General features: G+C 35.0%; 1 protein-coding gene across 2 annotated transcripts; it reads left to right on the plus strand.

Annotated features, from left to right (window-relative positions):
* The first annotated feature begins 20,656 nt into the window (after window positions 1–20,656).
* LOC128554304 (uncharacterized) lies at window positions 20,657–41,953 on the plus strand. Of its 2 annotated transcripts, XM_053535566.1 has the most exons (3): window positions 20,657–20,951; window positions 21,806–21,886; window positions 37,189–41,953. In XM_053535566.1, the coding sequence occupies exon 3, from the start codon at window positions 37,238–37,240 to the stop codon at window positions 38,918–38,920; it is 1,683 nt and encodes a 560-aa protein (XP_053391541.1). In that variant the 5' UTR covers window positions 20,657–20,951; window positions 21,806–21,886; window positions 37,189–37,237; the 3' UTR covers window positions 38,921–41,953. The 2 variants fall into 2 exon arrangements, with proteins under 2 accessions (XP_053391541.1, XP_053391540.1); XM_053535565.1 differs by lacking the exon at window positions 21,806–21,886.
* The last annotated feature ends 30,136 nt before the right edge of the window (window positions 41,954–72,089 follow it).

Genomic DNA, 72,089 nt, shown 5'->3' on the forward strand with positions numbered 1-72,089 from the left:
TATTTAAGGAATGCGGACACAGGGTATCACTGGGCTCTAGTTAGACAGGGGTCTTGACCTTTAAATTATGTTAGTGATTAGTCTAGTGATTCTTTGAAGATTTGCAAGAATTCCCAGTGCGGTTTATACTCGTATAAATGCACAAAAAATAAAACTTCGCTTCTTATATTTACATTTTTTGGTAGCTTTCCACAAAAATAAGTGATTTGTTTTCCAGGAGAATCAGGAAAGTAAAATGAATATAAGGATATCGATCATTTTGACATCTAAACAGAATAGCCAAAAACCCTGCACAACGTTCACTTTCAATTCGCCTTCCGATAAAAATACTGTGCCTACTTTTTATAAAAATATTGTTAAATCAAGAGACAAATCATACAGTCGTGTCGATAAACCTCTGAGTTTTATTGCCAGAATAATTAGCTAAATCTTTAATAAAAGGTTCTTTTTTACATTTTTGAAAGAATTTTTGGAACGACGTTATTGTCTTCATTTCTTTGCGAATGGCATCAGATTACGAGAGCAATCTCGCAGAAAGGACCGTCCTTGCATTTATTACACTGATATTGTTTATACGAAATATTTTAAATATCTTAAGAAGGAAATAATAGTAGGTAGAGGGTTGAGCTTATTTTCAGTTTTAGAGCTGACACTGTATTCAATTTTATTGAGTATATTTGTATCAAAAGTCAGTTGTTGATTAATTATATAATGAATTTTTTATTTCATGATTGATTTTATGAAAATTTTGAAACCTTAAATATTTCATAAAAGAGAGCACTTTATTGAATTTCAAGTCCATTCGGATCTAAAATCTCCTTCTGGAATATGTATTGTTTATCGTTTTATTATCATTTCCCATAGAATTTTGTTTCATTTTTTCGTTGTCATTTGGTTGAGTTTATATGTAATGATGTAATGTAATCTTATTATTTAATGAAGAATATCCGTATTCTAGTATATTATGAAATGTAAAAGCTGTAAAAAGGAACTTCCACGAGATTTTACTTTCAAACATGCCAAAATATTAAGCTCAAGCTGTATTGTTCAAATTTGTTTGCTGATCTTACATGTTTTTAGTTGCTCATCTTTTTGTTAATTCTTACAAATTGTTTGTTGCATAGCCACGGCAACTGTGATAATATATTTTCATAATTACGGATTTTTTTTAAAATGCACTTTAGAGATTTGCATGGTATTGTTCAACCGAACGCAATTTATTGTGCAATACTTTTGGGTGTATAGTATAAATAAATCGAAATTGTACATATACAAAACGGATACCCTAACATTTTGCATATCAAAATTTTACCACTCCTTTTATATAATGAAAACAACAAAGCGTAATGGGAAGTAGGCAGATTCATTCAACTGTTGATGTTATCGTTCTGCTTACTATAAAGACATTCAAACTACCAACCAATTAATCTTGACAGAGGTATCTATATCGTCAAATTTTAAATTTCCTCATATAATTTTCATTTTTAAGAGAACGGATTGTCTCGTAAACAATGCAAGATAAAATCTTTATTATGGATGGTGTGTGGGAAGGAGTCGTGGGACAGAGTTATGCGTTATCTCAATGTGGCTTTTCTAGTTTGATTTATTTGACATTATTTAATATAGCAATGAGTAAATAAATACGGGATGAAAATTATATGTTGGCAGTAAATGAAAAAGTATTTGCGGCTGAAGAAAAGAAGTCTCAAATGAAACGGCGAATAATATTAAAACAAGAAATCTGATTGCAAACATTTCTCAGTTCGAAAGAGCAGATGAATTCAAAATATTTATTGAAGAATTGATATCCTGGGTAAAATGCTCCTGTGTCCAAATGTCAGAGAAAACACATGTCAAGTTTGATATACCAGCTGCTCAAAATGCTGTGCTTTTTTCAGCTATATATGGTTTAAATTCATCTAGTTGTTCAGAAATAGGTGTCATCCGAAATATAATCAATATTATACATGTTACATCCACTCCATGTCCCTAAGAGTGACAAAGCCTTCAGCTTTGCATAAGTATATTACTTACAAATAAAACACTAAACCAGCAAAAGCAGACACTCCATTAGATGGTCTGAGAAAAGAAATTATTTAAATGCAAAGTTTAATTTACGCCTCAGAGATCATATCACTTGTATAATGTCTTTTATTCAAAAATTTGAATTAGTACTGACGTGTAAAGCTAAATTTGTTCGAACGATATTGAAGTCATTTTAAAGGAACAATGACCTTATAAGTCTTGTTATTGAAGTTTGCCATGTGCGTAGTTCAGTGGACAGTTTATTTGAAAATGTTACCCGACGTACTCATGATGGTGTAAGCTCAACCAGCATTGAAAATATATTCAAGTAATTGTATATAGGACATGTAACAAATCTCTTTTTTTCAATTGAGCGATTTGGAAAAGTTAGTGAGACAATTCGTTTTATTTGTTGTTTGTATCGATTAATGATATCAAGCAATTAGTAAGTCAATTGCTAGCGTTATCAAACACATACTTATATTTATGGTTTATGGTGATTGGTAAGTGTGTTTTATTTTGCGAATCATCATTAAGATTTTAATGAAGAGTATAAAAGAGAAAATTTTAAATTATGATCTAAACATATGCATTCGCAATAATTGCCTTATAAACGATTTTGTACCACGTTTACCAAGCAAAGCCATGTTTAATTGGGTACTTTCTGGTCTAAATCAAATAACTGACAATTTAATACTGTCATTCATATTCCACAGTATGAATTAAACAAAAATGTACACCTTCGATTTCTGTGTTTAAAATAAAAAGTATATCTTATAGATAAGTTAATATATTTGAAAGAAGCCTTACTTTAGCTATATATTTCCTCCCATAAACTCTTCGTAAGTTTTACATGACTGTAAAAAATAAAGATGCAATTGCAAATAGAGTGTAATATGAAACATACAACGTTTGGATATTTAAAATTTATTCTTCATTCAGTTTTACACTATCTAATGAAAGGCCTCCACGCCCGAGTGGTTTAGGTCGCTGACTTCAAATCATCTGCTCTTCAATAATATAACCAGGTGCCCGCCTTTAATGGAGTAAAACCAGTGGGTTGCACCTGGGGTTTTTCTCCATCATGAAGAGCTGGAACGTCGCCATATGACCTTTAACTGTGTCGGTGTAACGTTAGCACAACAGAAATATATCATTGAACGCGAATGCACAATTTATCTTCATCCACTCCCCTATTTACTGCATTTTAAGTCACGCGCTATTACACCTTAAACCACAAATTAACCGATTTTGATTTGATAGCACTGCTTATACAAAAGCAAGTCGTCATATTTCTACATATAAACTCAAAACTAAATTAGGTATTACAAAATAACACTTTATCTTGTTTACGATCCAGGATGTAATATTTACTAAATTCATGGGATTGACGTGATACGTTATTCATCAAATATACTGGAAGAAAAGAAAACGAGTACAAATATTTATTCTACAGAAATTATATATTTTGTCCCATCGTCTACATTTGTACAATTTGCATTTATACTAATAGATGTCACGGTCATTCGTTGTCAAATAGTTAAGGTAATTGACCTTGAATCACTTGTCACTCACCGATACAGTCTTGAGCCTCGCCCGGGACTTTGAATTTCTTCATGCAAGGAAGCAATCCCGCTGGCTTACGAAGGTCAGTGGTTCTACCCAGTTGCCCGCCCGTGATGAAATAATACACGGAGGGGAGCCTAGGGTCTTCCTCCACCTTTGAAAGCTGGAAAGTCGCCATATGTCGCGTACTTGTGCCCTTGTGACAAAAACTAATACAAGACGACGTGCCAAGCGATGATCCTGTAAGTATACACCGGCCAGTCATTAACTTAAAGATCTAAGTGAGTTGAAATATACAATTTATCATATCGAATCAAATAAATTTTTACCATATCATAGTCCGTGTCCACTTACTGGTTACTTCCATCAAGCAGTCTTCAAAAAATAGAACAGTAAGAAATATATTTTCATTTCAACTGAAGTTGACATATAACATTCATTTGTTCAGATTTGTGAAATCAGTTTGCTTTCATTCTGGAAGTATAGAGATACACTAATTCATAATTTCAGTACGTTTGTAAAAGCATAAACATACATTTAAGCATCAGTAGACTTGTTTCTTAACGATTTTAATAGGCTTAAATGTCACATTCTCTCTTTATTAAGTCTGAATATATACTTATGAAAGCTTTTTTCTTGCTTCAAACATATTTACAGTCTACATACTTTTGTTCTATTCATTCTGCTGTATTGGGAGTATATAAAACTTAAAAGCGACCAAAAGTGGTTAAAGAAGATTTTCTTCTTGCACATTGTGGCACTGTTAAATGTCACACTAACTCTAAATGTCGCAACCACCGTAAAATGTCTCATTGTTGGTGTTAAATGTCGCATCCACCGCTAAATATCGAAAATGTCTGCCGCTATATGTTACACCTTAAACGCTAAATGTCGCAAGAATTTGTCCATCGTTATATGCCGCAACACCAACGATAAACGTCGCACAGCAAAAGAAGAAAAAATAATAATTATAACTTAGATTTCAATACATTTGAACCGTGATAAGATTAGTGATTTCGTGTGTGCATGCGTGAGCATGCACAGTGTTGATGTTGCGAAGGGCTTAGATATTACATGCTTTTCTGAACAGCATGTTTGCTTTTTAATGATGGCGCGTCATGATACATTATTGATTTGATATTTAATGGTTTGAGCCTCGATGCGATACTCTCAGTGCTAAAAGTATTTTAGCTAATCTCTATGGAATCCTACAGAGTCTTGTTTAGCTCATGTGACATTAAAGCGGCGCTTTGTGTCGCCCGTCAATCGTGTTTCGAACGTCGTGTCGTACGTGTCGTTTTTTATTGTCGCACGTTCTATCGCATGCCAAACGTATAAAATCAACAAATATAATTTTCAGCATCACTTAAATTTTCAAATGTAGATGATCATGGGTCACAAACAATCGCTGCATCCCTTTCTTGATGTAAAAGGTTCATAATGGTTAGTGATCGAACATCCGAGTTCACAACTCGGGCAGATATTGATATAACGGAAACTTTATAGTGTGAACGGTTTCATGAAGAATCGTTTGCTCAATTGTTTGACAAAACGTAATAAAGAGAAGATAAGTCATAGGATTGGCCACTATGTTTTTAACGTATCAAAATGCCACTAAGAACAAACAAAGAACAATTAGATTTTTTAAATTATTCTAGTTTAAAACAGTAATTTTGCAGGATGTGTCCTTCACCCAAATTGTGTCTGTCGTCTCCACCACGGACAGGCTTATCATTTTCAGATTTATAAATGTGGATACTATGGATTTTTTCTTGTCTAGATGGAATATTTCAGAATAGATTATAATTGAAAATGGTTTACTTTATAATAATACATCATGTGAACATTTAACTAGGACTGATCACACTTTCGATTTGCACGGAGGTATGGCTGCTAATGGACGGGACTTTTTCCATATCCTCCTTAAGATTAGAAATTCTGGTGACGGGTCTAGGATCATCATTTCTCTCCTATTAAAAGATACAAATATCTCGAGTACTCGACATATTATCTCGAGTGTACGACATCTTATCTTAGGTGATATCTTGTCTCGGGAGCACAAAATCTTATATCAACTGTTTTTTTTTTCGAGTCGTAACGACAGAATAATATTTAATTCGTAAATTAATTGCGACAACATACATTCACTGTGTACATTCTGATGCCTTTCTAGGAAATCTTTAGATAATCATAAAGCGGATATGTGTTTGTTAAGAAATACTTTCTCACCAAGTGCGTGTACATCAAACATTTTGCATATTATTTCACGTTTTCATCAATTGTCAGAACAGTTTTAACGCATTCTGTAGATATTTTTCTTTGTTAGAAGTGAACAATATCAAGTTCATATTTTTACTCATATTAAAACTATTTCCTGTTAAATTTTACCAGATTTATTAATGAATCTTTAAATAAATAGCTGGCCCATAGTTTATCATGTTTATAGTACATGACCGGTCTATATTCAATAAAGTCACAAACTTGCTAATAAATAAAAAAATAACCTTCCGTAAAACTGTAATACCATGTAAATGGAAAAAAATACTGACTGGTTTGCTGGTCAACAATAAAAATGATGTTGGCAGTCCGTTCTATGGTAAGTGTTCACTATTCTATTAAATGTGAATATGTACAACATACCTGATTTTGATCTGTGTGAAGTTAGCAGAATAGCAGAATAGCAGAATAACTCCAGCAGAATGGCAGAATAGCAGAACAGCAGAATAACTCCAGCAGAATGGCACAAAAGCAGAAATGCAGAATAACTTCAGCAGAATGGCAGAATAGCCGAATACCTCCAGCAGAATGGCAGAATAGCAGAATAACAGAATAACTTCAGCAAATTGGCAGAAAAGCAGAACAGTAGAATAACTTCAGCAGAATGGGAGAATAGCAGAATAGCAGAATAGCAGAATACCTCAGCAGAATGGGAGACAGGCAGAATATCTCCGGCAGAATAGCAGAATATCGCCAGCAGAATGGCAGAATAGCAGATAACTCCAGCAGAATGGCAGAATAGCAGAATATCTTCAGCAGAATAACACAATTGCAGAATAACGCCAGCAAAATGGCAGAATAGAAGAATAGCAGAAAACCTCCAGCAGAATAGCCACATAACTCCTCCAGCAAAATGGCAGAATAGTAGAATAACTGCAGCAGAATGGCAGAAAAGCAGGATAACTTCAGCAGAATGGCAGAAGAGCAGAATAACAGAATACCTCGTACAGAATGGCAGAATAACAGAATAGCAGTATACTTCCAGCAGAATGGCAGAATAGCAGAATAGCAGAATAACTCCAGCAGAATGGCAGAATAGCAGAATAACTTCAGCAGAATGGAAGAAAAGCAGAACAGTAGAATAACTCTGGCGGAATAGCAGAATAGCAGAATAACTCAGCAGAATGGCAGAATAGCAGAATAACTCAGCAGAATGGCAGAATAGCAAAATAGCAGAATAACACCAACAGAATGGCAGAATAGCAGAATAACTTCAGCAGAATGGCAGAATGGCAGAATAACTTTGGCAGAATAGCAGAATAACTCAGCAGAATAGCACAATAGCACAATAGCAGAATAACACCCGCAGATTGGCAGAAGATCTCTAGCAGATAACAGAATAACTCAAGAAGAATGGCAGAATAACTCAAGCTGAATAGCAGAATAACCCCTGCAGAAGAGCAGAATAACTCAAGCAGAATGGCACAAAATAACTACAGCCAGATCCCATAATGGGTTCCAGAGTACGGCCCCTGAAAGGGTCAAAATTTGCTATTTTGATTGACCTTGTCTGCACAATAGCACCTTCATTTAAGACTTCATTTTAACTAAACTTGCACACAACTTGTATCACCATAAGATCTCGATTCCTTTTTATACGCCCGAAGGAACGTATTATGTTATCGCCTCGGTGTCTGTCTGTCTGTCTGTTGGTTAGCAATTTCCCTTCCGCTCTGTAACTCTTGAATCCCTTTAAGGATTTCAATCCCTAAAAGGATTCAAAGAAACCTGACAAAAATATTCACCTCATCAAAACGACGTGCAGAGAGCATGTTTCGGATGACTCACTTTAAGGTCAAGGTCACTCTTAGGGGTCAAAGGTTATATGACTTTGTTTAGTGTGTATATTGCTCTGCATTAGCGTTGCATTGCCGTGCGCTTGTTGTTTTTTGGGGGGGTTTTTTGGCAGATCCTTCTTTTGTTCACTTACTATATCATTTTTAATTATTTCCCTTTTATGAATATAAAATATTCTATAAATAGCTTATTAAGTTACTTTTTATTATTGGCCGTAGGAAAAAACGGAGACCACTCTTCTGTGGTATAACATGGATGGTACCTCCAATTCTTTGGTGTTTTTTTTACATATCTGTACTTTGTAAGAATTTTCTTTCTCTTTTTGGTTAAAGCAATGGTACTCAGGTGAGCGATATAGGGCCATCATGACCCTCTTGTTTCCATTTACCCTGCAGAGATTTTCGGAGCAGGGATTTTTTTCTTAAAATAGTGTGGTCACATTGAGACCAAAATTAAGCAAAAATAAAAGCAAACAAAACCATTTTATATATTTATACAGATTTGTTGTCTGTAGAAATTGACTGAAAATGCACTACAATCATGTATTTTGCTTCACATGCGACTTGTTTATGTTTATGCGTGTGTTCTACAATGCTCCAGGGATACATGTCTGAATGATCACAATATATCATGGTTCCATTGTGTACAATAAATTGTGTAAGTGTTGTATATAGGAGGTGATTCCAATTTTCTACATAATAATGAGTCTTTTTAAGTGTTTAGTGTTGCATTCTTAAAGGAATACATAAAAGAACTAAATAGGTAATCCAGCAGCACATTAGGGCTTGTCATATAATGGCTAAAAGAAAAATTAATCCAAGTTAAAGTGTCATTTTTTAATCTGTGTGAAGTTAGCAGAAAAGCAGAATAGCAAAATAACTTCAGCAGAATAGCAGAATAACTTCAGCAGAATGGCAGAATAGCAGAACAGCAGAATACCTCCAGCAGAATGGCAGAATAGCAGAATAATACCAGCAGAATGGCAGAATAGCAGAATAACTGCAGAATATTTGGCAGAATAGCTGAATAACTCCAGCAGAATGGCAGAATAGCAAAATAGCAGAATAACCTCAGCAGAATGGCAGAATAGCAGAATACCTCCAGCAGAATAGCAGAATGGCAGAATACCTCCAGCAGAATGACAGAATAGCAGAATAACTTCAGCAGAATGGCAGAATAGCAGAACAGCAGAATACCTCTAGCAGAATGACAGAATAACAGAATAACCTCAGCAGAATGGCAGAATAGCAGAATAGCAGAATACCTCCAGCAGAATGGCAAAATATCAGAACAGCAGAATACCTCCAGCAGAATGGCAGAATAACTCCAGCAGAATGGCAGAACAATTATCATATAAAAAAAGAGAAAAACATGCTGAATAAAATCATTGAATTTCAAGACCAATCCCGTATGCACGTCGGCAGCAAGATCGCCAAACGACGTGAATTGAATTCATACTTTACGATCATTCCTGTTTGATGGCGTACGTTGGCCATTAGCGTTCATCAAATAAATATGACGTTTGAATTTTTTATCACGATTAATTGAAACATTGAATTTAATTAAAAGCCTCTTGTTTCAAATCAAAAGCCAGCACATCTATGTTGAACCTTTAAAAGTACTTTCAGAAAATTTACTCACCTCTTTATATAGTTTTATTAAAATGTGCATATTGTGTTCCTGATAAATTGGCGGGTAACAACGTGTCAAAAATAGAATGTTACATAGATATATGTATGTGACAAAATCTTTCAAAATGTGCCCAGGTGGAGGACAGCGTCTTTCACTAAGAGCTGCAAACTTTTCATTGTCTTGTATTTTCAGGGTAATAAGACGTACGGAAAATGAATAAGAAGGAAAACCAACAACACTGAAAACAACATGTGCATTTATTTACTTATTTCTCATCAGACAAAATACAAAAAATATAAAACAAAAAGACATGATAAAATATGTAAGTATGCTGCCACTCATTTATTAGGTACTAGTATATGAGATTAGAGTAAGAAATATCTTCACATTACATCTGAGATTGACACTCTATTGTCAATATAACCAATCATCTGCAGACCTTTAATGCCAATCAGCACAACACTAGAAATAACAATGTTGCTAATCTCCATGGAGCAGGGAAACCACAGGCACATTCCCGAAAAGCAAACGATGATGTTTCTGTATTGCCTAATTAATGTACATTTCAGGTCAGCGTATTATTAATATAATTAAATATAGAAACAATATATATCGTAAAATTATAAAATGACTTCACACGCTCGGTTGGATTTTCTTAAATTTTAATCGAAAAGTCACAAATTAGTTTCGCCGTGAATGGCTTATCAGTGTGTCTAATTATATAACAAATATAATATATCACATATATTATGATGAATAGTTTGGTAGGTCATTCATAAAAACAGTTTGAAAATGATACCAAATGATTCTATTAATACCATTCTGCTGGAGTTATTCTGCTGGTCCGCTATTCTGTCATTCTGCTGGAGTTATTCTGCCATTCTGCTGGAGTTATTCTGCTATTCTACCATTCTGCTGGAGTTATTCTAATATTCTGCCATTCTGCTGGAGTTATTCTGCCATTCTGCTGAAGTTATTCTGCTATTCTGTCATTCTGCTGGTGTTATTCTGCTATTATGCTATTCTGCCATTCTGCTGAGTAATTCTGATATTCTGCTGTTTTGCAAGAGTTATTCTGCTATTCTGCTATTCTGCCTTTCTGCTGGAGTTATTCTGCTATTCAGCTATTCTGCCATTCTGCTGGAGTTATTCTGCTATTTTGCCATTCTGCTGGAGTAATTCTGCTATTCTGCCATATTCTGCTGGAGTTATTCCGCTTTTCTGCTATTCTGCCATTCTGCTGGAGGTATTCTGCTGTTCTGATATTTTGCCATTCTGCTGGAGTTATTCCGCTATTCTGCTATTCTGCCATTCTGCTGGAGGTATTCTGCTGTTCTGATATTTTGCCATTCTGCTGGAGTTATTTTGCTATTCTGCCACTCTGCTGAGGTTATCCTGCTATTATGTCATTCTGCTGGAGGTATTCTGCTACTCTGCCATTCTGCTGGAGGTATTCCGCTATTCTGCCATTCTGCTGGAGTTATTCTGCTATTCTGCTATTCTGCCATTCTGCTGGATGTATTCTGCTATTCTGCCATTCAGCTGAGGTTATTCTGCTATTCTGCCATTCTGCTGGAGTTATTCTGCTCTTTTGCTTTTCTGCCATTCTGCTGGAGTCATTCTGGTTTTTGTGTTATTCTGCAATTCTGCTGAAGGTATTTGCCGTTCTGCTGGAGTTATTCTGCTATTCTGCCGTTCTGCTGGAGTTATTCTGCTATTCTGCCATTCTGCTGGAGTTATTCTGCTATTCTTCCGTTCTACTGGAGTTATTCTGCTATTCTACTATTCTGCTGGAATTATTCTGCTATTCTGCTATTTTGCCATTCTGCTGGAGTAATTCTGCTATTCTGCAATATTCTGCTGGAGTTATTCCGCTATTCTGCTATTCTGCCATTCTGCTGGAGGTATTCTGCTGTTCTGATATTTGCCATTCTGCTGGAGGTATTTTGCTATTCTGCTATGCTGCCATTCTGCTGAGGTTATTCTGCCATTCTGCTGAGGTTATCCTGCTATTGTGTCATTCTGCTGGAGGTATTCTGCTATTTTGCCATTCTGCTGGAGTTATTCTGCTATTCTTCCATTCTGCTGGAATTATTCTGCTATTCTGCCATTCTGCTGGAGGTATTCTGCTATTCTGCCATTCTGCTGAAGTTATTCTGCTATTCTTCCATTCTGCTGGAGTTATTCTGCTATTTTGCCATTCTGCTGGAATTATTCTGCTATTCTGCCATTCTGCTGGAGTTATTCTGCTATTCTGCTATTCTGCTGAAGTTATTCTGCTACTCTGCTATTCTGCCATTCTGCTGGAATTATTCTGCTATTCTGCTGTTCTGCCATTCTGCTGGAGTTATTCTGCTATTCTGCTAACTTCACGCAGATCATTTTTTATTTTTTTGTAAGTCAGTTCCTGTTTTTACATCAATGTGGACCAATACTTGAAAGTTTGTACTATTTTCGAGGAGACTTTTTGCATATAAATTAATAGTAAAGAACCCTTATTACACTGATTCTACGCAAGAGTCTTAATATTGCCTAATTTTGTGTCTCTCAACATCTTGACTAAACTTAAACTCTAATCTCATATACTAGTAACTCATAAATGAGTGGCAGCATACTTACAAATCTTATCATGTGTTTTTGTTATATATTTTTTGTATTATGTCTGTATGTATGCTAATGAGAAATAAGTAAAAACAAATGCACTTGATGTTTTCAATGTTGTTGGTTTTCCTTCTTATTCATTTTCCGTACGTCTTATTACCCTGAAAATACAAGTGAAAAATATGCAGCTCTTAGTTCACTTGGGCAAATTTTGAAAGATTGTGTCACAAACATATATCTACTTTTGAATTTAATTATTTTGTAGAGACTAAAAATTCGGTCAGCTTGTGACATTTTAACACGTTGTTTCTCGCCATTTTATCAGGAACACAATATTCACAATTTGATAAAACTATATGGAGAGGTGTGTAGATTTTCTGGAAAGTACTTTTCAAGGTTCAACATAGATGTACGGCTTTGGATTTGAAGCAAGAGGCTTTTAATTAAATTCAATATTTCAATTAATCGTGATAAAAAATTCAAACGTCAGAATTATTTGATGAACGCATTTCACGTCGTTTGGTGATCTTGCTGCCGACGTACATACGGAATTGGTCTTGAAATTCAATGATTTTATTTAGCATTTTTCTCTTTTTAATATGATAATGCTTCTGCCATTTTGCTGGACTTATTCTTCCATTCTCTAGGAGTTATTTTGCTCTTTTATTCTGCTCGAGTTATTCTGCAAATCTGCTTTAGTTATGTTCTGACATTGTGCTGGAGTAATTCTGCTATTCTACAGTTTTTTTTTTTTTGGCTATTCAGATTGAGTTATTCTGCGATTCTGCTTGAGTTATTCTGTTATCTGCTAGATTTATTCTGCCATTCTGCTGTTAATTGTTCTGCTATTCTGCTGGAGATATTCTGCCATTCTGTTGGACTTATTCTGCTATTCAGTTGAACTTATTCTGCTAGAGTTATTTTGCCATTCTGCTAAAATTATCCTGCTATTCTGCCATTCTGTTTGAGTTATTCTGCCATTCTGCTACAATATTCCTGCTATTCTGCTATTCTGCTAGAGTTACTCTAACATTCTGCTAAAATTATCCTGCTATTCTGCCATTCTAATGGAGTTATTCTGCTCTTCTCCTAATCTGCCATTCTGCTGGGGTTATTCTGCTATTCAACTATTCCGCCATTCTGCTAGCGGTATTCTGATATTCTGCTATTCTGCCATTCTGGTGAAGTTATTCTGCTATTGTACTTCTTCTGCCATTCTGCTGGAGGTATTCTGCTATTCTGCCATTCTGCTGAAGTTATCCTGCTATTATACCATTGTGCTGGAATTATTTTGCTATTCTGCTGGAGTTATTCTCTATTCTGCCATTCTGCTGTTGTTATTCTGTAATTGTGCTATTCTGCCATTTGAATAACTATGTCAGTATTAAATAAGCATAAATGTCACTAACAAAGCTCTTTCATTTTTACATGTTGACATAATTACCCTGCCCACTTTATTTTCCCTGGAAAAAATGTATTTAGATCTACTAAAAATTCTGACGGTAAGATTTTCATAATATTTTGCAGCTTTCATGACACACAAAAATGTGCTTCAAACGGAAAGAAAAAACGTTGGGGTCACCGTGTATCTAAGAGGTTTATTAAGAAAATACCTATAAAACTAGTATTTTTTTATATATTTTTTTTTCTTTTTGTTTTAATCTACATTTTCTAGATTTCATTTTTTTATTTCAATTAAAGCTTATTCTTATATGTATCAGTCAGGTAAATATTAAAACCAAACCTGATCTACTTTCATAGATATTTGACATTTACTTACTCCTACACCATTGTAAATCTTACGTAAATTTAAGGCCAATGCCAGCCAAAAAATAAGGGTGACATGTTGTTTTTTTTCCGCAAAAAGTAGAATATATTTGGTCATTTGGTAAATTATTAGTCATATTTTAATTATTAAGCGTTATTTTTTGGCAAAAACTTTTGTTAGAAAGCAGTATTCAAAAAAACATTTATTTAAAATGATGGATATCCTGAAAAAAAAACGCTCGTACATCTTTAAAAGTAATTTAAATTCCACTTCATGCCTTTGAATATGACTGTAAGAAATACAAATGCAAATAATGAGATCGATGTAATCAGAAAGTTAAATTCAACACTGGCCAGAGAGAGAGAGCAAACCCTTTTAGATATTTGGTTTCTTACATTATACTGTACACTTAGAAAATAACGCAGCTATGACAAACTAACATGTTTACAGCTAAGCAAACGGTGTTGAATTTTTCTTCATTCACAGTTTGCTGTAGGATAAATAGGAAAAGATTATTCGCAAAAATAAAACGCCTTCACCCGAATACCAAAGTGGTCTGATATTCATAGGCCACCTTAATTCGACATAATGTATGCTTCAAAGCCGCTGGTAAAACATACATAGGTCACCGGACACATGACTGCAGTGACCCATGTTTTTGTCACCAGTGGCTTGGGACTATTATTTATACCATATTTAGGTGACCCGCACTCGTCATAACCCTTTGCTGAATTCAAGTATCTTTTAACGCTCGCTTGCAACTGACTAACGACGTTTTTTATTTCATTTATAATATAAATACAACGATTACATAAGGCAATCACCTCAGTGCCTTTTTCGAAGTGCCAGCTTATAAATGTACAAAAATGTATTATACATCCAACATATGATTACGTGAGTAAATGCTTGAATGCTGGGAAAGCTAAAGCGATCAAGTGGCATTTATCTTCCCTACTTTTTGAAAACATTTGTTTGAATTGTCAGCTAAACCACATGACAAAATTCAATATTTAAACTGGAACAATGTGGACTTGCTAACTCTGAAATGCCTTTTAAATATGTATCAAACAAATTTGGCACTTAGGTAGTTATTAATATTCTGCAATGATGGCCACTGTGCAGCAGACATGATTTCTGAGGCGTAAATGGAATTTTGGAATTGTAATTTTGGTGAAGATCGGACACTTTCGGGTTCCACAATGCACAAAGCACAATGTCATTCAAATGATTGGTATCCCTACTTAACAGTTAAATTGCGCATAAATGCCGCTCATTTCATTCCTAGAGGTCTTCGGACAGTTGATTCCTTTTTTAATTTAAAGTTCTTACAGATTCGTTTTCTTTTACAAACAAAACTGATCGTAGTCACCACTGGTGTACCTAGATGATTTTTAACTGTACTTAAGATATGAGCAGTAAAGCGAACCAAGCAAAGTTGTAGCGAGTGCAGGGTATGCGAGGGAATGGGTCTTCATCTACAGGTAGATTGGGTTTTTGGGGCTTTCACTTGAAAATGTTGAAGGTTTTTCGTTGTCTTGCTAGATCTATATTGGTATATTTTGTTTGTCATATGTGTACATTGCAGTACATATTACAAAATAATCACTAAAATTCATAATTTATCACTCTGCTCGTTCTTACTGGCTGGGATCGGGAGAGTTTCTGAAATGACTGAAGCAGAACTAGATATTTTGAGGAATATTACCATCTTAAATTAAGCTACCCTGGTGCTTCAATAGCTCGATCTCTCTGTACTAGTACTTATTAATAATGTGTCTGTTAGGGTAACTGCAATCTTAACTCTTACCTTATCCCAGCTGCTTCACTCGTGAACACGTCGCATATTCGAACCGTGTGCAAAACTGTTTTTATCATTATTCATTTATCTATTTCATGTATATATAATATCATCTTCAATGTGAATATTGCATACTGTTAGCCATTATTCACGCAGTAAAGATGCACTAGTTTTTTGTCGGTATCATTTTCGAAATCTTCGTCAATGCTTAATTTAATGCATAACTTCCGCATTTTAACAGGTTTTTTGATAAATGTTTTTACCCAAACATTGCAAATATTTCAGGTTATTTCATGTGAAACGTAACTTCTTTTCTGTCTAACATAAACAACATCAGATATTGGCAAACACAAATTCAAACTGCGTAAATTGCTAAATGGTATTTTGGTATTCAGATTTGAACATAGGTTGAAAGATTTAGTTGCAACTATTAAATATTCTTTATTATTTTATGTTGCTCAATTTTACAACGTTTACATTCTTTCCACACACTGCATCCGCTTTTACTTGTTTACAAATTGGAAAACAAAGTGTTATGATAAATATCAGATAACAACCTACAAGTAAAACTGTAACATGAATTATCCGGGTTCAATTTGTATCACGATTATTTGCTAGATGAAATCTTAAATTTGAAACTAATATATAAGATTTTTAAGGATATTTGAAAATTGTGTCCGCTTTCAAAATAGAACAATAATTGTAAAAACAGATTTTAGCAAGTCTTTTCATAGAAAAGAGAAAATGATATATTTATGGTATATTTATATTTATTTAAAATACATAAAAGCAGAAACGTCTCCTCATTTTTTTATTTCGTTTGTTTATTTTAAGGACATTGATATGACTTGTCTTCATACAAATCGCCAAAATGTCAAACATTTAATAAAATTTATCAAAAAATTACAGACCTCGGGAGCATTTGGATGGAGGGGCCACTTCTCGATTTTCCCTTGTCCGTATGACTGTCCGTCCGTCAGTTTGGATATCCGTCCTCGTGAACTAATGTCATGCATTTCTCAAAATTTGATTGAGAGTCATCAGCCATCACAAGAATGTTATTCAGTGAGTCAAGTTCTGAGTCTTAAGTTTGTTTTAGAATGATAGTCAGTAGGACCAGAGTGATGACCGTTGACAGTCCAAAATATTTTACCTTGAGTCATGAAACAGTAAAGGGATATTATATAAATTTGAAATTGTGCAACTGGCATTAGTTTCGGATTTCACCAACATGAAGCCAGACCAGAGTTATGGCCCCTAGCGTAGTCAAAATGTTGATATAAAGACTTGAAAAAATAAGAAGTATTATTCAGCACACGAAGTTGTGTAGCAGGGGATTTTTAGAGGATTAACACCGCAAGTCCGGAATCATTGCCTTTGATTTAGTCAAAATAGGCATAAAATATTGTGTCTCGCTTATTTCAAAGATATTTGAGCTAGAGTCGTGAAATGATAACGGAATGTTTCTTTAGCTTGTAAAATGGGGAACTTAGTATTTGTTTGAAATATAGGAATGATATCCTCTTATTTAGTCCCCTAAACTGTATATTTTTATACTTTTTCTGTGTTTCTTGATGATATCTATAGTAGTATCAATACAGCCCCTTTGTCTCTACCAAAACCCAATATGAAAGTTTACTCAGCCTTGCAGGTATGAGCATGTCTGGACAGTAGACCTTATTCATTTACTGGTGTTTTTGTACAAAGCGTGCATTGTACAAATGAAATGAATATACGATATGAAGATTTGCTTTACAAATCAATTAACTATACCTGTTAAAAAGTAACATTTTTATCTTTTTATCTTAATTTTATTTGTGCAAAGCAATTTCAAATGTTATGTGTATTTCCAGGTAATTACAAATACCTTAATCAAGAAAGAATATTTTACTATGAAATACTTTTATTTAAGCATAAACGGTATTTTGTCCTCTTTTTATGTACTGTTATGCAACCGCGTGGTGATTTTTTGCATTGAAAAGGATCTATTTTTAGAACAAAAAATATCCCCTTAAACTTAACTTAATGATTTTTTCCTTAAACTTCATTAGCTTACAGGAAAATCAGTAGTTTATTGATTTAAATGGCATTGCTGTGTTTCCATATTTGTGGCAAAACTGTCTACCTCTTTAACCGACAGTACTATATGCAGTTTAAAGATAAAAACATGTTTCAACATCAACATACATTTAAATATTCAACAAGGGTTTTCTATGAAAAAAAAAGCTTTCTAGATTAAGTATCCACCTGTGGACTACTTATTTGACATGCTGAGGATATATAACGGTCATAGGATCTACACTTGCTGAAATATAGAAGGTAGTCCTTGAACGATAATCACATTCTTCGTAAACATTCTATTTTGAGAAAGATAGTCAAATTAAATATCTCCTTATACGGATATAAAACGAATATTTTCAACGAATATGTATATTTCACGAAAAGCTTTATGTTTCAAGGAATTAAAGATATCCAATGACAAACAAGGTTCACAGTGGTGTTTGACTCTTTCAAGCTTTTCTCATTATTTTCGACATTCACATTTAAATAAAGTGTTTAGCTCGCCGAAAGTTTGCAAATACTTATACTTATTCTTTCTTAAAAAGCTTATGTAGGGAGTTTCTGAATGCCAAACAAAGCTCAAACCCATACCACTATCTGAACTCGACTCATAAGCCCATAAAGACCACTGCATATAAAAGGACTGATTTCCCGATTTATCTATTTGACAGTTAATCAGACTTATTGTCTTCATGTTTAAATCAATGTCAGCATTTCGTTTTCCGTAATTGAAAACTATGTTACTTTGTCAAATCAATCGGAAAATTACGTAGCCAGTTGTAGACCGAGTAGCTTACATCTGACACAGTCTGAGGACAGACGGATCGAAAGACAAAACCAACTCTATATTCCAGACCTTATAGGAAGACCTTATCATCATCGTGGACATGTATTATGTACGAGATATTACATTATTTCATCAAGTTGAAATGGTCGTCCTTAAAATATCGATATAACTAGACGTTCACCTTACACTTCTTAATTTGCAAATGGCTTAAATTCCAAATTAAAGTTTTATCGATGTCTTATAATATATCAATGTAGGAAAGAAGTCCAAGTAGTAAACAAGCCATTATTCAGTGATTTCTTAGTCTGGATCATATTTACATTTTTTTTTCATATTTTAAGTCTTAAGTCACTTTGTAGAAATACATAAACATGGTCTATGTCACACCTTGTCTTGAAGAGCTGTAATCAGGTAAGAGGTTCATATGTGCACTCTTCACACGAACGTGTGTTCTGGATACTGCTACATTACGAGCTATATTAGAATAGAACCATTTAAGATGTGATGATCATCAAGTGCATTTGCAGCGGAAATTCAACTGACAGAGATAACTTGCACTTACACTAGAATAATGTTGATATTAACAGTTTGTACACAATTAATATGCATTATGTTTTCATTGACCATTCCAAGGTAGGGTCCCACTCTGTTCCGTTGTTTTTTCTGTTCAAGTCGTCTGTGTACTTTTTGCATATGTAATGACGTAAGCATCCATAAATAAGCCGTTGAGGAAGTTTCTGTAATTTGACCTCGAGATTTCGATCAAATTTTACAATATCACCAACAGTAAAAGATAATAGGTAAGGGTAGATTTCGCGGAAGCACAGAGCACCAAAAACACAGCCCAGAGCCTCGCATTTACACAGTAGGCCCACAACAAAAAGAAGCTGTAATGGAAAAATATTTCAGACGTGTTGCTTCAAACATCCAACACTTAATTACAATAGGAGAAGAAATAAGATTTTGTGTATGGGAAAACGCAGAAGATCAATTTAGCCAGCCCCATTGTCTCATTGTTTTACCCATGACCTGGTAAGGAACAACGGTTATATATATACTGTAAATTAATATACCTATTAACCGTAAAAATCTCAACTAAGTTATTTGGTAAGTGTAAATATTACCAGAACATATACGCAGAATGTACAATGTTCATGAAAGTTCAATACGTAAACAATCCAAGTCTGCTTAGAATGACTTGTAGAGCAGCTATGAGCAAAAGTAAGAGTCCCTCGAGTTTGTTTTGAAATGCTATAATGCTTATACTGTTAGAAAATCAATGTTCTGAACTATGAAACCTAGACAATTTTGGTAAAGTCTGTAAGATACTTTACATAGCCTACCAGTACTTGCTAAATTTTTTAAAAACATCATTTTGATATTCAAAGCACAATTGATGCTATAATAACAGTATAGCATTTAGTTCACAATGAGGGCAGTTTTACGCATCAGTCCTAACTTCAGACTTCCAAATATGTGCCATGAATTTTTTTTGACTTGTTTTCCTTCGATTCATTTTCTTACATTCTACTTATCCCACACCATTATTATTGTGATACAAGGTTTATATAGCGTCTTTTTCGTGATAAACACGTCCAAAGGCGCTAACGCAGCCACACAGGGTGCGAAATTCACCCTCTACTAGTACAGACACAGATCAATCTGACTAGAGGGACAGAGTGTGTAAAGCCCCCAGAACAGATAGAGAGAAATCCTTTTTTAGATAAAGGCCTGTCCGACTAACTTAGCCTAGCTCTTTGCAAAAAGACAGTCTGGTTCTTTAACGCGCCTGGTGTATAGCACCGATACATGCAAAGCCGTCTTTCCGGGGAAGAACCAGTACAGTGCTCTTGGTGGGAGACACTCAAGAGCATCTCAGAAATTTTCAGTTCCTGGACCGGGATTGACTGTCAAGCGTGTTACCACTAGACCACCGAACCTTCTAGATCATTAAGTTAATATTGGGATTAGTTCAGCCACGAGTATTAAATGAGCAGTCAAAACATATACACCCAGCCTTATACGAGGAACATAAATGAAATTATTTGTAGATCAAAGTGGATGGGATACCAAGTGTATTTTATGTTGACAGTGGAACTCAGACGACACGTGGTCCTGAGCTGTTCAAAACTTTAAAGGAATTAACGAACATAGCTTTAAACAATACACATAGTCTGCTGTCATACATATATTTATTAATGTCCTGAATAGGCGCTTTAGTTTCGAGCCTTTCCATTTCTTTAAAGGAGATAGGCACATCTTTAAGCCCCTGTGCTACTTCATTAAATGACTACGTCATCAAGTATATATAAATAGAATTTGTACTCAGTTAAGCATTGAATAATAGTAAACAATTATCGTTAACTAGACATGTGTTTTATCACTGCTAAAATATTCTTAATATTTAAATATTAAATTCATTTATTTGTATACATTTGCAGAAATATAAGGAATTCATACATATAGATGCCTGTGTTTTTATAAAAAAAAAAAGTGTGTTGATACAAAGAAAGTCGTTTAAATAAATGAACTTGAGACTTGAAGATATTATTTAAAGTAACATTTAAACAAATGGTTTGGAATGTATGGAATGATTGCCAGAGGCGCAAATTCAGCTGGAATTAACACACGTAACTAAGGTAACGTCTGTTGCACTTCAATTGATCTGATTTGCATATACATGTCAATTTTTGACTAATATTTGATTAATAAAATGTTTTATTACGAGAGTATACTTTAATTCGCTGTATTTGGTAGGTTTCTATTCATACTAAACGTACTGAATTTATTAATATTTTTTTCTCATTTTGGTTCAAGTGAATTTTAGATAAGATATCGTAAAAATATCCTAACGCAAAAATAATCGTCCCGGTTAAATAATTGTAGTAATTTAATGCTTCTTTATATGTAGAAATCGAGTACAGAGTTTTTTTCTATTATCATGGGCGTTATTGTACTTCTTGTTATAGTCTTTAATTACTTAATATGTTAAAAAAATCTTTACAATTACAGTTTGGAGAGTTTAGAAATTGCTTAGCTGCAAAATTATTAAAATTTATCAAGTATTATGTTAAAAAGTTTATTGTTTTGTTTAGAAAATTGTTTCCTAGCGAAAATTAAAAACTTCTCTACTGTTAAAATTGCATGTATGTAAAGCAGAAGTTCAACTAAAAAATAATACTGTTTCAGACCAGTTTCCGATAGAAAAATTAGGGTTTTATCTATATTTATTTTTAAATACAAATAGTTTACAAAATAATCTACAAATCTTTAAACCTTAGTCTTTACTCTTTGCAAGGGTGTTAACAATACCAGCCTTATCTGCGCATGCGTCCAAAAGGGGCAGTCTAATTAACGTTAATTGGTTTATCTATAGTACCAGTTTCCGACAAATGGTTTCGTAAGCAGCTTTAAAAATATTATGACTGAAAATCTTTTATAATTTTGATTTTAAAAAATGTAATTAACATTTACTACTTTTTCCCTTCAATAGTACAAAGTGTGTGACTACCTTCCGATCTATTACGTACGGTACCGTGCATCACCTGTATACTCATATTGTGCAACACTTCAGGCAAGCACCTTTCACTTTGCGTATCTGTCTAGCTTGTAGATCTATAGTAGTTTATTTGATTACTGTATACATTGTACTCTCAGTATAAAGGAGTTTTATATCAACTCTACGTCCTTAAGCTGTGTTGGTGTTGATATATATTTAAAAGAATTAAAAAAAAAAGTTTAAATATTGCAGCGCTGACCGGGAATCGAACCCACGACCTCTCCCACCTGAAGCGAGCGCTTTACCGTGTTACTATTTATCCACGAAATATAATTTTCGTAATACTTTACTCAACTACAAAGGAAGAGTAATTCTACAACGGAGTGCAAATCGTAGGCTCAGGATTTACCTCCCTTGAATTTGGCAACATCGGTTATCATCCGCGCATGCGCATGAGTGTCATTTTGAATCACTAAGATGTGTAAACAAACAGAAAGTTGATTGCCAAAAAAAGAAGGTAGAATTTCTGAGTAAACGCTTACCTTTGATGAACGAAATTTTGCTCGCTGATTGCTTGTAAAACAGCGTTCCAAGACATATAGTACTCCCTTTCTGAGGAGGCAGTAAACAGTTTTCAGAAATTCTCGGGCTAGAGTCGCCTACCCAATTTTCAAAACCGCACACAAGAGTCTGTAACCACACAAGTTCAAACATGTAACAATCCGTAAATTGCCTCTGATTTGTAAATTTGGTCCTGGCCAATTCGTCACTAACAGCTGAAAACTGTTTCCTGCCTCCTGAAGAGTTACATGAAAGGAGAGATAACGAGAATTCGGATACAGGTACTGTTTGGAAACTGACGGACAGTAAACAAATTTAAATTAAATTACACACAAAGCGTACACTGACAACACTTATATAATATATCTTTGATCTATTGCAGTTTTATTTTTTGATGAATTAAGTAAGGAATTTAAAAATGATGACTTGTGTGTTCTGAAAGAATATTTCGATACAAAATTCGTCACGTTCTGCTCCGAAACGGCTGTAATAGGATTATCAAATAAATGTCAAGAAAATTTGTAACAGTTTCTTGTTAAGGTTTAATTGAGGTTTTACAATGTATGATGTTTTCAGAACTTGAAACTTCAAAAAAGGATATAGAAATACAATGCACATGAAATTATGTCTTCGATTGTTTATAAATCAAATTTTTCATGTTTACTGATTATCCGTTAGGCCTAAAAAATATTTCCGGTAACATGCTCAAAAATATTAAGGTAGGTAGGTCGGATTTTTTTTTTTTTTCTTTTTTTTTTTTTTTTTTTTTGGTATTGGACCCCTTATAGTAATGTTTAATAAAATAGCATTTGCTTGGTATATTCTTAAAGTTGACCATGTTTCGCACTGTGTTGCAAATTTTAAACAACTTTTACCGTGCCGTTTTTTGTAAATTTTGTATAATTTATGGTATTTCCTCAAGCTCAAGTAGAGACAAATTTCAATGTGATGGCCACTATCTTAAACGTTTGCAGAGAATTCATTACAGCATTAATTTTGATAAAAGAAACATCAAACTATTGTTAAACAATTATAAAACACAAAATAAAACTGTAAATATCATTTTTTTTCTAGGGTGCCTCAAGTAAACAGATTTAATGAGGGAGAATTCTAACTCCAACATTGAAAAATTAAGATCGATTTCTGTGGGTCTGTTTTGAATTTTGCTCACTTCATTCAAAAATAACCTTGGGGCAGAAGTAAAACCAACCTGCATTTCTTTCACAATATGTAATCTAAAGAACGAAGGCAAAAATAGAGAACTTTTACCGCATGTAACTCAGTATTTTTAAAGATGTCTAACTCTACCCCTCCTGATTTCACAATATGTAATCTAAAGAACGAAGGCAAAAATGTCAAATTAGGAACAAAAAAACCTAGAAACAATCAAAGAGCGATGCTACGATTTTAGTCAAAAAAGCAATAACATGTTGTAGATGTGTACCAGTAAATGTATTAATTTTTAAAACGATTTGTAAACCAAGTGTCTTTATTTGCACTAGCAATAGTTCCACACTACACCTGTAGTATAAAAAAAACGTTTCATCGTTTATTTATAATTTGTAAAAATGATGATCGTAGTTTAGTAATTCCATATTAGTGTTCCAAATCTTAGGTCGGAAGCATCTGAAATACTATAAAATGGATTTGACTTTGCCAGCTTTTGCTTTTAAACACGATTCTTTGAAGTGCCACAAGCCAGAAGACGCTTAGGCTTATATCTAAATATAATTTCCCCAGATCATTTAATCCAAGGACAAATGCATAGTCAGGTTGATTCAGTGTTGATCTTGACCGTGGGATAAAGAAAGTTTTAGCTATTATAACTAAACATTCTTTTTAAAATTTTGAAAGCCACTTTTCAAGACATTAATATTCATTTTTAACGACGTCATATTGCATGTTCGATCTCGCAGAAAAAAAATGCCCTTGATATCATCATGCTAAGTTTGTTTATGAGAAATAAATGTTATTGTCCTTACATGCAAAATACATTGTGATATATAAAGTATATGTACCACCTATCAAGAATAATTTCGATTCAAAGAGCACAAGTAAGAAAGACAACAGCGACCACGGTTCAAGTCTGTATAAACAGGGTAAAGAACTGTGCATCAGTCCTCATGCCCCAGCACCTCCTTCAGTAGAACTTTACAATAATTTATATATATCCAAAATCTATCACATGTTTGACGTCATGGGAGTATAATAAAGCCATTAAAAATAAAAATGATAATACACTAGTGTAATAAAGCTTTAACGTCGACGTCGTTTATAGTATAGGAGACGTTGGTTAAATGAACTTGTTTAAATAGTAAAAGGAAGTAGAATTTTTGTTGTTTCAACAGGAAAGGCTAACATGTGATAAAAAAATATTACACTTGTGACTTTCAACATTGAATCTATTCAACTCGTTTAATAAATTCAATATGAAAAGACACTCATATAATATCCTCTATGTATTGTTGCTGAACAATACGGATAATAAAGCAAAGAGGCATTTCCCTCAATCATTTTTTCACGCTACATATATATAGCACTAACTGTTGTCATAAAATTCTGCTTTTAACATAAAGTTTATTCGTTAATCTAATTGATTTTATTTAAAAGAAGCAGAAAGCAACATTCTTAAATTACCGGTCAAATATTGTCCATGTATATTTTCGACTACATATGAAATACGCATTAGGTAGACGGTCAAACATTGCATTTGTTTTTAGTTATAAAATATGACATATACTACATTTTTTCTTTTAAATTGTGTTTTAGATAAACCAGTTTCAAATAAATCAGTTTATGATTTTGTTGATTAAATTTAAAAAAAAACAAATGAATTTTAAAATTATATATATATATATATATATATATATATTTGACTTGCGAGTTTTTTGCATTTTTCAAATTTTAATGAACAGTTGCACCGTCGAGCATTTCCGTTAGTTTCCGGAAGGCTTTCGAAACCAAAACGCCTTCAGCATCACAGATGCTTGGATAGAAATTACCTTAACCTCTGAATGGTCTTAGTTAATTGGAAAATGTTTGACTGAGCATGCATATAGACCGAAAATGCCCCAAATGTAACAAAATAATGGGTTTACCGACAGCCAGCGGAACATACTAGCATTAATTTACGCAAGATAACAATGTCAAAATGTAAGGAAAAATATCTCCCTCGATCTTCGCTAAATGTATGTACATTTACCCGAAAGTTACTGGCTCCAGAAGATAGACAGACAATGTAGCTCTCCGAAGACACCGGTACCCATACACAGCTCTGCACTGTTCTCGAGAAATCCTCGATGTTTTCATTTAATTTCACTTTTGCACGATATGGGCTGCTACGTTGGAATGGATTCTTGCTCGCTTTACGACGCCGTTACGTACAGTTATGCGCAAGCCGGATACCACTACTTTGTACGCTGGAAACGTACGGTGCAAAATTTTCAACACGAATGCCTCAGTACTTTGGTATACTTTACTTTACAGCAAATGTACTGGCCGTTGTATTAGATACGTTAAGTTGTTGCAGTTGTGCTGTATAGTATGGTGGTGTCTTTTCAGTTCATGTCATATGTGTTGCTGTCGTCTCCTTTGAGTAAGCTATGTATTTTCTAAAGATTTCACGCAGGTAATTTCCAAAATTCAAACATGGTAAGTGTTAGCCAATCATTATTCTACACATATGCTTCCTCTGGGCATAATATCGTGCTAACTGGTCAAGTTGGTAAATCCTTTTTATGGAATAAATTTGCACGTGACATGGTAACTCGTGGGAAGAATATGTCAATCACTTGTAACAACGGTATCGCTGCGAGACAGTTCCCAGGTGGACAAACCATACATCGTTGGCCAGGGTTTGGAGATTTTTAAAGCAAGATTTAATCAATTATGATGAAAAATTCATCGAAACAAAACAGAGAATTCAAAACTGTGATGCACTTATTTTGACAAATGCTCAATGGTAAGTCAAAAATTGTTTGAAACTGTAGATACCATTTGTAGATCGATGAGAAAAAGCAATAGGTATTTTGGGGGGTTACAGGTAATTCTGTCTGGTGATTTTATGAGCTACCCCCAGTAAGTGATCAATTGTACGGGGACAGTGGTAAAAACTGTTTTGAATACCCATACTTTTCCGAGGCTATCCCTTATCGCATACATTTGATAGAAGTTTTCAAACAGTGTAATACTGATCCTCCATTAACGGAAATAGGCGTTTAATCAAATTATTTAGTTTCAGTTTCAGGTGACCTTGGCAGCTCAATTGGTACACACTACCCTACCAATAGAGCCTGTACAAACTATTACTTATGTTTAATTAAACAAATATTGAAAATATAAATGCTGAAATGTAAAATCTTCTTAACAATTAAAAAAAAAGAACTATCACCTGCTCCTATCCCATATAAGACAGTTATCAAAACATTTAGAAGAATGACACGAAGTCTCCGAAATACAGTTTTAACGTGTCAAGTGTCACCTGATACGAGTACCACTACATTCCTCCTCTCTAAAAGTCTTGCAAATATTGAAACTAAGTAGGCACACGGCCAATGCTTCTCCCAGAACAGCTCTGAGGGTAGTTCGATGTAAAGTCTAGATCAGGATTCGAATCTCGGATAACCTCTAAATCATCGTCGCCTGGTCGTACTTTTAAAAGTATTCCAAGTGTGGTAGTTCTATTGATAATGCTAAATAGTCAATGCTTAGGCAGAGATTAAAGCGTAGTCGCAAATAATTCAAAATGTTACCGCTTCTGTCAAAAGTGTATTTTATGCTCAACCCCAAGCCTTTGACCTAAACAGTGCTAAATCTATGTCGAACTATAATATAATAATAATAAGGAGACTACATAGATTATGTACAACGTTATTTATGAATCACATGAAAGGAAATACCAGGCATTACCAGGAAACACAATACGTTGGTAGTCACGTTCTGATTTACACGATCTCTTCTCAAATATCGAAGATAGTTTGCATGGAAAATTTGAAATTCGCGTAACGGAAAATTTGAATTCGAATGTTGTTGTTGTTGATTTGAAACATGATCAGCCGTACGTGTCCAGCGTACAAAGTAGTGGTAGACAGCCTGCGCATAACTGTACGTAACGGCGTCGTAAAGCGATCAAGAATCCATTCGAATGTAGCAGCCCCCGTCAGTACGTGCAAAAGTGAAATCTAATGAAAAAGTGCAAAGTTGTGTATGTGTATCGGTGTCTTTGGGGAACTACACTGTCTGTCTATCTTCTGGAGCCAGTAACCTTCAGGTAAATGTACATACATTTAGCGAAGATCGAGGGAGATATTTTTGTTTACATTTTGACATTGTTATCTTGTGTAAATTAAGGCTAGTCTGCTTACCCATTATTTTGTTGCTTTTTGGGCATTTTCGGTCTATATGCATGCTCAGTCAAATATTTTATCATAACTATGACCATCCAGAGGTTAAAGTAATTTCTAACCAAGTATCTATGGTTTGTCCTGCTGTAATAGTAAATCTGAACATAATTTGGTGTGATACTCCGATAATTTGAATATCTTACATAAACCATAAATTTGTTATACCATAAGAGACTAAAATTGTTTTTGCAAAGACGAATATAATATTACATATGTAAAGTGTACGGGATGTCGTTCCAGCGCTAATAGCAAATCCTGAATTTACACTTTTATTTCAAATATATTGCATTTCTAAAAGATTTTGTTGATTGTATTATTTTATAAAGTTTTATAGTACAAAATAAATAGAATAAATTAAGGTGAACGAAATATTACATTTTTATCTACGCAGGATGTTTGTCTTGTGCTTATAGAAAATCTGTACAGTATTCGATAATTTATATATATTTCATACACTATATTAACTTTTGTTTTACCATTACAGACTAAAATTGTAGTTTTTGCGAAGACGAGTCTAATGTTACATCTGTAAAGTGTGCGGGATGTCGGCCCTACGCTTATAGCAAATCCTGAAATGATACCTATATTTCAAATATATTTCATTTCTAAACTATCTATCTGATTTTATTTTCCAAATGTTTTGTAGTAGAAAATAAATAGAAACAGGAGCTGTCAGCTGACAGCGCGCTCGACTATTCTCAGTGTTTGATAGTATAATATAAGCTATGAGTAAAACTTTAACATTACAATAAGCATATTCTAAGTTGAAAAGGGGCCAGGGGCCATAATTCAGTCAAAATGCTTGATATAGTTGCCTCCTCCTTTTTACAGACTAGGGTAAACAAGTATGCAAAATATGAAAGCAATATCTCAATGGACTTTAAAAATATTTGAGTTGGTACGCAAACTTTAACATTACAATAAGCATATTCTAAGTCGAACAGGGGCCATAATTCAGTCAAAATGCTTGATAGAGTTGCCTCCTCCTTTTTACAGACTGGGGTTATGATGGTAAACAAGTATGCAAAATATCAAAGCAATACCTCAATGGACTTTGAAAATATTTGGGGTGGTACGCAAACTTTAACATTACAATAAGCATATTCTAAGTCGAAAAGGGGCCATAATTCAGTCAAAATGCTTGATAGAGTTGTCTGCTCCTGTTTACAGAATGGGGTCATGATGGTAAACAAGTATGCAAAATATGAAAGCAATATCTCAATGGACTTTGAAAATATTTTGGGTGGTACGCAAACTCCCCTATTCTTCGAATAGTCGAGCTAAAAAGAGAATTTTTTGTCAAAGAGTGAACGAAATATTGCATTTGTTATTTGCGAAGGATCTCTGTCTTGACATTACAGTCAAACCTGTCTATAAAGACCACCTTTGGGAGAGCCAATATATGTTCTTTTTTTGGAGGTGGTCTTTATGCACAGGTTAAAATACATTTTAAGTGTTAAAATGGGAAACATCACATTTGGTCTTTATAACCAGATGGTCTCTGTTCAGAGGTGGTCTTTAACACAGGTGTGGCTGTACTTCGATATTTTGAATATCTTTCAAAAACCATGTTACCTTTTTTGTTATACCATTACAGACTTAAATAGTAACTTTTGCAAAGATAAATATAATGTTACATCTGTAACATGTCCGTCCCGCACTAATAGCAAAATTAATCATGAAATGACACCGATATTTCAAATATATTTCATTTCTAAAACAAGTTATAATTATTATAAGATTTTATAGTAGACAAAATTGAGCTCAATATTCATTAAAACGTGAACGAAATATTACATTTGTTATCTGCGCAAGATGTGTGTCCTGCGCTAATAGAAAATCTGGACATTACTCCGTTAAATTGAATATATTTCATAAACATTATTGACTGAAAATGTAGCTTTTGCAAAGACGAATATGATATTACGAGTTTTTATTAATAATACTTAAAATACCGGCGTCATTTCAAGATTTGCTTTTGGTGCAAGAAAGACATCATGCGCAGGTCACAAAGAAGTACTATGTTCCAGTTTTGTTAAACTTTATATCATTTATGTTGAACTATAATGGAACAATTAAATTAAAGTTAATTAGTTTTTATGTACAATATTAGAGTTATCCGCTTAATGACGGGATATACTATTAGCGCAGGACAGACAAGTACTGCATTTTCGGTTTTCTGCGCAACCTGATTTGTTAATAACTCCTTTAATTCGATGATAAACGTTTCTTTTAGGTAAGTAAAAAACCATGCCACGCAAAAAGATAATATTTGAGTCATATTTTAGTTGGTTAGTAATAAATTATAGTGGCATAAAAAATTAAATGTGTAAAAACTTGAACTGTTAGCGAAAAATTACAAGTTTAATATTTTTTTCTTTTTTAGTTGTTAATAGTAAAACGATATGGTTGAATAACCTTGTTGAAATAAATAAATATGGAGGAGAAAATGCCTAAAATATCGACGTAATTTCGCGATTTGATTTTAACACAGACCAGGTAATTCGTGGAAATAACCAGCTTAATTAGACAAATTTATAAATACGAGATTCATGTTATTATGTCTTTGGTGAGAATTTCTAAAATTTTTCGTTGACATTGCTTGCAAAAATAAGGGCATCTTACAATTAAAATATATAATATTCTGTTCCCGTTTTACGAAAGTCGTTTACTAAGATTGTACACATTAAAACTATAATTGCCTAACCAAGTTGAAATCAACAGCCTTTATGAATATTATTTTAAAAAGGTGTAACTACAGGCTTCATTTTAAGCGCAAAACATACTGTGTCCAACGTATACGTCGCATTTACGGCGGATACGCTAAAAACACGATATATTGTACGTTCAAATACCGGCATTTCCTGTTGATTTTGTCAACAGCCTGCATGGCGAGGTAAAAAAACTACTTATTTTCATTGAAGTTCAACGTGTTGAAAGAAGCGACATATTCAGAACGAGCGACAGGTTATTCAAGCTACCCATGGTAATGTTGTTCTGTCCATTTATTCTCTAGTTTCTACAAACATTCGAGTTAACTGACGTGTGAAGTCGGTTTGGAACTAGGATGTTCACTTTCAAGTTCACTTTCTGTTTCTCAAAACTATTCTATTGACTTCTTAACCCTTTCAACGCGAGAATAGTGTTACAAGTTATATATTTAAAAAAAAATGCTGACGTAGGGGTGCTCTATGTGGCTGAGGAGTAGTTGGTAGAACATAATCTATTTCTGGGGGTTGTCACAAAATAAAATTGAAAAGGGTTTGTTGATATTTATTCCATTGTTGGAAGACTATGCAGATGGGTGGAAATACAGGGTGTCCTGCAAACAAACAGACACAAGCATAAGCTATAACATAAAATAAAGTAAAAGCAAATCGAAGCAATATCGAAGCAGTTAGCTGTAGCAAATAAAGCTAAACTGCATTATTCAATAGAAAATTTACTTCTATGAAAATAATATTTTCCTATAAAAACAATTGACAGATTAGAAAACAGCTGAAATGTCATTATTCATGAAAACTGGACAAAAGTGAATTCAACCAAACGATTCATGAACAAGAGACAGGACAATGGACAACCTGAAATTTACCTGAGCTGTAAAATAGCTGTAAGTCTTTTAGAAAGAAATGTTGTAGTTGTGAAAACTACATGGTTCCCCCTTCGAAAAAAAGCTGTCAAGTGCGGTGTATAATTTCACAAACGTGATTTTGTGAGATTTCAGTCAGTAGTTACTGGTTTTATTTTGTAGCGTGAATGATCTGTTGCTCAAACTGAATATTTCGCTCCTTTAAACACGTTGAACTTCAATGAAAATAATTAGTTTTTCTTACCTCACCATACAGAATGTTGACAAAATCAACAGAAAATGACGGTTATGGAACGTACAATATACCGCGTATTTAGCGTACCCGCCGTAAATGCGACGTATACGTTGGACACGGTGAAACAGGTACACTGAGCCAACTATTGTAATTTGTACTCCGGCTTTATGAATGACAATAATATAGTGTATAAATATTAAACTGTTTGATATGGTATTCAAGAAAATACTAAAACATATGCGTAATGTCAGATTTGCCATTAGCACAGAGCAGGCAATCCCGAAATAATATATTAGTCCTAAATCATACTAGTAATTGTACGGTTATAATGGCTGAATAGAATTTGATTTAATCACTTTAAAAGAATGAAATACCTTAATTATCCACGAAAATCCTAGATTTGATATAAGCACATATGAGAAAAACTATTGAGAAAAGACAAAGCTTTACCTAATTCAGTTATCTAAAACTTTTCTTCACTGTATTATCGTATGTCAAGAAAAGTCTGATCTGTTGATATTTGTTATCTAAGCCAAGTAAAGAGATATGCTCACTTTGGTAAAACATATGTGGTATTTCATTATACAAGCGATTTATTGAAATATGCTCCGTCTGTGTGTTCTAGTATAGCTGAAATAATACAAGTATAAAAGATAGCCTAAAACATACCATAGGACGATGTATGCTAGCCAGAGGGTTTTATTGCATTGTTTCAGATTGGAGGTATTGAAACTTGGTGACCGACTGCTGTGAATTTACTGATGTAGAAATATTTTATCACACCTCGACAAGATACTGGATATGAAACTTATATTTATGACAGTAGACCATTTATTAGAAAGAATGACCATATATACCAAGACATCTAGCATTTGACATTTGTTAAATAATCAATTTTCTAACTGCAGAATTTTACCAAATACGCAGCACAAATTACTGATATTTAAAGTTACATTTGTTATTTGCGCTGCGCATTTGGTCAATCACACAGAGCAAACCTATCCTGCGCAACGATTGGTAAATTGGCAGGCAAATAAACAACGGAAAGAAATTTGTTGTATGCGCTGCACGTTTGGTAAATTGCACAGATTGGCTATCTGCGCTTAACATAATCATTACAAATATATCGGACATGTACAAGAAAACGTTCCCAACGGCTTTCATTGGGGATTCCTAACAGAAATATGAAGAATAAGTTTGGACGTGATGAGACAGCGACAGTCAAAAGTTATTTAGCTGTCCAGAAACGTCCTACTATTTGGACTAAATGTTTATTAAATCTTTAGCAGGAATTGCCCTAATATCAAATAAGGTAAATCCTCAAAGCGAGCTCATTGAAATCAGCTTAAGCTAAAAATATAATAACAAAGAAACTTTTCACTGCTAAGAAAGTGAAAATTTGCGGGAACCTATTCTCTTGAAAACAGCAAGTTTACATTTAAATGTCATCATAATTGTTACAGCGAATATCGTACTTTGCAAAATTTACGGGAGCTGGTGTCACGATGATGTTATTTCCTATTCGCTGCGTTCTCGTACTGGCTTCATGATAAATAATGACAGTATTTTCCGTTTTCTGTCCAATGTTTTATCTTCAAAAGGAAAATAATATATTTTTTAAACAAATGGAAACCTTTCTTGCATGATTGTTTAGATATGAATAACTTTCAGCTATCGAATGAAGTTCTTTATTCACTGTGGAGAGAATTAATTCTTGTCCGCTAGGTGCGCCTTCTTAGCTTCCGGCACGTGTTTTTAAATCCACCTCCGAGTGTGAAAGTAAACTAGTGTTACCTTTAAGCTTGATTCTCGAGCAGACCATTTTGGCCTGCTTTTCGAATTAAAAATGAAATTGCTATTGGTAACCGGACCTCTGGACCCGGAATTCTAGCGGTCTTATAATCAATATACATGTATTATTACAAAACATTTCCCGAAATAATGATTTTACTTTGAATAAGGCTTGTGCTTGCTGTATGTAGGCCTTAAGAATTTTTGAAGTCAATTTTTTATTATTCAAATACTATTGCTATAGAAGTTTGACATTGAAATACGACTTCAGTTTTGGGCTGTATCATTAGCTGTTTTATAAGAGTGCTATAGCCTGTAAGTGCTTGTCCTATTCAAAGGTAAAATTGACTTTGTCAGAAGTTGAGAGAACCAGTAATGTATAATCTGTTAGGCCTATCATCGGCAATGAAATTTTAAGAATATGACAGGTAATGGGGCAAGATTTAGTGCCAGATCTGAAAAATAGTACTATTAAACACTTTAATAGGTGTAGTCAAACAAAATATGTTGCTATAAAAATAACATATGGAGTGCAGCTGTCCAGTAGATCGGAAGAAATCTGATGCATTTAATCACTATCCTTCAGATCCTTGGCACAGGTCAATACAAAAACAGAGAATAAAAGTATGTTGCTTCATTGGATGCAACCAGAATTAGATGCACCAAATCACAGCTCTCCCTTTCAAACATAAGTTCTGCCGGCGAATTTACATGTTTAACATTTGACAAAAAATCATAAAAAGTGATATCTTATTCCAAGTAAAAAAGTTTGAAGATTTAAAAACAGTATTTATGTCCCATGTCTTATATAATATGAGAAGTTCGTTTTTGCGCCAGCTGAGAAGACTGCTAACTTAATACCAATTCTCTGTAACGACTCCCCATCTTGTATAGAGAGAGTCGCAAACATGGTCATTGATATTCCTCAAACTTCATACAAAGGTAGCTTATAATGCAAGAAATGAAACAAGGAATGATGAAATTTTGCTTGCTATGCACCTTAGATGCCATGGAAACGGGCGCAATGTATGCAAAAATATGCATTTTTGTTGTATTTTGAGCCTTCTGTATGACTCCATTGCATTCACATAGAAGATAAGTATACAAGGAATCACAGAGCATAGAACTAAACTTTAAAGTTTTCCTATATTTGAATCTGGTTTCCATGGCAACGCAAACAAATAGCAACCAAAATTTGGTCTTTTTTTTCTCTTGTATATCATGGACTTTAGGTTTATGAAGTTTCAAGAAAATCTATGTCTATATGTGCTAACAGTATGCATTTAAAAACTGGTTCTTAAGCACATTTCAACATTTTCTGGATTTGTTGCCACGGTAACATCCAAAACAAGTAACCTGCCCACGCATTTATTTAAAGAATCTTTAAGGGGACGTTCTGAGCTATATTTTTTCATTGCAGTATCTTATATATGACTGGTCCAACGTCATACTGGGGGCGTATAAACTTCATTAATAACAATTATATATGTCATATTTGGAGCATGTTTCCATGGTAACCAATTTGTATTGCAACCCTAATTCGGGGCCTTTTGTTTTGTTTTTGCTGTAAGATCTACCTATTTGTGAAGCTTGAAGAAAACAAAGGGGCTATACATGCTTGCAAGATGCTTTTTCACAAACTGGTTTTTAAGCACTTTTCAACAATTTTTTAACTGTTTCCATGGTAACACTAAAACATACAAACGCTGCAAAAATGTTTTATAGCATCTTTATGGGGAAATTCTATAATCTATGATTCCTTGTATACTTATCTCCTGTATGAAGCAAATGGAGCATACGGGAGCTCAAAAAACACCTAAAACTCCTATTTTCGCATACTTTGAGCCCGTTTCCATGGTAACCAAGAAAGCCAATAAAACAAACAAAATTTTACATGGATTTCATTAAAATGGATTCTTAAAAGTCCTACTTAATTGCTGAAACACGACAGTGTACTAGTATGGTCCTAAAATAGGCAATACGTAGATGATGGGTACGAATTGGTTGAAATTGAAATACAAACACTGTAAACCTAGAAATGGTTTCGCGCTATTTAAGTTAGCGACTTTCGCGGTTGATGTGTATCCGCGAAGTTTGGTAGGCGCGAAACAGCCAGCTACCATGAAAACGCGAAACTTTGTAGTTTTCATTGTGAGTCAGCTGATATACCCGATATACGGATACGCATCGCAGCATTTGTGTGTAATTGTGATAAAAAGAAAGGTTTTTCATGTATAATAATTTCTCTTAGATATAAGTAACATATTATTCTTATCCTTGTTATATAAAACCCCTAAGCTTTTGACATATAAAAAACGCATGATTGACAGGTGAAAATCGGAATTATGTCAAAGGTAAAATGTAGTAATTGGAAAATCGGTGAGGTGTTGGACAGGGATAAATGTATTTGTAATTATTAAAAACACGTATCAAAGTTTGACACGATTATTTTATTAATGGAGTTTTTTTAATATTGAACAAATTATTTATATATATATAATTATATCACAGATCGAGTAATTTAAGCAGAAATGTGACAACAAACAAATACATTGTTTATGAGACAACATTTTATTTTAGCGAAATAGATAATTATGTGAGACACTGACAATAGTAAAATATTGATCAATTACACTTTTATGCTCCAGAATTCTCTAGAAAACAAATTAACACAACATTCATCAGTAAATAAGGTGCAACCGGAAGTATTAATGTAGCTTCAATTTTGGATGCAGTTCATCCCCATGTTGTAATATGTTTACCTTGGGAGATGATAAAGTTATATGTCTGTCTGTCTGTCTGTCTATTTCTGTTATTTAAATCACATTGACTATGTTACCGTATCAATAAATTTTATTGTTAAAACACTATTTCCTTGCACAGCCATGGTCCAGTTGCCACATGGCCTAATCTTATGTTTGTTTGATGTACAGACTTACCTGCAATTTTAGCTACGACGTTTTTTATGTGCTTAAGCTATTACATTTTAGCGTATTTCGCGACCGGCGTATTCCGCGAATCTTTGAAGCCGCTAAATCGTCAGTCTTCATAAAAACGAACGTTTCTAGGGTTACATTGTCAGTATCCGGCGGCCGCTACTTAATTCATGTGGCGGCCACCAGATTATTTATGTGATAGCCGCCAAATAAAATATATTTCTCACGTGGCACTATCCGGCTTCCGTAAATTACATATCGCACAGGGCTGAAACTATATTTTTGCATGGTCTCTACGAGTGTTCCTCCTTGTCATGCAATCGTTGTGAACAAATCTGATTGCCTGACTTTTGGAGAATGTCAAAAACTGTTATAACTGTGATAATGTTAAAACTGACGGCTATTATTCAGTCTCATGTATTAATATATCAGCAACAAACTTATGAACAAGTAACTGTTTCAGACTCAATTTTTAGGTTATACATTATCTGCGCTTTTTCATAGATACCTATTATTATAGTAAATGTATCGATATTTTGTCGCGGTCCTTGCTTTCAAAACTTAATATAAACATAGGCAATCCGATGTACGTCACGTTAAGAATAGGCACGAATACAGCAATAATAAAACAATAATATCATGGTCTTACAAGGTATGAAACCAACTTCATTAGTTGTCAGTGCCACCATGTGCGGGAACGTATTTTTAGGGCCAAGCTGACATGTCCCGATACACATAGAGACAAAAAGACATAAAGCAGAAACCAATAGTTACTGTCACTCGCCGGTCATTATATTAGCTCTTGTCAGAGATTCTGACCTAATCAATTGTTACTCATAACTAAATTCCTTTCCTTCTTTTAGGTTCCAACTTATTCTTCCTTTGCGATTTATCGGAGACGTCTTCAAAGATATGGTCTCCATTCTTATTGTGTCCGTCATTGACGAAATTATTGCTGCAATCGCTTATGCTGTAGAGAAGTTGGAGATGGAAGCTGTTGTTGAATCTCTCTTAGCAGCCGTTACTATGGTTATGGAAGTAGCGGTTCATGTTAATACTGAAGAAACTGAAGATTCGACTGTGTCGGATAACATTACTACACAAACGACAGAGGCAGTGGAAGCCGCTCTACAGAAAGACCTAAATCAAGCTGTGAAAGACGTAATCGACAGTCAAGGTGTAAAAGACCTCTCAAAAGCGATTACTGAGATGCCCTCGGATGTAGTGGTTGACAAACTGGCCAAAGCAGCACTCGATGCAATAGACCCTCATTTACGGGTTTTCAAGGATCCAGCTTTCATCAGACTTACGAAGATGATAAGGGTTATACGCGCCATTGAGAAGGGTGATATTCCAGAAGACGAAGACGATGATGATTGTGACGAAGAAAAATGCAGATTCTTTAAGGGTCCGATAATGAAAGATGACATGGAAGATTTCGTCTTCTTCTCTGTGTTTGGAAATAGTGATTGCAAGGAAGGAGACGAAGTATACTCGATGTGCGCTCAGTGGAAGAAACTAAAGTCGTTGGTAGATGATCCATTTGGAGGGCATTACGTGAGCCAATTGTTCCAAGAACTCTTTGAAAGCTGTGCAGAAGATGATGATGCGGAGAAGTTTGAATCTTCTCTCTCAACTCAGCCAGGGAAAATGGTAAAGAAAAAGATCGTGGAAGTGAAATATGGAAAGCTTGTATACTTTGGTAATAAAGTCGTCCACAATGTTGCGAACTCATCAAATGACAAGCGGTCAACAAATTGGCTAAAGACATATTTTGTTCATGGATACGGGGAATGTGGCAAGTGCTACATTGGATCAGAGGACCCTGTGTGCGGACACAGTAATCCTCTTGAAGGAAATATTGTGGGCGGTCACCTGTGGAATGATGATCTCAAAAAGAAAGACATGGGTTTATACTACTATATCCTCCCCATCTGCAAGAGGCACAACAAACGCAATGTTTACGACGAACCTAAACCGGACGGGACTGGCTGGCTGATGACGTTGCCAGAGTCTTATGCTATGAAAATAACATCGACCGAACTCGTACCTGGATGGAAGGGCATGGTTAGTCAATTGAAAGGCTCCATGTTGATGGGGGCATTTGGGGAAGAAAATGTCAGAGAATGTCCCGCTGTCATTCAGCCGAAGCTATTGACAAACTGGGTGCTAGAGAAAGTTCACATAATCGCGCTTGAATTCTCGAAAATTCCAGTTGAGACCGTCCTTAAGGAAGTTTCCCTCAAAGTATTGGAAAAACTAAAGGACATAATAAAATCTGCTGGTGATGATGCGAACGAATGGGCACAACGTGAGGTCAATGATATCAAGGATTCGTTAAATTCTTTTTGGGGAATTGTACAAGCCACCAAGCGTCTATATAAACTGAAGGAGGACGCTATCGATAGGTTCCACAGTAACGCACAATCGGCTCTGTCTAACTACAAGAACGAGTGCTTAGGCAGCAATGAACAAGCTCACAGGAAGCAACGCCTTCTTGATGAAACAAATAAAGTTATCTCCTCAAAAGAGTGGAAGGACCGTATCGCTACTTTCGAGGAAACCATCGCTTCGAAAGTGCTGTCAACGATATGAGTGTTTCGAGTTGAACAGTTACCGTAACTATTCGTCATTTACACGTTGTGGATGTCATATGACTTTGACAAGTGGAGATGAGTGTTTAAAACAGACAGGCTAGTTATTAATCTGGAAAGATGAAACATGTAATTCAACTGTCATTTTAAACCATTTTATGATTCAAATTTAACTACACTGCTTGTAGCGGCACTTCCAAATATTTAAGTAGGGGTGTGCCGCTGAATGTCAGTATCCCTACCATTTTCATATTATTCAGATCTAACAATTATAAGCCTATTCATATATTGTATTTGCTAAAAAGGTAACCCATTCTTATATTACAAATTAACCCATTCTCAACAATACTCTCGCGTGTGGAGGGCATAATAATCCCTCAAAAATATTCTCGCATGTGGATGATATAATAATCCCCAAGAGAAACATGTAAATAGATTTTAAGATAAAGAAATATCTGAAATACTACATTTTAATCTTGGGCAAAGAGACAGACATTTTTCTCTTTCAGGAAAAAGGAAGATCATGCACTGTGTAACAAGATGAAGAAGATTGTATTATCTTTACTATGTATTGTAAGTTTTGACATACATTTTCAGACACATAAAGAAGGCATTTTTAGACTGTTTGAAATTAATAATACAAAATTAAAACCATGAATACTGTTAATATTTAAACGTATTGCATTGAACTGTGTTATACTAAAAGGTCAAAACTTTTGTCAAAGTCAATGTTATAGCTGACAGTCAGTCTAAAATTACACGTCTGAAAGTTGTTTGAAATTGAAGTTGTAAAAATCAGTTCTAGTATTCATTTCATGTTTCATGTGTATTTTAAATGATGTACATTGTTGTAATGAAAACTGGAAAAAAGTAACAGTGTAACTGTATATACCAATGTTAAATTTGGTTACTAGAAAGTGTACAGTACAAGTTCTTGTTGAAAGTACTGGTAAAACCAGGAAATACCAGATAGTTTGTTGTATTCATGGAACTCATGTATGGTAATTGAAAGAATAATGGTTATTATACATTTTGTTTAAAACTTAGATTTAAATACACATGTATAGTCAAACGTAATATGACAGTAATACAAGAATATAGTATAAAAGTTAATATTCAAATTGTTTAAATGTCCATTCTAGACAAAATATAGAATTGTTAGTGCATATCTAGGATTTTTGTGCAAGTTAGTTTGTATTTTACGGTTTGTTTTAGACTTATAGACTGGTGGTTTTGATAATTGAATTAAAGATACATGTACATGAAACTGATATATTACGAAAAAAAATATCATTTTCTCATAAGAAATATAATTTGTTTTGTAAGTAGCAATTATGTCTAGTTGATAGATTTGATAAAAGTAATTGCAGAAGTATTGCAGAACTAGATAATAGTTGAGCTATCTATAAAATAGTAACATTATGTTTAAATCTAGTTTATTGTCTATAGTGAGACAAGAAGTAAATCAAATGTCCGTAAAACTAAAAGTTATTGATAGATATTTTTGTTTGATAAAAGCGTTTTTCTGTTTATAATAATAATAAGATCAAAATTTCAAATGTTTGATCCGTAAGATGATATCTCTAAAGATATAAGTTAATAGATAACTAATTAAATATTTCAACATTTCATTTAAATAGTTAAATCGGTAAGTTTTATTTTTTGGTTTGAAGAAGATGTAATTTTTATGTCAGTTTTAGTAAATTTAAGTGAATTTCTAATTATGTATTTGTATTAGTTCATAATTGAAATAATTCACTCAGGTTTTCAGTAAGTTTATTCAGAAGTCATTGATGATAAGCTTTTCTAGGTACAGCTTATCAAGGTGGAGGGGGGGGGGGGTATGTTCAGAAGGACTCTAGGAGGGTTCTTCGAGTGTTGAGTATCTTTTCGCTAAATACTTTGCGGTACTTGAAGTCGAATAAATTATCGAAAATGAACTGAAATTATAGTTTCTAGTCCACAATACATGTATATTATTTTCAAACCAAAAATGGATTAAAAATCAGCTTTAGAATAATCGAGAAAAACTACAGTAATGAATTCTTTGTTTCCCATGGCAATAAGAATATAGATATACTTCAACGGTGGGTTGTAGAATGTTTTGGTAATAAAAAACGTGCTGTATTGTTATCAAATAGATGATTATAATTATTTTTAAAATTTTGCCTACACAGCTAAGTAAGGAATTGGTCTGAAATTTTCGAAGAAGAATCACCTTAAAAATCAGAGTAAAATGTACCAATTTCCACTATTATCAAGGACTCATTTAAATACAAGCTAAAATGACAGACAAGTTTACGCATTTTATGACTAACACCGTCAGGTCCAGCACGTAGTTACCTCTTGGGTAGTTAAGGTACCCGAATTTCAGATAAAGTTATGGAACATGTTTCATTAAATCATCCAAGTCCGTAACCAAGACAAAATAATTGTTTAGAAGTTCTGCTTCCGAATCGGCAGCTTCAGCAGTTTCTGCAGTATTTCTATTTTGAGGGTTTAGAGAAGTTGGGATGTCACTGGTCATTTTACCAACATTTTTAGTAGTTTTCAGTATGTTTAGGGATTACGAAAATTCTTATCAAAAACTGTATCTATGATTTCAAAAAAGTAAAGTTTGGCAGACTTTATCACATAAGTGACTATTTCTACATTAAAATATTTTTTCTAGATTATTTGAAGTTTTGCTTTTATGTATTTCTTTCGAAGTCTTTTTTTCTAATTTGCCTATGAATGTCTTTGTTCACAAAAAAAGAAAAGAAAAAAATAATTTCAGAAATTATCATTAATTAATTTATATGCTGCTGTGAGTATTACATGCAAATGCATTTGTCAGTATACTAAATGTTAAAAATTTAATCTACATTGTTACATGTGCATTGTGTTTCTGTAACACAAATCTTTGAATTCTATTTTCTAGATGTGGATTTGCTTGTATCGAATAATATAACAGTGTAGTTTGAATTGGATTCATATTGAAAAGAAATGACTGCTGTAATTCATATACATGTATAATAAACATGTAACAAACAGGTATTTGTATTTTTAGTCCATCTGCCCCAAAGAGCCAAACGGTCTATTGCTATAGCAATCCGCCCGTCGTTCGACGTCTTCTCAAAAACCACTGAACCAATTGGCATGATACGTTCTGTGGATGTTCCTAACAAGGTCCCTTTTCAGATTTGTTCCCAGGGTTGCCAAAATCAATCCAATATGGCCGAAGTGGTCTCTGATTGGTAAAGACATTTTTGACTTTTTGACAAAAACCGTTGGGCCGATTTTTATTAAACTTGATGTGGATGTTTCTTGTAAAAACTCAGAATTGTATCCGGCGTTTGATGTTTTTGTCTATATTAGCCGCCATGGCCTACTAATTTGTTACTCAAATAATCTTAAGGCTAATATTGAAACTTTTTGTGGATGTTCTTTGCATGAACATCTATCAGAAATATATCAAGCGTTCCGAAACATTTTCCAGTATGGCCGCCGTGGCCTTTGAATGGTTAACACATTTTCGATTTCTTCTTTCTAATAGCTAGGCCGATGTTGAAGACCCTTGCTGTTGATGTTTATTTTATAAACCTCTGTCAGATTTCTATCCGGCGTTTCGAAATTTGATCTATTTATTTGATTTGTCGCCGTGGCCTCTGATTGGTTGAGACATTTTCGACTTCTTCTTTTAAATAGTGAAGCCGATGTTGATGAAACTTGTTGTTAATACTCCTTGCATGAACTTCTGCCAAAAGTGTATCCAGCGTTCTGAAATTTTTCTCAATGTCGCCACCATGGCCTCAGATTGGTTGAGACATTTTCGATGTCTTCGCAAAATCTGCTGTGCAAATTTTGAAAAGAATTCTTGTGGATTTTCCCTGAATGGAAGTCTATCGGAATTTTATCCGCCGTTTAAAACTTTTATTCAATTTGGCTGCTGTGGCCTCTGATCGACTGAGACATTTTTGGCTTCTTCTCAAAAATCTTGTTGGGCTGATTTTGACGAAACAGTTATGGGTGTTCCCTGCATAAATCTCTATCAGAAATTTGTCCGATATCTTGATTTTTTTCCAATACAAGGCTGCTGTGGCCTCTGATGGGTTGAAACATTTTTGACTATTCTCAAAAATCATATGCCGATTTTGATAACACTTGCTGTGGATGATCCCTGCATGACAGTCTATTAGATTTATTTCTGGCATTCTAAAGTAATTTTCCAATACAATAACATACAGCATTTACTTAAGGAAGCACCTCATTCAATGATAAAGTAACAGAAATTACCTTCATACGAAATTATTTCACCCACTGACATTTGAGAGACACCGTTCAATATTGTTTCCGCTTGTGCCGTCTAAAAGTATAAGTATTTTTTGTTTACAATTTGATTTATAAAACAAATTTACGTTTAAATGATATTCTTTTATAACTTATAATATATTGCTGAGACTTTAGAAAATAAAATTTTCAGGCATCCACATACCTCACAAAATATGAATTAAAACTTATATTTTTAAAGTCGCAATTCATTATGTAATGTTCCTTGCTATCAATCCTTTTTGATATGAGTGTGATAATATTAAAGTAATCTATAATTGTTTTTTTTTTGTTCATTTTGTGACGGCTGAATGTTTTTTTTCATTTTTTGGTTGACATTCAATGCCACTGTTAGCATACTTCATCTATTTTCATGGCAGCTTGTTAAATTGCTAATTTCTAAATACTTGGTTTATATGTCAGTAACAATTGAAATCCTATTAGCTAAATATCAGAGTACAAGATAAATTCATATAAGTATTTCCTTGCGAGACAAATCATCATGAATTCTTCAAAAAATAATAAAAAAATACTTCATTATCAACTGGCCTTGAAATTTTTTATGTTGTCTTGTGCATTTCATTGATATTCGAAAGCCTATTATGGTCATTTTGAACAGAAGAAAAAAAATCTCGTTTAAACGCGATGTTTCAGAGCCATCAAATCACAGACCTATTACACTGTTAAATTGTTGGGGCAAATTATTTACGGCAATATTAAATATACGCTTACAGAAGTATACAATTGACTCGGATATTATAAATATGTACCAATCTGGGTTTAGAAAGGGTTATTCTACTATTGATAATATGATTATTTTAAATACTTTAATTGTTCTGTTAAGAAGTCGAAAAAAGAAACTTTTCTGTGCCTTTGTGGACCTGAAAAGTGCCTTTGATACAGTATGGAGAGCAGGTCTTTGGAGAAAAATGTTTGTAAGTGTAATATTAATGGAAAATTTCTAAAAGTGGTGAAAAATATTTACGCCGATGCAAAGTCTTGTATTACAAATGTAATGTTAGTGGTGAAAAATCCAGTTTTTTCTCTTCAATCGGCGTTCGTCAAGGCGAAAATTTGTCGCCTTTGCTCTTCTCTTTGTATTTAAATGATCTTCATGGTTTTTTTGTAAATAGTGGTAAAGCTGAAGTTTGACTGTATGTCAAACCAACTTTATGATGATGTATTGATCTTTGTTAAACTTTTTGTTATTCTGTATGCAGACGATACTGTTATTGTGTCAGAATCAGAAAGAGATTTACAAAATGCTTTAAACATATATGCGGATTATTGCAATGAATAGAAATTAAAACCGAACACTGCTAAAACCTAAATTCTGGTATTTTCAATTGTAGGACATATTAATTATACTTTTAGTTTTAATGAACAACAGTTAGAAATTGTTAATGAATATAAAATATTTAGGTATTTTATTCAGCAGAAGTGGTTTTGTTTTCAATGCAAAAAAGTTAATCGCTAAACAAGGAACAAAGGCAATGTATAGTCTCATTAAGAAGGCAAAGCCTCTCTACCTACCTATTGACATGCAAATAGATGTTTTAACAAAACTGTCAAACCCGTTTTATTATATGGCTATGAAATTTGGGGATTTGGTAATATTGAGGTAATTGAGAGAGTTTAGTTGAATTTTTTTGAAATATATTCTTGGACATAAGTCACAACACCCAGTTCTATGGTCTATGGTGAGGCAGGTGTAAACCGCTTAGTATAGATATTGAATCTAGACTTATTACATACTGGGCTTATTTGGTTAAACCTGTTTATCCAAAATTATTAAGTTTGTCTTACAGTATTATGTTAAGTCATTTTAGATACACAAATCCTGTTCCAATACGCATGTTTGAATGGATTAAAAATGTTAGAAATATTTTTATAAAATGCGGATTATATAATATATGGGACACTCATGATTTTGTAACTTACACTTGGTTAGCAGCCACCATTAAGCAAAAATTGTCAGATTTATTTTTAAACAAGTGGTATTGCGATGTAGATAGCTCAAGTAAATGTAAAATTTAAATATTATTTAAAACTGATTTTAAATTTGAAGACTACTTGTTAAAAACACCATCAAAATTACTGAAATTTATGATAAAATTTAGAACTAGAAATCATAGGATGCCAGTTGAAACTGGAAGCTGGAATGCAGTTGATTATAATTTGAGAATATGTAATCTATGTAACACCAATATAGGAGATGAGTTCCATTATTTATTTGAATGTCAGTTTTTAGGTTAAGAAGAAGACATTTTCTTAAATCGGAATACTATACACGACCAAATGTAAACTAGATCAACAGATTAATGAATATTGCAAGTATAAATGTGTCTGAATACAATAAGCCTCTTTGTAAAGGAAATAATTGCTAAATTTATGTAGATGTCACAGTGTGAATATTAATGCCATATCTATTTATTTTATAGGCTACTTATAAGTTAGGCTTAAGAAAAAAGTTGTTCTCTCCCGATAATCATATATCAACTATATATCAATTATCATGTTTTTTATTATCTACTATTGTACACGATAATGATTATTTGTTTCTATGCCTTTTTGTTGCCTCACTTGTTTAAGTAATATTATGTGTACCTCATGTTGTCATGTATTGTGACCTGAGAGAATAAAATGAATAGTAATAGTAATAGTTAAAACGCTTTAGTATCTCTTTGAAACGTGAAAATTATCTCGTTAAAACGCGATAGTATCTCGTTAAAACGCGATTGTAGTCTCGTTAAAATGTGATAATTATCTCGTTAAAACGCTATAGTAGTCTCGTTAAGACGCGATATTTATCTCGTTAAAACGCGTTAGTATCTTATTAAAATGCGATAATTATCTCGTTAAAACGCGTTAGTATTTCGTTAAAACGCGTTAATTTTTCATTGAAATACATTTATTCTAGTTAACAGCCACATTAACCTTTAACTCAATATCATTGTTGTTTTGTTTTTAAATAGTATAAAGGAGCTTAATTAATACTGACGCTTCGCCAAAATTTTGTTCAGATTTCGATACCAAACTTTGCGGAAGACTGCTAGTTTATCAAGTTAAAATGATTTTAGAATGGCATGTTGACTTCAAAGATTTTAAATATGAGACTGGGTTCCTTCAATGGCTGGTACTGTATGTAGTACCAAATTTTGAATTTTTCTGTGCCTTGGCAGAATTTCGCCCTACCAGCAATTCCTAACCGTGTAAGCGGCTCTGAGGTAGAGTATCTACTCTGTACGCGGATGGCCCCGGGTTCGATTCCCACCGGGCCGTGTCAGATCAAAGAGTTGGCGCTCAGTGTTGACAGGGCAATGTTTGAAATGACTGGCCCATTGTCAGTATAATAGAACCAGATGGGATATCGGTTCCGTGTCTGCGGCGTGATATTCCCAGTGAGGCAGCACCATAAAGAACGCCAGGAGTGCGCACTGCTACAAGCAGACACCGTCCCGATTTGACCTTGGTTGTTAAAAGGGACTTTTAAGGTTCATTCTGTCGGAAAAAAGAGTGTGTCTAAATAATTTAGATTTGTGGGTTTGTTACTGAACAAAAGTTATAAAAAGTATATACCAATGGATTCGTCTTGGAACGAGGTATACGATCAGATAGTCAAACTCGTTACGGTTCTTTCGTAAGTCGTACGATAAAGAATTTGATAACAAAATTGGTCATGCTTTTTCAAAATCAAGGGCTGCTTCAAATACGTGCGGAGTCCGTTTAAAATGTATTTATAGACAGACAAGACATGTACCATGTTCCTGCCACCCTTTAAATTACTCTAATTGTTTTAGAAGGCTGACAATTTACGTTTAAGACTAGAATGTGTCTGTAGGACACAGGGTGTGGCCCCCACTGGTACATTTGTCACAGACAAGGAGCAATAATTCAAATGTGTGCAGTCTTAATGGGGTATAGCCTCAACAAACATTTTATGAAAAGGGTTCATTATTCTAGGCCCTATAGTTTTTGAGCTATGAGCATCACAAACAAAAAATCTACATTTTTTGGCTATTTCCAGGACCATAACTCTGTAATAAGAGTACGATTCTCAAGAAGAACGCCAAGTGTGCAAGGCCACAACATGATAAAGACACCTGCAAGATTTCCTGAATTTACATCTAATACTTTTTGAGCTAGGCACATAACAAGGTGAAAAAGTGCAATGTTTTACTCTTTCAGGGGCCATAACTTTAAAAATAGGGGGCGGAACCAGCCAAAAAAATTAGAGGTGTGCAAGTTTATATCATGATAAAGAATTTTGCAAGTTTTCAACCATTTATATTAAATACTTTTTGCGCTAGGTGCGTCACAAGGTGAAAATGTACATTTTTGACTATTTCAGGGGCCATAACTTTAAAAATAGGGGGCGGACCCAAATGAAAGATAGGAGGTGCGCAAGTTCATATCACGATTAAGACTCATGCAAGGTTTTATGAATCTATATCAAATACTTTTTGTGCTAGGCGTGTCACAAGGTGAAAATGTGCATTTTTGACTATTTCAGGGGCCATAACTCTAAAAATAGGGGTGGAGCCAGATGAAAAATAGGAGGTGCGCAAGTTCATATCATGATTAAGACTCATGTAAGGTTTCATGAATCTATATCAAATTCATTTTGAGCAAGGATTGTCACAAGGTAAAAATGTGCATTTTTGACTATTTCAGGGGCCATAACTCTGAAAATGGGGGGCGGAGCCAGATGAAAAATAGGAGGTGCGCAAGTTCATATCATGATTAAGACTCATGCAAGGTTTCATGAATCTATATCAAATACTTTTTGAGCTAGGCATGTCACAAGGTAAAAATGTGCATTTTTGACTATTTCAGGGGCCATAACTCTAAAAATAGGGGGCGGAGCCAGACGAAAAATAGGAGGTGCGCAAGTTCATATCATGATAAAGACTCATGCAAGGTTTCATGAATCTATATCAAATACTCTTCGAGCTAGGCGTGTCACGGACTTCGGACGGACGCACGCACGTATGCACGGACGGACGCACGGACGGGCGGACGCACGGACAAGACCAAATCTATATGCCCCCACCACACATGGAGGGCAAAAATATACTTTAGAATGCTTCAAACGATTCTTTTCATCGTCCTTTGTTGACATGACGGACTACATTTTAGTTGCTATAAATATGAAAATTGCACGGAGAAATCGTGTTCGATTCCCGCCGAATATAATAAAGGATAGTTTTTCACATTTACCTTAAGGGAGAGTTCTTTATCCCGATAATCATTCTCGACAGGTGTTAAAGATCCAATAACACTATTCCAAAAGTACAGTAAAAAATTATTTCAAGAATAATTAACAGTTTGTTTATTTTGTCAAAATATTCTACAACCTCAAATGAAATCTAAATCATCTGCTTTATTGAACTATCTTACTTTTTTTAAACGGTCTGTTGAATTTAATCAAAGCGTTATCGTTCCAAACTTTGTAAAAATTTCTTACTTTCAAGACCATTACGTCTTCTGAATAATTTGACTACCAGACTAGTCATTTAAACCTTCAGTCTGTACGCAGAAAATTACTGTACAAAATATATATCGCAGCCATTTAACTATTCAAACCTGATGGAGCTCTATTATATCAAATAAATGTAAGTATGCCGATAAGGGCATTCATTTAGGGGTTTTAGCACGCCTGCATCTTAAGCCTGACAACAGATCGACTTTATGATCTCCGCTGATGTCGTTGATAAGCTAAAATGTTGTAAAACTTTGCTAGACCCCTCGTCCGAGTTATATGAAGGAGTGCCTATCTGAACATTTTGCGTACAGTTTAGTGCACCTTACGATTTCCACGAGTCTGTGGGATAGCTTCTTTACAGGAAATATATTCTACATTGCAAATAGCGTTTCCGATACTTCAGGTTAGGTGAAGCAATTCGGACACTAGACAGCGACCTAAAAGGCATTAGTAATGCCTAAGGGCAGGTCCGGATCCAGACATAGCTTTATTTGATGGGGTGAGGCTCCAGTTAAGAACGATGTGTCACCAGCGAGACGCATATCTCCGATCGGGAGTAGGTGTCAGGGTGTTCTCCCCCGGCAAAGTTTGAAATATAGGTATGTAATGGTGGCCTCTGGTCTAAATTTTGAGAAAATATTATTGCCAAAATAGTTGGGTGCAATTTTGATGAATAAGATACTCCGCTGTTAAAACATATGCATTACTTTGGAGATTTTTCAAGGCCTTCGGGTTTATCTCAGAAATTTTTGAAAAACATATCACTGACAGGATAAGTCTGTGGAACCAATATCATTAACTGTTAATTGATTGTTCCTTTACATAAACATGTGCTGTCGAGAAGTAATGAAATCGCAACATTTATAAAAACTACCGACAAATGAAACTGAAAGTACTTTTTGCTTGACTTTCTAGCTTTGTTCTTCTTTGTGAACTTGTAATACTTTGCATTTCTGTTTGTTTGTTTTGGGTTTAACGCCGTTTTTCAACAGTATTTCAGTCATGTAACGGCCGGCAGTTAACCTAACCAGTGTTCCTGGATTCTGTACCAGTACACACCTGTTCTACGCAAGTGACTTCAACTTCCCCACATGAATTATCAGAGATGGAGGACGAATGATTTCAGACACAATGTCTTTAATCAAACCGTCACGGAGAACATACGCTCCGCCCGGGGTTCGAACTCGCGACCCCGCGATCCGTAGACCAACTCTCTCCCTACTGAGCTAAGCGGACGACCTTGCATTTCTGTACAAGACTGATGATAGACATACGGATGTAGGATTTCTTTTTACACAAGGTCTTGGAAACAAGATTATCTTTTTTATATTAAATAATCAGGTAGAACATATTCACAAACAAAAAGTGTTAGTATACAGCATCTTCTGTGAATGACTGTGCTAATAATGATAAAAAGAATGAAAGGGACAACAAGTTACGGTAAGTAATTCATGACGACTGTTTTATTTTGCAGCATAACAAATACATGCATGTCCACACAAATAAAAGTATATATCATCATTTATGCATAGAAAGTTGTGCTACAACACGAACCAAACTCCAACACAGTGTTACTTCCCCTTATCGGTACGGTTTGACAATATTCCTTCACGGAAGCTGCAAAGGGAACTAGAATGGTGTCGAAAAAAAATGTTTCATTCAATAATATAGTATACCGACGGCTAAATAATGTTATTACGTAAAAATGACATAACTAAAACAACTGAACACAAAACAAATGCACATGTCTACATAATGTCCATGATGCTTTGAAATGAACAGAAATGTAAGAAACTACAATGTAGTTGTAATTAATCGTCAAAGAAGGGCCACAACTCCAGAAAAAATAATCAATCATAAAAGTCAGGGCAACATGTACATATCCACTTCAAACCGTTGATCTATACGAAGTTTCAATTCAGTTGGAAGGAAACTGTAGGATTTAAAAAACAAAGACAAATATCAAACAGGGAATGCCACGCACCAAAAACGCAGCCTCCTCAAAACGAAACCCACAGCACGCAGACGCGTGCACCACACACACACACACAGCCAACACATTAGGACAAAACGAACAAACAAAGGAACACACACACACACACAAAGCCAACACATCAGGACAAAACGAACAAACAAAGGAACACAGTGGGGCACCGCCTTGGAACGGTCAGTGGCAAAAACACCACTGGGGAGCTTAAACCGGTTTATGGTGCGCACCCAACCTCACTCTTACCCCCACCATGTTCCAAAGACACGGGACAGTGTAAATAAAAGTAATCCCGTCCAGGTGAATCTCTTACACACGTAATGGAAACAAAAAGGCATGGCATGTAAAACACAAAAATGCTCGTGTATAAATATATAAAAAGCAAACCTTAAGAACCAAAAACGTATGTACTCAATGCCTTTTCAGAAGACAGAGCAACAAGAGAAACACCCTTAAGGGCCCGACGAAACAGGCCAGAAGACAAATATCAAAACAGTTCAGTCCTGGTAGGATTTATAAACTGCTTATCATAGAGTCCTCCCCCTCTTCCGTCAGACACAATCAAAGAGGGAAGCGTAGTGTCCAACTGTAAACGGGTTGAACACAAAACATGCGGTATGTCTCAAAACAGTTGGGTCGTAACCTCTTTTAATAAAACGTTTTATAATTTTACCAACTACATTTGGAAAATTACCATGACCCAATATCTTACGAAGTTTGTAAACCACATCCCCATAAAAAACGGGTTTAGAAATACCTTCTCGCAGAAGTGTCTTTAAATTACTATTGAATTTTAAAACTAAATCAGAATTACGATAGTAAAATTTAGCAAAATATTTACGCAATTTGTAATAACGGTAGCCTTAGTTTACAATGCGATGAATTATTTCGAGGTCCAAAAGGGCAACAACTCCAGAAAAAGTAATTAGGCATAGAAGTCCCGATGCAATGCTCATGTCCTCTTCATGTTGATGATGTAAACAGAGCTTTATATGAATTTGATGGCAACTGTATGTGTTAAGTTCTTTGATACCGGAGACATAAAAGGAGTTTATTTATATATCTTGGAATAAATATGCTTTAAAAGTTTTCATAGCGTAGTAAGCTGGTTTCATTTTAACCTAGTTTTAAGGGAGCTTCTATATCTAACACTAACCTAGAGCTAAAAGTCCGAGTTATGAATTTTACATACATGTCATCTTGATATGATGAATATTTGTGCCACGTTATGTGAGCTGCAATACATTCATAACAAGAGGGCCCTGAAGGCCCTGTATCGCTCACCTGAAGAAAGTAGGTCAGTAGGTCACATTCATGGTCACTGAAGTCAGTTTTAAGATCAGTTTGCAAAACTGTACATGTCATCCAAATTTCAAGGCTGTATCTTAAAAAACATAAAAGTAGGTCAGTTGGTCACATTCCACATGAACCAGATTCAAACTTGACCTAAAATCATCAATATTAACATTCTGACCAAGTTTCATAGAGATACAGTCACAACTGTGGCTTCTATGATGTAAACTAGCTTTTCCTTTGATTTGACCTGGTCACCTAGTTTTTAACCCCATCTGACACAGATTTGAACTTGACCTAAAGATCATCAAGATTGACAAGTCATTCTGACCAAGTTTTATTATGGTATGGTCATAAATGCGGCCTCTAAAGTGTTAACTAGCTTTTCCTTTGATTTGACCTGGTGACCTAGTTTTTGACCCCACCTGACCCAGATTTGACCTTGACCTAATGATCGTCAAGGTTAACATTCTGACCAAGTTTCGTTAAGGTATATTATAAATGTGGTCTCTAGAGTGTTACAAGCTTACCTTTACTCCACTTAACCTAAATTTGAACTTGACCTAAAAATAATCAAGGTTAACATTCTGACCAAGTTTCATAAAGATACAGTCATAATCGTGGCCTCTAGAGTGTTAACAAGCTTTTCCTTTGATTTGACCTGGTGACCTAGTTTTTTAACTCACCTAAACCACATTCGAAATTAACTTAAAAATCATCAAGATTAACATTCTGACAAAGTTGAATGAAGATATAGTCATAAATGTTGCCTCTAGATTTGACCTGGTGACGTAGTTATTAACCCCAGATGACGCAATATCAAACTCGTCCAAGATTTTATTGAGGGTAACATTCTGACCAAATATCATTAAGATTGGGCCAGATTGTGACCTCTAGAGTGTTAACAGTCAAATGGTTGACGACGGACGGACGATGGACACAGGGGGATCACAAAAACTCACCTACGAGCACTTCGTGCTCAGGTCAGCTAAAAAGTTACAGACAGAAAAAGTTAAGTTATTGACTACTTAATTGTGACCTTGACTACCATTTTAATCTAGCATGTTTCACATCGAAATATAACATTTATTAACCGTGCCAAGTAATTTGCAAATCCGCCCAATCATGGAAAAGTTACTGAAAATGAGAAAAACATTATTTAAATATCACTTTCCACACCACAAAAAAAAAGCAATAGCACATTTACATTGAAACATCATGAAACGTTTTCTATAAAACAAGTACGAAAGACTTATACTTTTTTCAAAGACTAGATTATTAAGTTGCATTGTTTAAGTAGAACTAGCTCAGTGAATTTAAAAAAAAATATTGAGCCAGTAGATGATTAATCAAAATGCGCGTTTCTAATCTTCCATATATATAATGCCTTTAACAATTGTGAGGTTTCAAAGTATTTTGTAAATTAATATAAATCAGGTTCTTCATGCATGACAGATATTTCTTCTTCCCTAATTCTTGATATTTCTTCTCTGATTCTCCCAATTTGTGTCTGGAAATATGATTACACATTTTGTTTTATTCATGTAACCATGTAACAATTTTTATGTACAATTATGTAGAATTATGCTCAGAAAATTGAAATAAAAAGGAAACAATGTTGTTGCAGTATTGTCTGGACACATATTTTCCAGAATAGTACATCTTTCTTAACTTCCATTAGCAATTGTGAGATTTCAATGTATTTTGCAAATTAATCTAAGGCAGGTTCTTCGTGCATGGTGCATATTTTTCTATCTCTCTAATACTTGATATTCTATTTCTTTGATTCTGGAAATATGATTGTACATTCTGTATGATCCATTAAATGGTTCAGGTTTTTTTGTTGACCAATGCTACAAACACTTGTAACCCTTTAGATGAGCATCTGAAATGAGAAAATTTAGTTATTTTTACACTTATAAATCCTACATATTTCATTTGTTCATAACAACTACAAATTTTAGAATACAAAATATAAAATGTTATATCTTAGAATTATAACAATGTAAGTCTGACAGATATTATTAAGAAAATGTCATGACTTTATTAAGAAGTGATAAAACAGTACCCTACACAAGTAATGAAGACTAAAACCTATGAACTTTAACAGATGATATATATTTGTCTATATGTCTTCATACACCTTCATTTTCAACTAACACTATGCACATGATCACTTCATGCTGATAATATAACTATTTCTTTTGAACTGTTTGAAACTGTGTGTAGGCCTACACAATGTACAAGTGTATTTGAGATATTTTAAAGTAAAGGACATAACTCAAGAACAAGAAATATCTTTAAAAAAGATGGTCGGCGTGATGTAACTGAAGCACAAGTTATAAATGGGCGGAAACCTGTATTTTAAATCTTTCGGCACTGTTGAAAGGGGCCTCTGTGAAGTTTTGTATAAATGAGGACAGTAGTTCTGAAGAAGACTGTGTTTAGAAATTGTGGAGGGACACACGACGGACACCAAACAATCACAAAAGCTCACATTGAGCCTTTGGTGCTTAAAAGATGGTAACAGTAAGCAAACAGTATTGAAATTTCGTTCTATACTTTATTTCTGGAATTGTTGGAAGCAACATGAACCCTTACCCTACTTCAGCTTATTATCAAATTTGTCTATCATTCAGAATATATACAGTACTGTTTTCACCGGTAAGATTGATTTAAAATTCAGAGTCTAAAATTCAACAGTATCTGACATGTTGTTTCAGGTTAGTAATGATTTGCACTGGTTAGAAATTGTTGCTGTAATGCAGGGTAAGAGTTAATGACTGTATAAAACAAATAACCTTTTTGTAAAACCAAAACTTAAGGAAAGGAAACTTAACAAAACAGAAAAAAAAAACTTAACAAGAAAACTTAACAAAACAGAAATATGTCCGGATGAGCAGATGAATATTTGGTTACGCACATCTGTTCAAGTGGTACATTGTACGCATACAACCCGATGGTGCTGTACTTATAGAGGTTATAGATGACGAACGCGTTGTCATTTCACTCAGTGTCACACATGTCTCGGTGTAAAGCATTTTCAGCCTTTTCTCCAATCAGTGTCACTCTTACAAAATCTCTCATTATGGCTGAAAATACCGAGACTACCTTACCAAGCAATCCGATTGGTACATTATTCAGACGGCATAAGGTCATATGAGGTCATAAAATCGTGCTTAATACGGACTGCCGAAAAAGTAACCTAAAATTGAAGTCTGGCAATATGTGCATGCCTACTTCAAGTTGATAATTTCATTTCAACTTACATTTCCATTGTGACACAGTATGAAAACTGTAGGAGGAGAGGAGTACATTAAATACAAATATAATTGTTATATTTTAAAAGGGGTGGGGGACATAACATCCCTAAAATAGATAAAGGCCCTGACATTTATGGTCAATATGTATAACAAGTTAAAAGGGTATTGGATAGAAAGTGGGAGAGGAGCTGTGTACATACTGTAATATTTAATTCAATGTCCAAAAAGGGTCATAACTTTAGAAATGGGTCACCAGATGTAAAATTCTCTATAGCATGTGTATGTCTTCTGCCTGGCTATGAAGTATATCATGATCCATTTGAATCTGATTGAATTTGCAAAAAAAGTTTTAATACACAAGGCATCAAGGTAGCTGTGATATAATAATTTAAAATTAAACAAATGGCATATTAACACGAGGAACAAATAATCAAATTTGATAGCCCTGTCCCCTTCATGCTGATGTTGTGTACCAAGTTTCAAATAAACTGATAATTAGTATATACATGAAAGAATTTAATAAAAGCAGCATTCTGTACCTTTTTGATGCCTACTGTTCATGGTCTAGCCAAAGCTCCAAAAGGCTGCATTGGGGGTTTTTATTCACCAACTGCAATAAAAGACCAACATGCACATTTATATACATGTATACATAAATTTAACTTTCACAATTAAATGTGCTTTCTCTTTAAAATTCAATTGCTGGCACTTTATATTAAAACAATTTTGAGAAATACATAAATCTAAAATCAATTATTATATTTTGTTTAACAAATACTAAATGTCACATTTATTTCCAAAACACTGACACCTGCCTGTATAAAAATGCAGTTTTTTTCTTGGTAATGATAACATTCATTGTTCCATTGTTTCTTTGCATCAATTTACATCTTCATCTGAAATAACAAAACTATGAGTATAAGGAAATTAACATTTACTGCTGATGATATGGAATCTTGACAAGTGTGAATTTATGTATTTTGAAACTATTCATGTAGCTTCACTTCTTTAATTAGGCCTACAACACAGTTGATGTACAAACGTAGTTGAAGAATTCATGCATGCCATGAAAAAATAATTATTATACTACTTATTAATCTGGTGTAATATATGTTATTGTCATTCAACTTGTATCAATTTGTTGATATTTAGGTCATGACCATGCTTCATTCAGACCCTTGACCTTTTCAGCTATGCAGAGGTATTCTTTCTTTTGCTTACTTACAGACATCGTTTCTTTTTCATACAAGCATATTGTAGACTCTATATAGAATATTAGCATTTACCTTTCTGTACTGTTGGTCTCCGTCATGCATACCTGTTGAATAGGAAATGTGCGAGCCGAACACAGGTTCAACGACAGTTTACAAATTAGATCTACAATATTTCCATGGTGCTAGTATTCATCTGAAACAAACACAAGACGAATAAAATGCACGATAATTTAACGTCATAGCTAACCGGATGAATTTAATTTTATTTAACACATTTAATAAATAATATGTGTATGTAACAATATAGGTCAAATGACTCATTGAGATGTATTTTAAACAACATATAAATACAGCAGTATTTAAGATTGGGTTTTGTTGGCCGCTCGAAAACAGAAGGTAAAATTGTTCAACCGAAAGGAGAACAGGCGCGTCAAAACAATACAACAAAACTATAGGGCTATAATTAACGGTGCAATACCAAAAATACTTTGAACTGACACTAACACCACTGAACGATACGGTAGAACTGAAGTACACCAGAACCGGTGGCTGTGCATTGCGACGACGGAGCCAGTGGTGTCACATGACAGGGACCGACCGCCCGCAGGTAGCTGTAAACCTCCGGCAACTACCATGCGGACCACTGCGTGAAGGTAAGCACATAGTTGCATGCAAAGGGTTACTGTTTAACAGTGAAGCACCGAGTAACGTGGCAGATGTACACAATTACACCAAAAGAGGATGGCTGTGCCTTGCAACGACGGCGCCAGTGGTGTCACACGACAGGGACCGACCGCCCGTAGGTAGCTGCAAACGGCCGGCAACTATCATGTGGACCACTGCCTGCATGAAGGTAAGCACATAGTTGCATGCAAAGGGTTGAGAACGCAATACAGTAATACCAATTAGATTTCGCCTAACACTAGGGCAAAACCTCAACCCGAGCCACCTAGCCACGTACTTGATTTGAAAGCAATACGCCAAAGTACGGTGCTTAGGACGGGATATGGCATTTAGCCGAGCTTTACAGCAATAACTTGAAGCGCCTGATCGCCCTTTGGTATGCACAAATAGAATGTTTCCGCCACAATAAATTTTAATTTATCCCCCAAAATTCTTTATGTTAAACTGCAATTGTTAATTTTCTAAGAATTTAATTATTGAGTCCCAAATGTAATCCAAATAAAACTCCAGACCGACCAATTTTAAATGAACAGTATCGTTTTGAAAGAATGATGTCCGCGCATCAATATCTGGACTAATGATGTCACTTGTTCCCAGATGACGTCACATATTTTTTTTTGTTTTTTGGTTTAAGTGCTTTCGTTCTTTTTTTTTTTGTTTTTTTTTTGTTTTTTTTTTTTTGTTTTGTTTTTTGTTAGGATTCAAACGCGCAAGTACTAGCCCATCTGTTTAAAAAATAATTTATTCTATGTGTTATAACATAAATTAAAACCTACTTCCGGATGTTAAGATTATAACAGCTCGATGACCATCTACAAAGTAGTTTCACAATAACCTCCGAAGGGTAACCCTCGGAAGCCAGGTCTGTAGCTCTGCCTATTCTGAAGATGTGTGTTGTATAATTTGCACTTGTCAGGTTAGACTAAAGTCTTACGGATTGCTTGCAACAACACAGCTGAAAACTGAGCTAGTCACAACCGAGCTCTCACAATGACAAAATAAAGGAGACTGAATTTTCGGCCTAATTTTGATAAAATCTTTAACCGCAGCTACAGGAAATGTGTTATTTCCCTGTCGAGGTATTTTTTAGAAAATGGGTCTTCCATTCTGATTTGTTTTAAAAATGCTTAGTCGGAAAACTATATAACTTTCGCCACTGGCGACATTCAAATCAGGCAGGCGTATTACTTTTTCTGATACATGCTTGTTGACAGAAACTAACTCGCTAACACGAAATAAACCGTAATAAGCCAAAGTAAAAGGCGTTTTAAATAATTTACTTCATAGCTGTTATAGCAAACTTTCCACAAAGAATTACAAACAGCTAACAATACGGGCTTAGTAAGTGGAGCCGGATTATCACGTGTAATGCGGCTTCTGTGACAGTTTTCAAGTATTTTTTTTTTTATTACAAATACACGACCTAAGTCATAGAATACGTTAGGTTTGTGGTAAAAATTAATACCCGCAACATAGGTTGAAATTAATTTCGGAGATAGGCCTTTCTCGAAGTAATAAGCTACAAATAAAACAATGCGTTGAACCGAGATTGGGACTTGTATCAACAACCCGTAAGAGGAACGAATTTTTTTTTGCGTTAACAGCAGTGTTGTAAGTTGCATAAGAGTTAAATGCTATTCCTGACCGGAGAAGTTGCCTAACTCTACGTTAAATATGTTCCATAGAACCGGACATGGGTCCGGATATGCCCCTGGAGACAGCTCCCTGAACCTGTTCAACTGAAAACGAGATAAGGCGTCACAGATTTCATTTTGATGACCAGGTATATGCAAAGCTTATAATAGAATATTCAACTTTAGACAGCGTAGAGTTAACACCCTGGCAAGGCACATAACTGCGTGTGACTTTGATGACAATTTATTTATAATGTGTATCACAGCTGAATTGTCCCAACTGAATCTTATCTTCTTGTTTGTTAATTCGTCGCCCCAAATAAACAATGCAACTAATATAGGAAATAACTCTAATACTTTTATATATGAAGTTATACCAACAGCATGCCATGAATCGGACCATTTTGCATGAGACCAATGCCCTTGAAATAAAATACCAAAACCCAAGTTATCTCCCCCTGCATTATCAGAAAATAGTTAAACGTCCTCATTAGACACCCAAAACTGGTCATGGAAAACTGAGACTCCACTGAATTTTTCTACAAACAAAAGCCACATGCGCAAGTCTAGCCCAATTTCCTTTTTAACCCTGATATGATGGAAAGGGTTGGATAAGCCACAAGTAGCGTTTATCCAACGGCGAATAAATGGTCTACCCATAGGTATAAGTCTACGCAAAAAATTCAAGCTGCCAATTAGGGACTGAATTTTCTTTAATGTTGACTTTGATTTTCCCAAAATTTCTTTGATTTTTTGAGTAACTTCAAGAATTTTGTGATTTGGGATTCTAACTACCATTTCTTTAGAATCCAACTCTAACCCTAAGAATATAAAGATTTCTGTCGGACCTTCAGTTTTTTCCGCCAACAGCACATCTAATTTGGACATAACGTCTCTAAATGTTTGAAGCGCTTGTGTACATGACACGGTTGCTTTGCATCCACCCAAAAAATCTTTTAAGTAATGTCTCAGGTTCCCACACTTCAGTTTTGATTTAACACAAAATTCCAAAAATCGTTCAAATGTTATACAGCTGATATACGCACCGAATGATGATAGAGCTTTATCAAAATAAAAATAATCGTCAAAGCAGAAGCCTAAAAGTTCAGTCAGAAGGTTTGATTGGTATTAGCCTATATGCATTTTTAATGTCGGCTTTAAACAATTTGCAATTTCGCCCTAATTGTTGAACCAGTCTGACAGCCTCATCAAAGCTTGTGTATTGAACCGAGCAGACGACAGGATCAATTAAATTGTTTACTGAAGAACCGGTGGGATAAGATAAATGGTGAATCATTCTATATTCACCCGGTGTTTTTTTTGGTACTAGTCCGATGGGAGAGAGAATAAGATTTGGTAGCGGCCTTGAATTGAATGGACCGGCTACCCGGCCTACAATAATTTCATTTTTAATTTGCCCTCTTATTATATCTAGATTCAAAGAAGTTGAACGCGCCCCAAATAAACAATGGTGTGTACCACAGCTGAATGAGTCGCTGCGCACGTGGAACAGACATGGGGAAATTTACAGTTAAACAAAGTGCATTGACCTTTGTTATAGTCATGACATGTGTATTGGCCCGGAGTAATAGCTTGGCGCAAGCGAAATTGTTCGTCGTATGTTCGCCAAGCGGAAAGGGGCCCAAGTCTGAAGAGCGCATTCCTTTATGTTAAACATATAGTGTAACATTTCATATACCTTGTCAGCATGAGTTGACAAATAAATAGACATATGGGTAATAAATGCATTTGTCCATTTCTCGATGCTCAAAATTTTGTTACAATGTGACCTTCAGCATTCAAGCGGAACACTGTTCCTGAACAGAACTCAGATAGTTCTATGGCGCCCTTAAGTAACAAAGATAAATTGACATATTCCCCTTTACAAATCTGTTGCTTTAAAGAAGCGGGGACATGTGCAGCTAAATCGTCCTCGGCCAATCGGACCATGCTGATACGTGTATTGGTACTGACTTGATTATCTAAATTTGAAGAAAATGGGACACTAAACGAATTGGTATCGCCACACCCCCAACGATTTTGTGAACAATTATTAACATTTCTAGATAAAATTTCTGAATCTTGTAAAGTTTGCTACAAATCAATAGTATTTAACTCACCGGCATTCTAAACTAATCGTTCGTCCATCAACTCGTCCAGCGCTTCAGCAACCCTCTTTTGACCCCTATCCGTCCTTGAGTTGGCGTCTGGCTTGTCTGGATGGACATTCCTTTGGCGGCAATGCATCTGCCTGGACCTCAGGTAGCTGAGGTTCCTGGCGATTGTGAACATTATTCGCCTAGCGACGACTATTCCTCCTTGAAGTGTCCTGTGGTTGTAATGCACCTTCAAGACTTTGCCGAGCCTCAAGCAACCGAGGTTTCCACCGGTTGCGAACGTTGTCCATTACTTGGGCTTGCCTACGCCCTGCCGGTGCTCTCCTCCCACGTCCACGTGGCATTATTAGGAACTGCTGGTGTTATCCTCGACAATATTCCTATTCCGATAATAGCGATACGACAACTTTTTCCTTTGACTAAAGTTTGAGTTGGCTGTCAAGTTTAAACGAGTTAACTGAGCAGATAGCACGAGATTTTCGCTTTTATACGGGTATACGATGTACATTTCGCATAACTGGTACCCGATTAAACGGGCCAATAATACAACCGAAACAAGTCGAAAAGTGGAACAAGTAGAAATTGCCTAGTAACGAGAACGACGCCGTTGTTTCTCGAAAATAAATTAAATTATTTTTAGTCGAAAATAATTTTCTTTATGGATTTTTATCATAAATACACATGTTTATTTCAAATCAATAGTGAAATGATGATGTCTGTATGAAAAAAAGAAAAAAAACCAAAAGGGTGTAAGGCAAAGGACCAGGCAAGTGTGCATGCTTGATCTTTTAAAAAAAAATTTTTTTTTAAATGGGTTTGAATAACTTTCAGTTTATTATAATTGGTAAACCCAGAAGCATATGATGTATTTCATAATTATCAAGTTACTGTCAGTCCAGCACTTAAGTCAAACACCTAATTCAGGCCAAAAGCATAAGCGCATAGATGGTTTATAAATTTTATTTAGCGGTTTTTTTCTGTTTTACTTATTTCTATTATAACTGGCCTTGAGATTTTATGTGCTGTATTGTGTGTTTCGTTTGGGGAGTTGCACTGTTCTCGCTTTCATTATTTTGGGTGTGTTGAAGGTGGGGGGGGGGGGGGGGGGGGGATGAGGCGGACAAGAGAGAGAGAATTATGCACATGCTGGTGCTGGTGCTAAAAACTGTCAGCAAAATTGTATACATATTCAAAAATTTAAAAATTAAGATTTCATGCTCATTCAATTGATTTCTGATGAGCTGATGGAACTTTTATCTGATGCTATCACTTGAAATTCTTTCGTTCTTTTCGTGCATGATTAAAAGTAATAAATTGTATAATTAAACCCATTAAAAGAAGAAATAAAAATTGCCCTTTGAATTACACAGTAACTGTAAAACATACTTCTGTACTCCATTTGGTATTTTGACAGTAAATTATTGATTAATTTATTTCTTAGATCAAGAGTGGGTGTACATCTAAAGTTTTATTTGCAAAATGGAAATTCATAACGATAAGCCTAAGTTTAATATATGTGATACCAGCTCGCCGTGGTAAGCATGGCGATCAGACAGAGCTGCAGTGGCCTAGACGATCCAGAGCTAAACCTGGGTGGATGAGATAAGACAATTGGAATTTTAAGTGATATGTGTCACTTTCATGAACTGATTTTATTCGAATAGTACACTGTATAATAGTTTTATTTGATGTGTTGAACGTCCAAATACCTGTTTTTACTATTTTGTTGTCCCTAGTTAAATATGTGGTTCATTAAATGCATTACATAAAGTACTGATATCCTTGATAAATGTACTTTACAGTACACTGATTGTTCATTTTTACTGTAGGCTGTGCACATCTACGATAAATGTAAACCTATTAATTTTTGCGATCCGTGGTTGAAGTTTCAACATATTACTTGTTTTGCAGAGTTCGATGTTCGGTGATTAGTCTTGTTGAAGCGGGGGAATTTTGTTTGCTCTATAACCTTGTAAGGTGTAACTATAAGTGTTTGTACATATATATTATGTAGAAAACGTGTGCCTACTGTAGTGAGTACTTTAGGTACTTTACAGTCTAGACTAACGTTGATAGTATTTCTGCTCCAAGCTGGAATATTTAGATTCTTTTGAATGTCGGGACGACATTCCCTGAAGAGGAGTAGTATGTCACGAGGTCAAAAACCACTGATTATCAGTATTCTGTCTATGTGTTCTATTGTCGTCCTCGTTCCTTGTATATATTGTATTAAAGGTCGTTTGTGTTATTATTTTGTGTTATATCCATACAGCCCGATCCTATATGAATTCCTATATCATTTCCACCTCATTCATCAGTTTAACATTTTCTAACACTTACCAGTTTATTAAAGGCCTTAACAAGATTTGCATGCCAGGACTCTATGTTTTTAATTTTTCCTGGACGCGTGCGCACTTAGAAATTAGATTCTTGATGGCTTGCGACTGTAATTTTTCCTTCTGATAATTTCCATTTATCAAGGTTTTGTTGTTGTGCCTGTACAGGCCAAAAATTCCCATCCACTGAGAAAGAGAACACATGACATTCCTAGGCTCGAATCCGAGACCCCTCGCTTACAGGGCGAGTGCTCTACCGACTGAGCTAATCGGATGCCTGACACATTTTTCTCGCCCTGTGACATTTGGCGCCCAACATGGGTCCGTGGCATGCATGGATGGTCAGTCTTACGACGCATGAAATATTGTGTACCTCTGGAATTCGAGCACGAATTTCCAATTTGTTGGTGTGTATGCCATGGTACGGACTTGGTCACGTTAGGAGAGAAGATGTGTCAGGCAGCCGGTATTCTTAAGGGCCGCCCGGGCAGACGACAGACACACTGCTAATATAGACTTGCACAGTCTGTTGAGATTAAACATTTCCCATTTTATTTATATTTTTTTAAATATATATCAACTTTTCTGTGGCTCTCTTTTACTGTGGCTTATCTCAACAGAGACAGAGGCTAGAGATATTGTAAATTTTATCAGAAAGTGGTATCAGAGAGGATTTTATGGCCAAGTGCTTTACATTTAATGACTCTAACGACTGATGCCAGTCTAACTGCTAATACAGTGAACAGGAAAACCTGAAGGAAACATGCAAGCACGTGTGCTTAATTGTTTGTTCATTTAAGACAATGTTATTTCGAGGAAATAAAGGGCAAAATACGGTTCCAGTATCTTTAAACCAAATCGGATGCATAAAAACAAATGTCCGGATCATTGCTTGGTGTTTATCACCCATTCCAACCATTATGTTGTGACACCAGGACAGACACCGCTAAGGAAATGAAATGATTGATGAGGTTCCTTCGGACATGTAGGCGCTGGGTTCCTTCCCACACCAATAGTGGTCTGACGGTCTCGCATCACACGTGCTGTCGAGCAAGCCACGGCGGGCCTGCCCATTTTTCAAGTTCTACAAAAAACTAACGAATACAGTTAACGAAACTTGCTTAGAATCAAAAAAAGTTCTTTCAAAAGCAGTCCTTCTATAATGGAAAGCAAGTTAGCGACTAGAATGCTTCAACATGTACCTACTCGGTATACAGATAGATAAAATCTTTGAAAAAAGGCAACAAGGACTAACAATTTGCTAATGAATATATCCATGGTAAATGTGCTTATCACAAAGGGATAAATCTCAAAATACAGAAATACTCCCAAGATGTGGAAAATGGTGTTGATGAAACGGCCTCTTTAGTGTTGGATTCACTAACAATAATGTAGAAACAAAAAGAAAGAGATTTATTTTGTAGTTGAAACAGAAAAAGGGAATAAAAACAAGCTGTAAGGACTTATAGAGCGACAATTACTTCCGTATTGCAAAGGAAGGAAATACAGAAATTACTATTTGAACCGGTACTTCAACTATGAAATTACTACATTAGACAATATTTGTATATTTATCAGAGATTGGTGCAGCATCATAGTTACATACCTTTATCAACATTGTATTGGGTTTAATAGCCTAAACTTAAAAAGATAATTGGTATTACAAATAAAGGTGGCAAAAAAATAGAATACATACGTGTTACTACAGAAATACAACGAGGCTCGCGTCTTTTGGAAAACTTTTAAATCCACAGAGAAAATAAAAATTAAATTGTCACCCGTTAAAGACACTGATTCTGGTATGCCAGGTATGTGGCCTATGGGGATGATAAGGTCTGCGTATTGGCGGTAAGGGCCAATATACAAGACTGGACCATTGACAGACTTGCTTCTGTTTATCATAATAAGCTGTTGTATAGCTACTGTACAGTACATACATGTAAATTGCAGGTAATATTTCTCACCTTTAAAGCAAACCAGTTCTCACCTTTATAACGAGATTAGAAAGCCTGAATAAATTAGGGATGAACAAACAAAGTGATAAGATACAACAGTGTTTTTTTTTTAAAAATAAATCAAGTTTTTTTACAATTAAATCTCATCATTGCTGGAATTTTTACAATGTATTGAAAATAAAAGAAAATGCATTCAGGAACCTAATTTTTATAAATAATAAATTATGTGTAGTTTGAACAATGATATCTCTTTATTGCTGGATTTTGTTATAAATAAAAGAAACTGTATTTAGGCCTCACAAGGGAAATTGTATATTCCCAAATCACCTTTCTTATACTATAATCAGAACTATCTGCAATTGATGAAGTTTTCTTATAAGTCAGTTCACATAACACATTTCACATTTTGTCATTAGAAAGGTCTCCAGCCAAGCAGTCTGTTCATCGATCGTGCCCATATATTGTTCCTGTGTAGATCCAACGTTTTCATTCAAATGTAGAATTACCATGTTACTTCTCAGCACATAATTTGTATCTCCGAACGCACCGATTCTTTTATCTAGAATTATTCTATTTTTTTATGACTAAAAGGTGAGAGTTTTCTAAAAAGGGTGAGAATTGCTTTGCTGTAAGAATTATAATTTAGTAGGTCAGTACATTACTCAACATGACAGAGCAATCAAAATGAGTATATTTTCAATTGAAATAAGTTTGTGTAAATTCTGAAAAAACAACAACTGCATTTCAACCAATAAAATGCAAAACACAGGAAATAACCAATTTATCTGTATATATCAATAAAATTTATGATTCTCTGACAATAACTAGACTACATGTGAAGTCTACGGGGGTTTTATGGACCCTTATCAAACTGAACCAGACAGGATCTTGTTTATTGCGGATTAGATGTCTGGAATTTTTTGTATTTTTTAGTGGGTGGGGGCGTGGGGAGGGGGCGGGGTGGGTGTCACTTATATAGGAGAGTTTCGTAATATACAAAAGTAATGAAAGAAAGGAACGGTTAGCAACTCACAGCAGCAAATAAACCAAGTTCAAAGGGTTAGTCGATTAAACACACAAGAACTAACTTGGAATAGTCAGTCGAGAAAGTTAACTACCGTACGAGTTTCGTCTCCGCAGGGTTCCTACATCTCGTATTAACATGGTTTCTATTCACCAGTTCTATTCATCAGTTCATATTGTGCAACAATCACTAATGCGGAGACTCCCGTGTGCCCACGGCTTTGCAGGAAGTGCAAATATCAACATTTACATAAGTGCATAAATACTTGTCTCATTTGTTCATACATGTGAATGTCCACACACTCGTGTAGAAAACTTTTTCATTTTTCTTCATATTATCCCGACAGACACCATTATACTGTTTTGTTTTACGCCACTTTCAGCAATATTTATATTAGATATATATCGCGGTGGGTAATTTTGATTAGTAGAGAAGCTGGATAACCCGGAGAGAATAACCGACTATCCGCAGACAACTGGCAAATCTTTGCACTTGTCAGCTTATGGAAAGAAATTCTTGTCCCGACCGGGATTCGAATTTGCGACCACTCTCGATCGTCTCCACAAAAATAAATTCTGAACAATTTCAAATCTAAAATGGAGTTCTCAAGTGGGATTCGATTTGTGAGACACATGTAGAATGTATGCTCATATTATATAATGTATCTAAATTAAACTAACAGCTATAGGATTTATCGTCCCTTTCAACAGCAAAGGTTTGCAGTGGTGCGCACTGCAGGCGACTTTATAGTGTTGCATCATTGAAATATGCTGCCGACACTGACACAGTAACCAACCCATTCATATTAATACTAATATTTGGCCAATCAGTCCAAACATTACCCAGATAACACTGTGTGCCAAGCCTGGATGTTGCTGGTACCATTTTCAATGTCTTTCATGACCTGGCCACAAGGGTTCAACCCGCGCCTTCCGCGTACAGTGCTGACACTCTACCACCCGAGCCACCCATGTGCTAGCTACCTGTGCCAGTTGTAAATAGCTACTTATCTCTTAGCTATGTACCTGCATGAAGTAATTGTCCTTGACCAGCAGCAGTGAAACAATGATCATGCTAACAATTTTAATTTACATACATGACGTTCCATACGAGTTAGGTTTAGAATGATGCGTTTCTTTCCTTAAGGTAAATCGGATACTCACCTCGTCTGTGTTCATTAATTTGATTTCATACATGCTTTTGGGACTTCCGTGGTTGTGTGGTCAAAAGGTCGCTTCGAAGCTAAAGATCGCTTGCATTGCACATCTGTGGTTCGAGTTTGAATCCCTTCCAGGACAAGAATGTTTTCCAACAAGTGCAAAGATTTGCCACTTATCTACGGATGTCGGTGGTTCTATCCAGGTTCTCCCGACTTTCTCCGACAAAACTGCCTGCCATGATATCCCTGAAAAACTGCTGAAAGTGTCGTAAAAATAAAAATTTAAAAAATCAGACATGCTATAAACAGTCGATGCTTTAAGGTCAAATTGCACGTGCTTATTTTACACGTGCTAAGTTTACACGCCACGATATAGCTGAAAAATTGCTGAAAGTGGCGTAACACGATTAAAAAATACAACACTTCACGCGTGTTATAAACAGTCGATACCTCTGGGTCAAATTGCACGTGCTAATTCACACTTTCTCAGTTCATTTGTGCTTCCACCCCTCCTGGCTAAAGCACGTGCTCACCGCGTCAATAGCTCAGAGGTAGTGTCCGCTCTGTGCGTGGGAGGTCGCGGGTTCAAACTCCGGTTGGGTCATACCAAGGACTTTAAATTTGGAAGGAACAGCTCCCTTACTTGGCACTCAGTGGTAACAAAGGTAATACTGCGACTGATTGGCCCTGTGTCAGTAAAATAGGACCAGATGTGTGTCATGTCAGTGTCTGCGGCATGATATCTCAGTGAGGCAGCACTATAAAGTCGCCCGGAGTGCGCACTGCTACAAGCAGACACCGTCCCGATATGACCCTAGCTGTTGAAAGGGACTTTAAGCCAGAAACAAACAAACAAATACACGTGCTCATGTGGATCAAAGTCCATGAACACGTACTCCGTTAGTAAATTAATGCTTACCCATAACAGTTCTGTACACTTTCAAAGGTGTTAATCGATTTCAAAGCACAATAGAAATTATGATTTATATTTAATTCCGTATTAGCATCTTACCTCCGACTATCAGCTCACTGTATCCCTCGTCTAACGCAAAAGACTGCAAAATGCAACTTTACCAAAAATATACGTGCGATACGAAGATTTTTAGGGGTTATAAAAGAAGAAGTTTAAGGTATGCTAATCTTGTGGAAAAAAGTGCATGTTTTGCTTTGAACGATTTATATTTTCTGGTTCCGTATAGATATACGACGTGAAAATCTTAATTTACAGGGAGCTGGTTTGCGGGGTAATTTATAAAGTGTGAACTATTTTATTAACATATAATATTATTATTAGTTCGCTTAAAATGAAGAAAGAAGTTCGGACGACTATACGTGTGCAGTTCTGATTATACGCAGTTTATGAAGGCATCCGCGTAGAGCATTGTACATCATGTGAACGTCGGTGAAAGATTTCTTCATGCCACTCGGTACTCGGATACACATCGCTTTTCTATGGCGGTTGGATACGGCCATCTCTGTGGTGACTTCGCCCTGTGAAATCACGTCAACACAAAGCCACGACATAAGATAGCAAGAAGTCACCACAGCTCGACAAACCCAACGCGAAGTCACGATGTTTTGGCATGCCCCCATATTATTAGTTGAGACGGGTCTTTTTCACATACGAGTCGTGGTTTACACTGATCGTCCAGATGGTTGATCACCAACGTCGCGCAGAACGCTTTGTCGACGCTTGCGTACCTGAAATGGATAGTTTTGGGACGGATCTGTTATGATATGGGGAGGAATATCTCATAGTGAGAAACCACATTTGATTGTTGTAGGGGATAGAGCTATGGTAAACTGTGACTATCGGAAAGAGAAAAGGCAAATGATATGATTTTCGTTACGACTTTTTATCTTCTGTTAAGTTTGTATTTAAATCTTTTATCTAAAATACAGATTTTAAGTTTCTATTACAAAAAAAAATCGAATTCCAGTTCAAAATACTCAGTAATGAAGCGTCGAAAACTTATTATTTCGCAAATATACTATACTTTGTAATTTTGTTTTCAATAAAAACGCATATCCGGATTATGTTTGTAAAAACACGAAAATGCATCTTTTTGAATGTTTAATCCTACCATAGCATATTAAAAAGTGGTCCAGAGATGCTCTCTATTTGTTATTTTGGAATAACAGATAGGGCGTTGGAATCTTTTTGTTTGCAAAAATACCATGGGGGGGGGGGGGGCGGGGGAAGCGAGAATAGAAGGTTACTTTATAACTGTGTGTTGTCCTGAACTGCTTTATGACCGTGTTACTTATCAGTTACATAGAATCGTGTGCAAACTTTTCATTAAAAAACATTATTATTCAATTCTTTTTTAACGAAATTTCTGAATGGTCGCTATTTTCAAAAGTTTCTCCAGTAAAATCTAGCACATACTTGTCGCAAATATTTTACGCGTTTCTCCACGCTTACCATGACGTTATATCCCCACCATTGTCACAAAACCAAACTTGCGTTTGTCTGGACGGAAAGTTTGCTCGTTGTTATTAGCCTTCTGAGAAAAGACACAAATACAGTGTTTATTCATTTATTGATATTTTTGTTTAAAATTAAAGATTGATGCAAGTCTTGGGTAACAGAACATAGAGCTCCATGTTGATTTCTTGATTGTTCAGACGTATGAAGATCTTACCACTTATATCATCACATTCGGGAGTAATTTGACGAAATTTGACTAAAATACGCGACTGTATTTTCTCCCAGCGAAAATATTAATATATTATCATCATTGCTCTCAGTGGTGAAACATTATGAGAGTTGTAGGAGAAACAGATAATGTCCTCCGCCAATTTGCATTCCTCCGTGTACAGCATCGTCACCTGGTTTTACTGCATGATGAAAAATCCTCGTTATCTTTCAAATGCAACTATTATCAGACTTTCGGGATTTTTTATCAACCATAAACTTCCAAAGGGATCAAAACGAATAAATTCCAATTTTATGAATATATATCTACCCAGTGCATCATAAGATTCTCTGAACGAACGCTTCATTGTTTTCATATATCTGTTCAAAATTGAGAGGCAAAATCACCTGAGATACTGTCACTCTCCGTCACATGATACTGTCAAATATCAACTTTGCATTTGATACTGTCAGAAGATCTGGGAAGATATTCTGATATAATGTTACCTGGTAAGCCAAGAGGCGAGGTGCCTACAACTTCCACCCACAACACTTTAGGAAAACCACCCCTGGATAGATCCATAATATTTTATTTGCTAATTTGTTGATAGTATACTATCAGTGAGCACGAAAGTAATCCATACAAAATAAAGTGCTTTTGAAAAGTCTCACTTTACTATGATCATGGTATAGTGTTCAATTTTAGCTGACAGCAAATATCGAATGAAAACAATGTATTTCTATGGGATATTTTTTAAACTGTATACATGCACATTTTCTAATTATCCCATCACTGTGTTGACCGCAACGGCGGGACCATCTTCAACATTCAACATGCAAGGAGGTGTTTTTATGGTCGGTTCATTCCATACCTCATGTTTTTATTTCGATGTAAATGAGATATGAAACCAAAATTTGTAGTCCTGTTTGGCGCCATATAACCTATACTGTGTTGGTGCGCCATCAAACCCAAAATAAATAGATAAATATGGTCGGTTCAAAACCAAATACTTTAGAATTGGCATTCGCTACCGTCTTGCTGAAAAAATGCTTATTTGACGGTGCTGTGTTCGAAATAACGTATCCGAAAGATATATTTAAATGGATTGGAGTCAAATCGCCAAACCTTGTTTAATTACTGCATCTTAAGAAACCAATGCGTTGCGTGAAAATATGGGTACAAATGATACAATATTTCCAGAATTATGGCCCTAAGTACAGGAAACGTGGTTCGTCCATATCTTTAGAGCGGAATCATACAGGATCAGCAAACTCGATGCAATTCATCGTCTAAGGAAGACAATGGGTCGCGTGATTCAATAAGATCACTTGACAAAGCTTATCCAGAATTATGGCCAAGGTTGTACCTTTTTAAATGGAATGATGCATGATCGCATTGAAAAAAATAGGTTAGGTGATACAATATTTCCAGAATAATGCCCCTTAGTACAGAAACCTTGTCCGCACCATATCTTTAAAATGGAGATAAGCAAACTCGGTGCAATTAATTATCTTAGGAAGACAATGTGTCGCGTGATTAAATTAGATCATGTGACGCAGTATATCCAGAGTTATGGTTGAGGAATGATGCAGGGTCGCAAAACTTGGTTAAATTAAACGACTAAGGAAGACGGTGAGACGCGGCAAACCTTAGGGCACGCAACACAATAAAAGTGGACCTTGAATCCCAGATGACAACTTGTTGCGAGGCCCATTCGTGTCGTCCGACCGACATAGATTATTATTATTATTATTATTATTGTTATTATTATAAGTAGTAGTACTAGTATAATTATGTATATTCTTTACAGTTGAATGCCAAAGGACAACCATTAAATTACTGCGTTACAGTGCAACGTAAAATGCAGGGAAGCCAGAACTCACCGGACGTGTGACGTCACAATTGTTTGCGTGCAGATAACCACGTCAGTAATATCACAATCATGTGACATATTTCATCACTTTCGCAGTTGTAACCTAAAAATAAGTTTATTTGAGAGTTATGAATAATCGATCATGTGCTCAGATCAAGGGATGTAAAGCAAACATAATAAAAATCTGTATCACCAAATG

The sequence above is a fragment of the Mercenaria mercenaria genome, unplaced genomic scaffold (assembly GCF_021730395.1).
Source record: "Mercenaria mercenaria strain notata unplaced genomic scaffold, MADL_Memer_1 contig_4923, whole genome shotgun sequence".
Classification (NCBI taxonomy): Eukaryota; Metazoa; Mollusca; class Bivalvia; order Venerida; family Veneridae; genus Mercenaria; species Mercenaria mercenaria.

Excerpts from the sequence above, each read along its gene's own strand:
- LOC128554304 (XM_053535566.1), top strand. The coding sequence starts at position 37,238 with ATGGTCTCCATTCTTATTGTGTCCGTCATTGACGAAATTATTGCTGCA.